Below are 57854 nucleotides of genomic sequence, written 5' to 3'. Positions count from 1 at the left end.
TTAGTTTTCTTTTAAATTTTTTTGAAATATTGTATTTTATTTTTGTCCAAATACATAAATATATTATTACTCCATATTATAATAATTCGTTATTTCTATATTTTTTAATTAATTTCCTATATCTCATATAAAAAAAAATCTTTCAAGCGATTTCACAAAACAAGCACACACACCCCTATGTTTTGATTATTTTTTTAGCCTTTATTTTCCAATTTTTCATAAGCTTGAATTTTTAAATTGTTATTCTATAATTTCCAATTCCATTTTGTCTATTCCTATCAAAATTGATCCAATTGTGTCATAATTAATTGTAGTATCTTCACTACAAATTTACTTCAATTTTTGTCCGATTTTGAGAGATCAGCCCGAATATTTTCTTAAAAAAGATTGAAAACACAATTTAATATCTATAAGACATATCTAAAGAGAATACACAGGGGTGTTTGACAAATAACTTTTTGAAAAACTTTTAGTTATCGAACATTTTTAACTGTTTGACCAGTCAAAAAGCTAATTTAAGTGTTTGGTAAATTAGTTTTTGGAATAGCTTTTTGGACCAAAAAGCTGAAAAACTAACTTATGTAATTTTTCTGTAATTTTTTTTTTATTCTTTATATGCCATTCAAAATTTCTTATGCATTTTACACAAATAAATATATTTTGATTATTTAGTAATTATATTAGAATATTGTATTATAATATAATTTTACTTTTATAAATTTAAAATAATTAATTTTTATATAAAAATTATTTTAATTGTAAAATATATAAATTTATTAAAATCAACATAAAATAGAAAATATAAATATTAATAATTTATTTTTATATTAAAATTATATTATATAAATTTTATACTAAAATTAAATAAATTAAATTTATTGAAAATTATAAATATAATGAACTAATCGATAACTAACATAATAAATATATACACGAAAAATTTATTATTTTATATTTTACATCAATTTCAATAGAAAAAACTATTTATATATTTTAATAAAAATATATTATTTTTTAAATCTAATTGTAATAAAAATAAATACTTTTATAACACTTTTACAATTTTCAATAACTAATAACAAAAAATTTTAAACATTCTAAACTCAAAAGAACATAATTGAATATACTAGAAACAAAAATAAAATAGAAATATCCTCAATTGTTACGTATAAACAGCTAATATTAAACAGTTGTTTTACCAAATATTTTAATACAAACAGCTAATCGAATCAGCTAGTCAAACCAACTAATTCAATCATCAGCTAACTAATTGAATCAGCTAGCTAATTGCCAAACACACCCACACAGTCTAAATTGATTTTCAATGGCAATAATTAAAAAAATAAAAAAAAATCAAACCGATCATTTTTCCTAAAACTAATAAATAATAAAAAAAAATTACAAATCATAAAACTAATCAATTTTTTAAAAAAATCTTGTTTATTTTATTTATGTTTTATTTTATTTATTTATTTATTTTTTCGTTTTGTTATTTCTAATTATAAAAATATATTATCTCTGTTCCATATTAAAAGTCAAAGCTACTGTAAATACAAGAATTTATCATACGGTAAATTACAAGTACATAAACAAGTATTTTTGTAACAAAAGTAGTTGATATTGCATAATAAAAAAAATATAAAAAAAAGTAACAAATTTAAAAACAAAAGTTAGCATATAGACAATTTTAAGAAAATTAAAACTATTTCTAAATGATATAAATATATATTATATGGCGCAGTGAAGTGAGGCAGGAGCCACATTTCTCATTTGGTCGTCTTCCCGAAAAGGGGAAAAATTAGGGCACTCAATTTCAGTTACCGCCATTGAAATCGATCGAAGCTAAGCATGGGTCGGAAGAAGGGATATGTAATGCCCCATGATCAGCCGGACGACTTCGATCCGGAGAATCCCTACAAGGACCCCGTCGCCGCTCACGAGATGCGCGAGTACCTCATCCAGGAGCGTTGGATCGGCATCGAGAAGGCCAAGATCCTCCGGGAGAGGCTCAAGTGGTGCTACCGCGTCGAGGGGGTCAACCATCTCCACAAGTGCCGCCACCTCGTCAAGCAGTACCTCGACGCCACGCGCGACGTCGGCTGGGGGAAGGACAATCGCCTCCACGCCATTTACGGTCGATACTCAGCTTGATTTTTTATGTTTAACCGTCCTTTTGTCTGTGCTTCGAGTTTTCTGATTTTGGGATTTGATTTGTAGGTCCGAAGACTGAGGAGGCGCCTGCTGAGTGACTTGTTCGTGGCGACGTTACTTCGAGCTTCTGAATAATTTCAGGTCTGTTTGATGGTTTGAAGCTTTTTTGTTTTTTTTTTACAAAAATAAAATTATTTACTTATTTATTGCTCTATCCGCTTTCTTTAAGCTGCAATTTTGTTTTGATAATTGTATTGGATGGTTTTATCAGTATCATCCACCCTTTGTATATTATCATGGAGTGTGTGTGAAAGCTACTGTGATTTGTTTGGGTATGTTAACCTGACGCTAAGTTTTCTAGATGATTCCCTATTAATATTGCAAAATAATAAATTACATACACACACCATATGTATAGAGAGAGAGAATAATAAGACCCCTGTTTCCCAAAATTCAATTAGTATTCAACCCAAGATATTATCTTTTGTATTACCCCATACCGAACATAAAAAATAACTAAATCTAAAAACACCAATGGTGTGGTTGTTTTGAAGGTTTGGATTTTAGGTTAAGATTTTTAAATAGTAAAAATTTGAATTTGGATAGTTGTTTGATGTGATATTAATAGATGTTGTTGTGATGTTTAGAATGTAAAATCGATTTTAGTATAATATACAAAAAAATTGGTGTTCGCTTGAAAAAGTTGATTGAATAGTGAAAAATCTTGAAAAATCTACAAAAGGACACAAACACACTTTTTGATTCTGTTGTGATTGTTTTTCTTGATGGGTGTCTCTTCTCTCGTGTGGTTACGATTCCATGATATTATTTGTTCTGTAGGGATGTTTTTTGAACCTACTTCGGATTAGTATTTCATTTTTTAATCGGACTTTATGTATGATGTAGCATTGCATATGTGATAAAAATATAAATGTATCATCTTGTTCAGACTAAGCTACTCGATTCAGTAATTTAGTATTCTTCAAGGTCAAGCTCGATTCATTATTTTAATTAACAAGTCAAGCTTGGGCCTTAACAAGCTAGAGTTGGAAGTAGCTTGGTTCACATAGGCATAAAGTTCTACTTGTATTTAGGCAGACATTTCTCCTTTTGACTCTCTTTAACTGCAATGGTTTCATGCTAGACGAACAATTACTTATTACAAGATTAAATTTTTCTCACAATTTACAATCTTGCTATCCTTATTTGTTATCTGGAGAACATTTCCAAGGGTGTCTGGAGTGAGCAATGTGGAAAGTTATTTATGGGTGAGGGGTGGTGGTTGTTCTTGTTTTAGTTAAGGGGTCACAATGATGCAAGTGACAAATTATTGGGATTGAAAAAGTACTTTCACCTTACGAGTTGATCAGAATGTGTGGCCTGTGGTTCGGGTACTTTGTCATTAAGTCAAAGATGAAATAAATCAGACATTAGCACAATTGGTGTATCTGGTTTTGGTTGCATAAGTTGTGCTGCTAAGTTATCCATATTGTTTGTTTTTTGAATGCTATATCTATGAGAAGTAGAGTTTAGGAATCCCTACTAGGTAGAGGGCAACAATGCAGACCTATCTGAGCATGATTGGAGAATGGACTCCATCTGGGGGCTTTAAACCTATAATTTATGATTTTTTTGTTTATTTTTTAGTGTAAGGCTTGCAACAGGATAGTGTATAATCAATAATGTTATAGCTATGTAACTACTAGTAAATTTTGGTTATTCATCTAACTGAAATCATTGACTTTAACTGATGAAGGCTACAAATGTTTCGGTTTGTTATACAATACTTCAAGTGTGGTGTTCATTTAATCTGCCTTTTGTTCTGCGTGTGCTGCATACCACAATTTAAGTATGATCATCCATAGGAAATAAATTTACAATGTTAATCAAAAGCATGGGAAAAAATGTAATAAAATATCTCGAAACAATATATGCTCTATTAACTGATTGAAGATATTGTTTCCTATGTCTTTTTTGGTATATAGTATCCCTTTCTAATGCTTTTCTAATATTCTTATAATTTAAATTTATGTTAAAGTTCTTGCTAGAGATATTAATCTTACCTTTTGTATCTACCATTTGATTAATGATAAAGCTCCCCCCTCCCCCACTCACGCCCTCCCCCTCTCTCTCTTTTATATATATATATATAATGTCATGTATGTCTTGAGTGATTATGCTTTATCAATAAAAGCTCAAAACTGTTACCAAGACTGATTGAATTTTTTCTTCTAGTTATGTGAGTTGCGTCATACAATTTCAGCTCATCTACTCTAGATAATCCAAAATGAGTTTTTCTCATACCATGTAAACCATGGCAAGAGCATTGAAGTCACATTCATTTATTATTTGACAAATCCTAATTTCGACTAACTCATAAACCTTTTGGTTTATTTTAAATTGTTCATTGTGTCTGCTAGTGGCCTCATGCATGTTCCGAATATTAAAACTAGCCCTTTTCCAACAGGGAAGTCTCTTTGGATCAAATGCTTCATGCAATATCCTTGTTCAGTAATCATCTATCTCAAATTCGTTAATGTGCAGGTATTTAAAGTTTTTCAAGTATGCAATGCTGTGGACAGACAGCAACGAGGTGTTTTTGTTGAATTATCAGCCTGTAGCCCAGTTGAACTGTTGCCCTGTATGTCTTTTAATTTCAGAAATTCAAGGGCGAAAAGGGGGTGATGAATCATTTAAATTTTACTTGTGGATTTTTCTTTTTTGTACTTGTGAGAGTTTTATACTTAATAATAAATGCCGAAATGATGCCATAACATTTTCTTCTACAGCACTTGTGCTTCAACTATCCCAATAGTAGTTGTTGATTTTGAACTAAAGCTTGAACGGAAGTAAGTAAATTATATTGGGAACTAATTACCGAAGTAGACGACCATGGATGCATCTGAATATGTTGAAACCTCCTCTTTGATGCTCTAATAGCAGTGATCATGTGAAATGCCATTTGAACATTGTTTTAAGAATATGAATTGATTCGATTGGTTTGTTTTTTTTTTTTTTTTTTTGTTTGTTTTTTTTTTTTTTTTCTTTTCCGATTAAGAAATTATGGTATAATGTGATGTTTGATGACCTACTACAGAAGTACAGATCAATTTTTATCATATGCATATGTTGTGTTTTGCCTTTAATACAGTATCATTTAAATTCCAAGGTAGTGTACATAATACACTAGAATACTCATTGTCAAATAGTAATATGGACTCGCTGTTTTGTTATTTTTGAATGGAAAGAATGTTCTATGTATGCATCCTATCTTGTATTATCTTGTTTATACAAACTCACACAACTGTTCGGGATTTTGTCCCAAGGCGAGAGATGTCTCACCGTTTACTTTAAAAGGGTGTATAATTTTTCTTATTTTTGCATTTTTTTCTTCCTTTTAATTTTTGTGACTTTTTACAATTCCTTTCCAGTGTATATGTTCATTTTTCCTTTCCAATGCTTTTATTACTAGCTTGTTATTCTAACTTTACGCTAGCCATTGGCATTCCGACGCAAACTCAAATCATATGTTGGAAGTTTAAAAAAGAACTTACATTTTATAAGTTTCACATTAACTTTATTATTATGAGCTCTTTTAGGAGAATTTCAAAAATAAATTTGTGCGGATTTGGCCCAAAACATATAATATCATTGTAGTGTTGAATTGATATAGTCCTAATAATTGATATCAGAGACTGGTTCCAAGGATTTTGTCGGTAGAGTGAACTGGATGACATCGGACATTGGTTGTAGTAGTGGGAAGCTCTCGTTGACCTTGTGATTGGAATATGCAAATATGCCTTATGTCGAAAGTCTTCTGAAGCTGTGGTGGTTGGTTGGACGATCGGTCCCACCAATTGTAGCCAGATAGCAGTCCCTTTGTTAAAGGCAGTGCAAGATGGACAGATTAATGAAATATCACTGGAGGGGAGACCTATATGTTATATGATCCTTGGTTTTTGGCGTGTAAATCTAAGTCCCACATTGAAAAATTAGAAGAACTCATACTCTATAAGTTGTACGTAAAATCCACTAATATGAAGCTTTTTGAGGAAGCCCAAAATTAAATCCATTCCTAGCGTCCGAAAGTAAATTTTTCAACGGAATAATACTTTTTAGAGTTTCGGAAAATTTTGAGAACAGTAAAAGGTTAGATAAAAAAATAATTATTTAATATGATTATTACATGTGAAATTTTGTATAAAATATATTTCTTTGATATGATTTTAAAAGAAAAAGATACCGGCGATTAGTAGAAAAAGTGATTTAAAAACATAGGTAAATAAAGTCATATAGTAATTGCTATTAATGATATGAGTAGTATAGTTGGATTAATGGAAACAATTTTATGTACGTTTATCGATTCACCTATGTATCCATTAGATTTGTAATTGAAGGAATTGTGGACGATAATCAAGTCCAATTAATCTACTCATTTTGTGTCTTTATAGATGGATGATCAATATATATAAATGAATTATCGATGGACTAATTAATTAAAAAAGTTATGGTGTGTTTGTTTGGGGGTTTGGATTTTGAGTTGGGATTTGAATAGTAAAAATTTTGAATTTGAATAGTTGTATGACCTGATATAAACAGATGTTCATGTGATGTTTTGAATGTAAAATTAATTTTTAGTATAATATAAAAAATAAAAAATAAGTGTTTGATTTGATGTTTTTGGGAGGAAAAAATAAGATAAATAGTGAATTTAAAATCCAATTTCCCAAACAAACACACCGGATGAATTGCTGGTTCCACTCTAAGCCCCGAAAAGCACTGAAAAATGTGCGAAAGAACCATCGCAATAGCAATTATTAGAGGATATATTGTACAATTTTTTTTTTTAATTTTTTTTTCTTTTCGGATTGTTTCGAGAATAATAAATTGTATAATTTAGATATAATATGTAAAATATTTTTTGGTACGCTATTTTAAATAAAAAGTAAGCTAAAAACATATTTAAGTAAACTGATCTCTCCCGATCTTTACATGTTAGCATGTGTGTGCGCACGTATGTGCATATAGGCACAACCAAGATTCGATAAAAAGGGGTTAATTTTTCAAATTTACAAAACAATATATTCTATTTATACATATGAAATGACATATTTTTATTTGTTGTCAGACAATTTTATTCTTCTAGTTGTCATTATTATGTAAAAATTGCAAAATAACAAGCTACAACACCAATACTAGCTATATATGTAAATATTCATTTTTGTATATATATATATATTTTAATTAATTACAACAAGTAACACAGTATTTCACTAAAAACATTTCCACACAACTTTTAGTACTATTCTTTTCTTTTATTCATTCAAATTAATTTTTTTCTATACCACATATACATATATCTAAAAAATAAATAAACGAAAAATTCCAAATGAAAGGGGAGGGACCGGGGATCCGGTACCCCGAAGGTGATAGGGAAAAGGAATGGGGGCCGAAACCCACTCTTAACCCCTACCTAAACCCGTCCCTGCATATATATATATATACACATATTGTTAGATGAAATAAATGATGTCTCACCTAAAAATTTAAGTTATTAGAATACGTATTATTTATTTATTTACCTACAAACGAGAGTCAACCAACATATATATAATATGAAAATAGTTGCTAATGGTGTACATGACTGTGTATGGGAGCTCCCTTCAGTCCAAATCCGCGGGCGAAGTAAATGGGAGAAGTTGCTCCCAATTCATGCACTGGCCACCCCTCAAAAACACATTAGAAACTTTCACGACTATTCTCGCACACTTTTTATTTCTAACACAAACAACCCTTCACGATCGATGTTTTTAAGCATCGCCGAGTGCATGAAATGGCAGCTCTGCCCATTCCTCAGCCCTCATTTTTGGACCAAAGGAAGCTCCTCATAATAATCTCTTATACACACAAAACCCTCTCTCTCTCTCTCTTCTCTCTTGTTTGGATTTTTATAGTCATTGTTATTTAACCTTTATTTTTTTTCTTTTGCTTTCATTAATGGACAAATTATTGTTAAAATGATTCAACTTTTTGATTTCTTAAGGCCTTTTAGGATTCTCATATCCATAGTTTGGTTGGTTGTTGAAATATTTGATGCATATTTATCCCAATAGTTATTGGTTTCTACTTTTTACCTCTCATCCACCTTCGTATTATCTAATACCCTCATGCAAAGTTTTTGCATTTATTGATGAATACATATGTATATATCTCGAATAATTTTGGTACTAAATTTAAGCTATGTCACACTTGCATCATAAAATTTGCATTGGATACGAGAAGTACATAGACTAAGAAAAGAGCGCCGAACTTTGAATACTACATATATGGCATTTTTACAATGAAATTGAACCCTTGAACCTAAGGTTTGATTGGGTCCATTTCATCGATACTTGGAATAAAATCCAAATACAAAGGGCTTTTGTCATTCACATATGATTTATTTAAGATATAAGTGACGTACTATACAAACATATTTTAGTATGTTGGACGCAATTATCATCATCAATGATTGTTTTGAGTGTGAATTTATGACAAATCGTTGGTTTTTTAATATCAAGATTAGCTCTAAAGATCCTCAAATGCCCCTTCAAACAACAATCCGGTATCTTCAAGATTTCTTAAAATTCGATAAAATCTTCACAAATTTTAGGTGAGTTTGTGCACGCACATTGTGTCTATATATTTCATTTTGTCTCTTTCACATTATGTGTCATTTAAAAGTAATAAATGTTATTTCATGTAAATTCTCCTTTGGGGAATTTTAAACGATGAGAGGCAAGATTGATCTATCTCAATACATGCCCAATTTTGTCTTATCCAATATATATGTTTCTCCATAAATAGCGATGATAGCTATAGGGTGATCGGATTTTATTAGATGTTGGTGTTTTTCTTTTTCTTCGGCAACAACACCTAATCAATGAAAAAATCAGTGTTCATACATTATGTCCGTTAATGTTACACACTCGCCCTGCCTCCTAAACCCTAAACCCGATAGACGTACGCCTATTTCCATTTAATCATTCTTCTAATCCTTTCACTAGTGACTTTATTCCTCTGATACATCTCTTTAATCAGGGTTAAATTTAGGTCTAAGCAGGTCGACAAGACTTTCGCGTACTTAGCTGCTACAACCACCTAATTTTTATTAATGAATAAGACACGATCATGGACATGGATAGTTAACCCTTTTACCGCCATTCCATAACCGTGTTGAAAGTCTAGCTTAAACAACTCAAATATGAACATAGAAAATTTGAGTGATGGTGAGATGGAGAAGCATAATAGGAAATTTTATTAGCTAAATTAAATGCCGGAATTAAAAGAAAATGGGTGATAAAATCAGCTTGCTTACGGTATAAGACTGAAAATATCATATTATTAAGAAATGGAAAGAATGAAATAGTTTGGTTGTATACGTGTGTGTATATATGGACTATGGTTATATTTATAATATACAATGAGAGAGATATTTATAGGGGAAGTGATAGCTTGTAGAAGTTTGATGGTTACAACAACACATAAATAACTATATTTAAAATAACTATTAATAACTTACTAATAATTACCATGCATCGACTGACTTCTATGCACAGTTAATGAGGCCTCCTCATAAATATTATTATTACTATAACTTAAAATAAATAATACCAAATATCGACATAAATATATAAATAATTAAATTAATATAGGCTATAAAATATACTAAAGTCAAGAGTTATCATACACTGCAACTTACAGACTTTAGAAGAAAATGTAGAACCCCGAAAGCAATGTCATATAAAAACATCCTTAGAAAAGTCACCTGGGAGAAAAGACATTCCTATAATAGAGGTCATGAATTACTACAGTTGCAATTAAGCAACCAACACAGGTAAGACGTGTGTTATAAAAAATATAAATGGATCTAAAGATTTTATTAAAAAAATCGAGTAACAACACAAATATTGAACTAGTTTGGTTAGGCTCAGCCCCAACCAACTCTGAAAATCACAAAACCGACGCTATACACACCTAAACTAGCGACTACACAAACGAACCGGCCACAACCGTGATACACACTATATATAACCCCACACAAACACAAACAAGGCACCCGAAGGCCTACAACGTCGAGCGAGCCCCTTTCGGCTACGAACAACTACACAAAGGGCAAAACAAACGTGCCACAGGAATTCCACAATATTACAGGAGGAAGGCACCACCGAGAAACCGCCGTGAACCACCGCGAAAGTCACCGGAGAGGAGAGCAGTAGGTCGAAAGAGAGAGAGGGGAGAGGCCAGAGAGTAATGCGTAGAGAGAGAGTGAGATTAGAGAGTAATGAATATAATGACTCTCTCTCTCTATATATATACATGCCAATGGAAATGGACGGCCCAGATCAAGATCCGTAATCAACGGTCCAGATCAGCCCTCGCAAAAAAGGACGCGGATCCTAGGCGGGTCATGGAGCGGGTCACGGGCAAGGGGCGCAGCACAGGTAAGGGTCAGCAACGGGTGTGGTTGTGGTGTGGGTTGTGTATCACAAGCCAGGCCTGATTCAATCGGGCTGCTTAATTATTGGTGTGTAGTGTATTGGGGTGGATCCGAAGGACAAAAAATCCAACAAATCCTCCACCTGATTTTTCGTCCGAGTAAATGGGGTTTCATCATTGCCCATATAATCTTTACCTGCACCAAAAATAATGTTAGAACAAAACATTAACTTAGCTTACCTACTACTCTAAGTAATATGAGACTAATCAAAAGTATCACAATGTATGTATGTCATACAAAATACAAATTCATTTGCAGGCAAAACTTTAGTACCCATATCAGATGGGTTATATTCAGATGGGATTTTCTCTAATTTTAAAATTCCTTTAGATACAATATCACGTATAAAATGAAAACGTACGTCAATATGTTTGGTCCTATCATGAAATACAGGGTTTTTGCATAACTGAATTCCTGACTGACTATCCGAAAAAACAGTAACACTATGTTGTAAATAACCTAATTCACTGATTAATCCTTTTAACCACACTGCTTCTTTTAAAGCTTCAGTAATTGCAACATATTCAAATTCTGTTGTGGATAGTGCAACAACGTGTTGTAATTGAGACTTCCAACTTATACAAGTCCCACACAAAGTAAAAACATAAGAAGTAGTTCTTTTTCTACTATCCCTATCATTTGCATAATTTGAATCTACAAAACCCTCTAATTTAATATTTTCAGTATGTTTTTCAAACACAAGACCAACATTAAATGTACCAACTAAGTATCTAAACACCCATTTTAATGCATGCCAGTGTTCTAAACCCGGGTTCGACATATACCTACTTAAACAACTCATAGCATAAGCTAAATCTGGCCTAGTGCTAACCATTAAGTACATTATGGAACCTATAGCATTATAATATGACACATGTTTCATATATTCAAAATCAGACTCTGATTTGGGACATTGATCCCTACTTAGCACAAAATTAGAAGCCATAGGAACAGAAACAGATTTAGCATCACTTATAGAAAATTTCTTAAGAATTTTCGAAATATAAGTAGACTGGTTTAAAAACAGTCTTGAATTTTTTCTATCCCTAGTGATACACATGCCTAAAATCACTTTGGCATCACCCAACAATTTCATGTCAAAATTATCACACAAACACTTAGTCACATTATCAATAAGCTTTAAACATGGACTAATAATCAACGTATCATCAACATAAATGAGAAGAAAAATAGGTTGGTTTTTAACAGTCTTATAATACAAACAATAATCAAATTTGCTAATAAAATCAAGATTTTTCATACAAATATCAAATTTGATATTCCATTGTCTAGGTGACTGTTTTAAACCATATAAAGATTTATTTAACAAACAAACATGACCCATTTTATTTTTATCAATAAAACCTTCAGGTTGTTTCATATAAATCTTCTCATTTAATTCACCATGTAAAAAAGCTGTTTTAACATCTAATTGTTTTAGCTCCCAATCATAAAATGCAACTAGAGCTAACATGACTCTAACAGTGGTAAATTTGACAACAGGTGAAAAAATTCATTATAATCTATTCCTTCTTTTTGGGTAAATCCCTTAGCTACTAATCTAGGCTTAAACCTAATTCCACTATCTTCTTGCTTAACTTTATAAATCCATTTACAATCAACAAGAGAATAATTATGAGGTTTAGGAACCAAACACCAAGTCTTATTATCATATAATGAATCCATTTCTTCTTTCATTGCTTTTACCCACTGATTTTTATTTTTAGAATTTATGGCCTTCCTAAAAGTCTTAGGTTCATTACCATCTAAATTCTCAAATACACTAAAAGCCAAAGAAGACAAATCAAAATCACCAAGCCTAGTAGGCAACCTAGGGATTCTTCTACCCCTATCTCTAGTTAATTGGTAAATTTCTAATTCATTTTGATTACCACTATCAAAATCAGATTCATTATTACTTAGATTTTCAAAAACAGACCCGTTTTGATTATTATTCTCAAAATCAGATTCATTTTGATTTTCAGATATGCTAATATCATTTCTAGAAATATTTTCCCCTCTCACAGCTGATCCTACACGAATTTCAGCACTATTTTCTGTATTTTCTACCTCATCTATATTAGCAATATTATACTCCACCTCATTTGGAGTATTATTAGAGTCTACATTTTCAGTATCAATTTCAGATTTATCCAAAACAGATTTTTCAACATTTAAACAAGGCATCTCATTTTCATTAAAAACAACATTTCTACTAATAACAGCTTTAAAACCAGGTCTAGACCTTAACCATAATCTATAACCCTTAACTCTTTTCGGATAACCCAAGAAAACACATTTTTCAGCTCTAGGGTCTAATTTGTCATTATTAACACGTATAAAAGCAGAACACCCAAACACCCGAATATTTGAAAAATCAATTTTCCTATTAGTCCACTTAAATTCAGGACAATCGCCATTCAAAGGAATAGAGGGTGATCTATTGATTATATAAGCTGCTGTCATAACAGCTTCCCCCCAAATTTTTTTAGATAAACCGGATGAAGCCAAAAGGCTTTGAACTCTCTCCAAAAGAGTCCGGTTCATCCTTTCAGCCACCCCATTTTGCTCGGGTGTATAGGGGACAGTCCTATGTCTATTTATACCATTTTCTTGACAAAAAACATCAAACCAGGAGTTACAAAATTCTAAACCATTATCAGTTCTAAGACATTTAATTTTCTTTGCTGTTTGATTTTCAATTTTAATTTTCCAATTTTTGAAAACATCAAACACATCAGATTTATTTTTCATAAGAAATACCCAGGTTTTTCTTGAAAAATCATCAATAATGGATAAAAAATATCTAGACCCACCATGTGTGGGCTCACTAGCTGGGCCCCACACATCAGCATGCAAATAATCCAATACAAATTTAGATAAATCACGTTTTTCACTAGGGGATAGGGAAATTGGACCCTATGGTGTTTACCATATACACAATTATCACAAAAGGACACAGGATTAAATTTTACATTACCTAAGGATCCATTTTTATGTAAAATTTCTAATCCCTTATTACTTAAGTGTCCTAATCTCTTATGCCACAAATCACTATTCTCTTTAACAGAATTTATTGTGTTTACAGGCATATTAATTGGTTCAGCACAAGTAACGTACAAATTATTACGTTTTACAGCTTTAAACACAACTAAAGATCCCTTCGTAATTTTCATACAATCATTTCCCCATTTTCCCTCTAATTCTAAATCTGATAATGCAACACAAGAAAGTAAATTATTTGACAAACCAAGTACATGTCTCACATTTTTTAATTTTAACACAAAACCTGTGCTAAATTGCAAATTTACACTACCTATTCCAAGCACATTAGAAACACTATTATCAGCCATGGAAACAGTGCAATTTTCTAAAGTTTTGTATTCACAAAAAATCAATTTCAATGGAGTCAGATGATAAGTGCATCCAGAATCAATAAGCCATTCATTCATACATACATTGTTCACATTCAAACAGTCGACAGTAACAGTAAATATATCACCACAATTACGATCAAGTAATGTCATATTGGCTAACTCACTAACATGCTGTTGGCTACTATTATTATTACTGTCTGGAACATTATTACTTTTTCGTTTTGGGCATTCACGTATATAATGGTTAGGATCACCACAATTATAGCATCTCTTACCTCCTTTATTTGGAGTTCTAGACCTACTAGTTCCTCTACTTTTAGATCTATATTTATTTCTATTATTCTGGTTTTTATTATTATTATTATTATAATTTCCAGAATTAGTCTTTTTATTTGATCTAAAAGGATACCTACCTCTAGCATACATGACTTCACCCTTATTGGACTTATGTATTTGTAAATCTAACTCTTTAGATTTTAACCCATTTATAACTACATCTAATGTTACATAATCACGCCCATATTTAATAGCAGATTTTACATCCATGTATGAATTAGGAATTGCATTTAACAAAACTATAACACTATAATCATCAATATTTTTATCACCAGTAAGCTTTATATCTTGTATTAATTTTGAAAAACTGTCCAGATTTTCATCAATTGATTTTGACAAATCAAGTTTAAAACTAAAAATTTTTTCTAACAGATATAATCTACTAGGAAGTGAAGTTTGAGTGTATAGTTCATCCAATTTTTTCTATAATTCCAAAGCAGATTCTTGCTTACCTACTTTCCTAATTACATGATCTGCTAAATTCAGTATTATAATAGAGTAAGCCATTTCATCTAACTCAGCTCTCCTCTCTAGAGGGACTTGAGCTGCATGATCTGGCTCAATTGCTCTAATTATTCTTTGAGTTATTAAAATGCTTCTCATTTTTTGTTTCCAAATTGCAAAATCCATTTTTCCATCAAATGACAATATAATAAAACTCGAACTACCAGCCATTTTTGTTTTAGCAAAAAACAAATTTTATATTTAACAAAAATGACAGTTTTTTTTATTAGAAAAAATTTCAGAAAATTATTTATTTAATTTTCACACAAAAAACAGATTATTTTGCAAGTAAGTTTCACGAAAACAGATAATCACAGATTTTCACAAAAAAAAGGACAATTACAGCAAGCAATTTAAGTAATCAAAAAATTATAACCTATCTATTACAACATACACTCGTGACTATTCAACCGAGGTACTCGAGAATCACTCACAAAATGAGGATCGGAGTTTAGTAACCTTGGTTTTACAATAGCCTTTACAAATTTATTTTTGGGTGCAAAAATTAAATGCAGAAATTTAAACCAATCATCCAAAAACAGTAAAAAGTTATGAGTTTAAGGGATTACCCTTGTAGCACAGCAACAAACAATTTTATTCCTACAAGACAGTAGGAAAATCACATAAAACAAAAAACAACAAACCTATTCTCTTTTATAGAAAATAGGGGTTAGCCAAAAAAATTTACCCAAAAAACAGAACACTAACTCGAAAAATTTGTTTCTCTTCTAACAAAATGTTAGAATCCCCGAAACAGATTGTGATTTCACAATGTCGACACAATGAACAAAACACAGAATGACAAGGCTTAATGATTTAAAGATTTCAAACGAGATTTGGTTTGAAAAATATAAAGATTTTCAAAAAATATTTACCAAAAGTTTTAAGATTCCAAAAAATCTTTTAGGTTTTGACTCCCCAATAATAGATCCGCAAGGATCTTTAACAAAACTTTACAAAAAATAGAGACGACATTATCCGATTTACAGTTATTATTAAAAGGAAGCTTGAAAAACAAAATTCGTTTATCAAAAATAAAACGATTTTGTAACAAACTAACCAGATCTTGACTTAAACTTAACGAAACTACACAAATCTGTAGCGATTAAGTCACTATCTACACAAATCACACACGACCGAGGCTAAAAAGCATAGATCGAGTGAGATCTTGGCCGGTATCTAACAGATCTACTAGGGAAAGAATCGAAATGCCAAAAAATCGTTCGATTCAACCAGATCCTTTCGTAGATCTAAAGACTTTCACCCAAACAACCTCAAAACCAAACTCAATACTCGATTTCGAAACCGTAAAACACTAGAAAGCTCTGATACCACTTGTTATAAAAAATATAAATGGATCTAAAGATTTTATTAAAGAAATCGAGTAACAACACAAATATTGAACTAGTTTGGTTAGGCTCAGCCCCAACCAACTCGGAAAATCACAAAATCGACACTATACTCACCTAAACTAGCGACTACACAAACGAACCGGCCACAACCATGATACACACTATATATAACCCCATACAAACACAAACAAGGCACCCGAAGGCCTACAATGTCGAGCGAGCCCCTTTCGGCTACGAACGACTACACAAAGGGGAAAAACAAACGTGCCACAGGAACTCCACAATATTACAGGAGGAAGGCAACACCGAGAAACCGCCGTGAACTGCCGCGAAAGTCACCGGAGAGGAGAGCAGTAGGTCGAAAGAGAGAGGGGAGAGGCCAGAGAGTAATGCGTAGAGAGAGAGTGAGATTAGAGAGTAATGAATATAATGACTCTCTCTATATATATATATACATGCCAATGGAAATGGACGGCCCAGATCAAGATCCGTAATCAACGGTCCAGATCAGCCCTCGCAAAAAAGGATGTGGATCCTAGGCGGGTCACGGGCAAGGGGCGCAGCACAGGTAAGGGTCAGCAACGGGTGTGGTTGTGGTGTGGGTTGTGTATCACAAGCCAGGCCTGATTCAATTGGGCTGCTTAATTATTGGTGTGTAGTGTATTGGGGTGGATCCGAAGGACAATAAATCCAACAACATGCAATAAAAGCAAAGGTCTTCTCATAATTAATGTCACATTCCTATGAGTAGCCTTTCACAACTTAGCTTTGTAACGCTAAGTGGGTTTTGATCTTGAAGACTCATTTGCAGAGAATAGGTCTTTTACCTTGATGAAGATCAACTAAGTCCGATGTATACGTCTTTTTTAAAGCCTGCAACTATTTTGACATAGCTTGTTGCTACAACAGCTCAAAATTATCTTTACGAAATGACGTAGGCTCATGCAAAGACATGATTGAATAAAAGTAATAATATTCATGTAGATAAGTAGAAAGATGACTTACTCGATGTGAGCAACAAGGTAAAACATATCCTGAAATCATAGAAAGGGTTTGCATCATGAGAAGAGGTCAGAGGTAGATCAGAAACCTCAATTGGAACAAAATATGGAAACAAAGATGGAACCGTAGAGTTGGCCAAAACAACATTAGACACTACAAAAAAATATCTATTTAGCTAGAATATTTTTAACTACGAAATATTTTTATAGTTAAAACGTGTAATTTATCAAAAAAAATTAATTTGGTCGCTAAAAATAAATTATGTACTACAAAAGTAATTGCATTGCTAAAATTCTTTTGCCAGAAAATTCTATTTTCATAGCAAAATAGTTTTAGCTACACAATCATCTTTCATAGCTAAAACCTTTTGGCTACAAAAATCATGTATATTTTGTTGCTAAAATTCTTTTGTTACGAATTTTCTTTTTATAGCAAAAAAGCTTCAGCGAGGGAATCATATTTTCGTAGTTATACCTCTTTTCTTAACTTTTAATGCAAAAAACTTATATTTTATTTAAAAAAGTCAACTTTTTTCGTGAAAGACCTTTACCAGCGTGGTATAGGCGACGAAACTCAATTCGTCACAAAAATATTTTGCTACGAATTCATTACCTTTTGCTACAAATTTTTTTATAGCTAAATTTCAATTTTTTTTTTTTTTTTTTTTTTTTTTGTGGTGAGAAAAAACAGAAAATAGAGGAGGACATGACGATAGGAATGGGCTGAACCCCGGATAGAGGAGACATGAAATTTCGATACAGAGGAAAAATGACACTCTCTAAGAAGGTAACATCACAAGAATGTACAATTATTTAGAGATCAGTTCCTAAAGCCTATAGTCATTACTCTCTAAGAAGCCTATAGTTCCTAAAACACAGATGAGCATAAGGTTCCAGCTTGTAATGTTCACATAACCAAATATATGTAATAGGCTATAATCAAGTGGTTGATCATATAGACGTTCATAAATTATAACATCATGGAGAATAGATGATGGAAGACAATTTATGATATAAACCACAGTAAGATAGCTTTCTCCTAGAATTTATCAGGACAGGAAGTTGGTAGAAGGAAGACAAACATGGTATCTAGAATATGACTATGCTTACACTTAGCCCATTTATTTTGTTGAGAGGTATGAAAAGAACCATGAATCCTTGTAACCTCAGCAAAAGTTATAATAATAATAATAATAACTTAACAAAATAGAATCCATATACTCAAGTTTGTTATTAGTAAGGAGGATCTGTACGGAATATGAGAATGAAAACTAATCACATGGACATATTAAATGTATACTTTAGATGATTTCAAACATTGTTTAAAAAAATATATTCATGTAAACTGTGAATAATCATCTGAAATTATGATATAATAACGAGACCCACCCACAAGAAAATTTGGCAATGCATACTTACTGATAAAAAGAATATATAAATGATATGATTGACAAAAAATAAAAAGATAACCAAAGAAACTCAATTTATGATTCTTACTTATAGCCTTATCAAACTCTAATCACAATTAAACAGAGGAACAAGATATTACTCAAACCTAGAATAAATCAAATTATAACAAATTTAGACAGTTTTATGTTTTCAAAGATACGAGGGAAAATAGGAAAATAATCTTCAGGAAGATCATTCAAATTCAGAGGTTCTTGAAGGAAATTTGCATTGTGGATAATGTTGATGAAGGATGGAGTTGGCCAAATTAATTCAACACATGATTTGTACCTAGATTGACACGCCTGACCGTGTATAATTGATAACCAATATAATTTTCTTACCCACATAGTTCAATAGAACAATTGGATTAAGAATATGTATAAAAAAAAAGAGAAGGAAGAAAAAAGGATAGTGCAGAGAATGTGAATTAATATGGATGATAATCAACCACGAGAATAAGTCTCGGACCTGAAATCAAACCATAGATTAAAACACAAACAATAGACTAAATTATACTGTAAAGGATTGGAAGCCACGAGCCAATGAAATCACTCCAAAGACCCGATTTGACATATATGGGAGGAAATCACATCCTAACACTAGACAAATATTGAGAGGGAACAATAAATAAATTTTATTCAAGATTCACTCTCCCTATTACAATAGACAAAGACTTTATATAGAGATCCTTAAGAAAAATAAAAGACAAAAAACAAATAACAAGGAAAGTTATAGATATGAAATTATACTATATGGAAATTTATAATAAAATATAATATATAATTAGGTAACTTTGAGATTATTTCATAATTATTTGTTGTCTTAGTCTTGAAGTCCCGACTCTTGTGATCCTGGCCTCGGGATGACTCAGTTAGGTGACCTTTGAGTCGGATAAAAAAGAAAATGTCTAGCACATCCATCTTCAATAATCATTTTTCTGAGCTTGGACGGCCGCGTCATTCCCCTCTTTTTGAAAAGTACTCTTGTTCTCCTAAACATGATATTCCACGACTCTACGGTTCACAAGAAGACTCAATTTTCCCAAAGACAATAACAAGAAAAATCTGAAACAAAGTAGACAAGGAAAATATTATAGAGAACGAAACAATTAACGAATACCAAACATTGATTTTTTTTTTCTTTTTTTCTTTCGGATTTTTTTTTGCCTCTTTTTTCGACTTTTTTTTACGTTTTCTTTTTTCTTTTCTTTTTTTTTCAAATAGAACCATGATATCAATCAAGAGATTGCATCAACTAGCTCTGATACCAGATGACACGGCCTGACCGTGTATAATTATAACCAATATAATTTTCTTACCCACAAAGTTTAATAGAACAATTGGATTAAGAATATGTATAAAAGAAAAGAGAAGGAATAAGAAAGGATAGTGCAGAAAATGTGAATTAATATGGATGATAACCAACCACGAGAATAAGTCTCAAACCTGAAATCAAACCATAGATTAAAAAAAACACAGACAATAGGCTAAATCTCACTGCAAAGGATTGGAAGCCACGAACCGATGAAATCACTCCAAAGACTCGATTTGACATATCTAAGTGGGAGGAAATCACATACTAGCACTAGACAAATATTGAGACGGAACAATAGAGAAATTTCATTCAAAATTCACTCTTCCTATTACAATGATAGACAAAGACCTTGGAGATCCTTGAGGAAAATAAAAGGAAACAAATAAAAGGTAAGTCTAACTATAAGGAAACAAATAATAACGAAAGTTCTAGATATGAAATAATACTATATGAAAACTTATAATAAAAGGTAATATATAATTAGGTAACTTTGAGATTCTTCTATAATTATTTGTTGTCTTAGTCTTGAAGTCCCGACTCTTGTGATCCTGGCCTCGGGATGACTCGGTTGGGTGACCTTTGAGTCGGATAAAAAGGAATTGTAATGTCTAGCACATCCATCTTCAATAATCGTGTTTCTGAGCTTGGACGGCCGCGTCAAAGATACATCATAAAAAGTAAGAGTTTGGAAACAAATACGACTAGTGTCTGTAAGATCTATTCTTCGACTAAAATAATTTGACAATACAATATATTTTGAATCCAACCCTTTCAAAATTTAAGCAACTATTTAATAGTACTAAGTTATTCTAAATATTTCTATATGCCAAACAATAAATTTAAAATCCTAAAGTATTTCAAAACCAAGATAGTTCAAATTCTACCTTCAAATCTGAATCCATCTAACCTTATAGATTGTTGTAACGGATTAAGATTAATAATCGAATAACAAACAAAATTTAAAGAAGATACATATTTACGTGGTTCACTAACAACATATTGGCTACGTCCATTGGCAGAAATAGAGAATATATTTATTGAGGACGGCTACGTTACAGATTACATATTTCATATCTCTAAGTCTATTAAGAGAATACATCAGACGAGCTCAGCTCAATAACATCAGACGGGCTTAGCCCGTGAAAACTCAATGAAGTGGCAAACTAGATTCAAAATATATCAACATAGATACATAAAGCACAACTAATAATCACTCAAGAAAAGGCAAACACAAGCTGAAATAAGCTTCAACAAGGATACATACTATGCACGCGGGCACACATATATAAGCTAATTACCAACTAGACAATAAGTGCGAGTTATTCGAAACCACACTCACAGAGCGATATATATCGCAACAACAGCTCAGCGTGCAATGCCTGAAACAGTATAAAATAAACATGTTATATATATATATATATCACAACTGATAGTAATCAAAAGAAATTATTGATCAACATATATATATATATATATATATCCTCAGCCTCCTCTGCCCCAATACTCATGATGTATACATACATTATAAGTTTATGCATACCTATACATACAAAAAATTTGTATATATAGATATACAGTATTGGGGAAGGAGGCTCAGGATCTTCTGCAGGTGAAAACAGTCTTTCTTACTATATTTTGGAGATTATAGGCCGTAACCAGCAATTCTAACGACCAGCCCATCATTGCCGAGGCTCTCCTGCTCCTCTAATATGTTCCGAGCCGAAACAATGGCTGACTTGGAGCAATGCCACACCCCTAAAAACCTTAGTGTCGCGATTTCTCCAATGTCGAGAGGTATTTCATTCAACTCTGTTAACCGATAAAGCTCAAGTAGTTTGAGGCGCGGGAAATGAGTGCTGTTGGCATTCCAGTTTTTTATATTAACCAGTTCCATGTACAAGGTGTCCAAGCTGATAAATTCCCCCTCGACAGGATTCCACTCGGCGCCATGGAAGTAACAATTTTTCAACTTCAGAACTTCGAGATTTGGTAATGAACCGATCGCGCTAACATCATCCCAAAATCCGCAGCGATATAAAGACAACTTTGTAAGGGAATGCGGGAAGGATACACTCTTATACAGAGTATTTATATTCTTCATTGCTCCTTTGAAAGAGCATTTGAATGATTCGAGCTTCTGTAAACGACCAAGATTATGGAGACTGTACTGAGATGATGACTCCACATTTTGAGCATTGTAAGTGACAATCATTTTCTTTAGATCGCGGATTTTCTTCACAACACCTTCGTCGAATTTGAAGTCCACCAATCCCTTTAGCGTTCTCAAGTTTTTGAGGACTATACAACAATGTTGTTTCTGTTCTTCGCGGTGCAGATGTATTGGGGGAGAAATTTTGGCAATCTGTACATGATGAAGCTGAGGGAAATTCCAAATTACGGATGGCGCATTTATTTTATTACAAGAACTCTTAAAAATAAGAATTTTTAGATTCCTCATTTGATGCATAACATAAGCCAATCCTCCATTGATACCTTGATCAGCTATACAATCAAGGTAACGTAAATTGACAAGAGCTAACAAAATATCCCAGGGAGATGTATGCTTTCTCGTATATTTCATGTATTCGTCATCGATCACAAAGATTGTTCTCAACAATCCAAACATATGGGATCTCAAAATTGTTGACAAATCCACCTTCTTTCTTAGCTTGAGCGAAAGCTCGAATTGTTCACTATGCACGGACACAAAAGCATCGGATCTAAAAATCTTCGACAATACCTTATAGTTTCTTACAATGAGAGAGCGGGGACGTGATGTAGATAGCAAGGACTTGATATTCCGAGGATATTTTTTCTTGTTTACTCTAAGAGCAATACGACGCTGACGCTTCATGTTCGATGGAATGTTGTCAGAGCGATTTGCTGTTACAACACAAAGGAAGCTCTCCTTTTGAGCTTCCCGCAAGCTGAGTTCCCTCAAGACATCATGGATTGCGCACAACTTTAAGTTCCCAGTCGATCCCCATTCGCGAAGTATAATAAGATTCCTTTCGATAAGATCCAACAAGCAAAGCTCAGCTATTTCTTCTAGCATATAGCCATTACGTGGTTTCATAAATCCCTCTGCGATCCAAACATTTATGAGTTTAGACACACGAATTTCGTAGTCTTCTGGAAATACTCCCATGTAAAGAAAACACGGTTTGAGATGAACAGGCAAGTGGTTGTAGCTCAAAGAAAGTATTTTTGAGCAATGTTCGCTGTCATCTATATATGCGGCTGAGGTAGATTGTTCGGCAACATGCGCCCAATGTTCTATTGTTTGATCACCCTTTGCGAGGAGCCCTCCAACAACAACAATAGCTAGAGGAAGTCCTCGGCAATTTCGAGCAATCTTCTTTCCAACATCTAATAATTCAACCGGACAACTACTTTCGCCAAATACTTTTTGCCGAAGTAAATTCCAACTATTGTCCGCATCTAGATACTTCATCTCAACTCTACTAGTGCTTAGCTCTTCCGCAACATTAGAAAGCCTAGAAGTCACCAGAATTCGACTTCCATCACAACAATCCGGGAAGAATCGTTGTATACGATTCCAAATATCAATACTCCATATATCATCGAACACCATTAAATATCTTCTACCGAACAAACTCTTGTGCACTTTTTCTCCTAAACTTTCATCATCCCCTTGGGTTTTTAGAGTCGAAAGTACTTCTTTAAGAACTTCTTCGACATTATACTCTTGAGACACCGTAACCCACGCACGAACATCAAAATGTTCTACAATTATCTGATCATCGAAGATGTTTCTCGCAAGTGTAGTCTTACCTGCCCCGCCCATCCCAACTATAGGGACTACAGCCCGGGAAGGCTTCAAATCGAATGATGTAAGCATGACCATGACTCGAGCTCTTTCATCCTCAAATCCCACCATTTTGCTCGTCTCGTTGCGTGGAGCACTTGATGAAGCCGTAAACATGGTGCGATGCAGATCTTCGGCTTCGCCCTTCTGTCTGTTAGGAGCACTTGATGAACCACCATGCTCGGAACTCTCCTCTTCAATCTGCTTCATCTCATTCTTGATACAATCCATTTCTTGTGTTATTTTTTGCAGATCTTCGTATAAGATTGCCAATCCATTCTCTTCTTGAAAATTGTCGCTGGGAAGAACGCGATCCATCATGTAGGAGTCGATGGCATCTTCGGCTGCATAGGCTGCATCGACAATACGCTCCTCCAAATGCTCGGCTCCCTTACTCCCACTCTCGAGAAATTCCACCAAGAAATCAGCCCTTTCTTGGAGAGCCTCGATCAATCCTCCCTTTTCGATGGAGATCAGACGGCCACGGTGATTTCGCGGGGTCTGCTCCATAGCGATGGTGTTCATAAGAGAAACTAGAGCTGCATAAGCTGCCATATTTCAAAAGCTGTCTTCTTTGATCGATTCTATTATTGATGGGAGAATTATTTCTTGCAGAAGACTTGTTTAGCTGAGTTTATACTGAATTATTGGTGGGACAGAACACGAGAAATATAATTAAGGGCCATAGGAAGTCTTCGTAGAGTCATCCATGTATGTCCAAGAGAAGTTCCAGTATGCCACTAGTGGAATTTAAAGTGGAAACTGCTTTATCTAAATATCATTCACATCTTACCAAATCTACACATCATAAGCTAGTGTTTAAATATATTTTGGAAGTATTTTAATTCTTGAATTTTAAAAAAATGAGAATGGTTAGTAGGGATGACAATTGGCGTGGGTCCCACCCCGGCCTTTTTAATTATTTATATTTGCTGAATTATCTACTCCCTCCCTCCGTTTAGGAACAAGGGTGGCGTTTGCTATTTGGAAGTAGATTTTTGAATATTAGTATTATAATGGATTATAGTGAAAAGGACGAAAATACCGTGTAATATAAAAGTAATGACATTTGTGTGATATAGTGTAAGTTTGAACGATATTTATTATGTTAGTAAGTAGTACAATTATTAAATTAAGAAATGGTAACCTTGTTTTGGGACGGACAAAAATGGAAAATGTCAACCTTTCAATGAGACGGAGGGAGTATATATAAATATATTTTAGAAAAACAAAGAAGATTGGCACAAATTCGGCGGATTTTACAAATTTTGAAAAAAATATAATTTTTTTTTTATATGTTCTACAATTTTTATAAAATTTTGAAAAAATAATATTGTGTTTTATGTATATTTTCTTTTGTAAAAAAAAAAATTTATTTTAATTTTTACAATTCTATATCAACAAAATACTAAGTTTAAAATAAGGGTATAATAGTCATTTAAATGAATTGATAAAATAAAACCTAATTTTAGTAGATTAATTAAATAAATAGTATTATCATAAATGACTTTATTTGATTGGATGAAACAGAGGACACAAAAGAAATGAGAATAGAGGATTTGAACCCCTAGAGTTAATGGATTGGGTTTGGGTTAAAATTAATAGTATATGTTTTTTAATTATTTATATTCCCTGAATTATCTATATATAAATATATTTTAGAAAAACAAAGAAGATTGGCACGAATTCGACCGATTTTTGGGTGGGATTGATATGTTATGATGGAGCAAACTACTCCAAAATACCCTATTTAGTGGAGTTATATATACATATATATATATATATGTATGGTACTTATAAGATAACAATATTTCAACGTGGACTTGAGTTTGCACTCCTAACTTAAATTGAGGCGAGACAGGTTCTGGCCTGTGATTTTCTGGCGGGGCACTGCGAAGGCCTATAAAACCTATCCCGAATATGCCCCATTGTCATCCGTAATGGTTAGGGTATTGATTAGTCCTAATTATTACATGATAATAGTATACACATGACATAGTTTGGCATTAAAACAATACATGTCGTATGTACCATTAAGCATGTACTTCCAACTAATATTATATATCGTGATGTATTGTCTTGGTACGTGTAGTATTAGTATTTGTATTATATTAACATCTACTTTTGTGCTGAGATCAATTTTGATATTTAGTGTGTATATTTTTATGATATACTATTGGCACTATATTGGTCTGTCTTTTGAAAATAGTAAAAGATTGAATAATAAATTAATCTTTAATGTGATATAAATAAATATTATATAATATTTTATATATAAAAGATGTTTTTAATAAGATATTTTAATATAATAATTTAAATAAAAAATAAAAAATAGTGTCACAAGAGATTTGAAAACATCCCTAAGCATAGACTATTATTTCTTACTTCTCCACATTTTCCTATGTCCACCCATCGACAAGAAGGGTCATTCATTCATACCCATTTCTCGTTTATGAGCCGGAACCGTTTGTTAACAAATAAATTACCACAGAAATATAATTAATAAAATAAAATAAAAGTCGAACCCTATGAATATATTGGCTGGCTGAAGCTGGGGGAATGTGACGTGCAATACAAATCTAATTACAAAATGATGTCTACGAAATAACAATCAATACCAAGGCTGCAAGATTTTGCTTCATCAACGTGTTACGACTATTTTCTATTTTAGTATATAGACAAAACATTTAACCTGTGTGCACGTTGTTAGTGTAGCTCAAAAATAGCAAAAGAATTTTTATTGTTGCAGACAGTTGTAGTCATTTTGTTGATGTGTTTTTTCAACAATAAAAAGTAAAATCCGAAAATAAAGAAATATCTCCGAATTTGATAGATGAGTGCTAAGATTAGAGATCTCTAAACACCGTAGAATATATAGAATAAAATAAGAAAAATAAAATAAAAGACTGGAAAATAAAAGTGGTGATCCCAAAACAATTCTCTTGAATTTGATGTCAGTTGAAGATCCCTCCTCTGTAAATCCTTAAATAACCCCTTGAAGATACAGTTCGAACCGCTATCCGATCGGTTACCATAACCGCTGTTAACTCCCCCAAAAAATTCTCTTCTATCGACACGTATGAGAACCGTCCTACCACGTCCGACCTTTGAAAACCGCTCGCCAGTTGAAACTACCCTCCACTATCAGAGACTGTTTTTTTACCCGACCTGCAGGATAGCTACTTTTACTACCTGACCTTTGAACTTGGTCCGACTTCAATGTCCGACCTTCTTACACCCGACCTTTGGAATTTGTTCCGACTAGGTCCGACTTCACTATCCGAACTATTTAGTCCCGACCAGGTCCAATCTCATCATCCGTCCGACTTTCTTACACCCGACCCTTGGAATTTGTCCTGACTAGGTCCGACTTCAATATCCGAACTATTTGGTCCCAACCAGGTCCAATCTCATCATCCGTCCGACCTTTGGGATTAACCCGACTAGGTTTGACCTTAACATCTGACCCTAAGCTCATCCGACCCGGTTATTGCAGTCATACTTGGACTTTCAAAAAGCCCACTAGACGTTTCGAATAAATTTTAACCTAATCTTGGCAGGCCCATTCCCTAAAAACCTATCCAACATTTTTTTGTGCTCAACAACCGTCATTTTGTCTTATTCCATTTGAAACCCTGAAATGAATAGATTAATATGGTCAAACCGATGCCAAGTGTACAGAGAAAAACCCCATAATACTTTGGTGAAAAAGAAAAATTAATGACATTATTTTTTATGATTAACAATGTGGCTGTTTAATCACTCCGAAACAAAAAGTTGATCAGAAAATGTATTGAGAGTCCAATTTTCTAGATTAAGAAATTATCATTGTGCTCTCAAACTTATCCCACATCCTCCCCATGTTCTAAACAAGACTATATCATTCTAACTCGCCGAATGAGTTACTAGAGGAAAGAGTTATTGGAGATCCAATTGGAGATGATGACCGGCTGTTGAGTTGCATTACTCTCCGCTAGTTGAAAGTTGTTGGTGTTATTAAGGTTTAGCAACGACTAGTTACTTGTACAACATTTGCATAAAAGCTATGAAAGAGAAAATGAGTTGAAGGAGTTGCTTTGTTGTTGAGTCCAATAATTAGAATAGATTATAGTGATATTATTCCTAAAATAGTATCCCCAGATGCAGGTTAGTTATAATCGAACTGGGTCAACAAACTCTTATGTCATTTATTGCTTCGGTGCGCCTGTATTTATTTCATTAATATAGAGTTATGATTACTGTAAGTTTACCATGATGTAACTGTCTTATTTTTTAAAGTATGGGTCATTCCACTGTTATGCATTTATTCGGGGAGTTGGCCCTTTTTGTAGTTCGATTGAAGTTGTTCGAACCCATTTTCCAACAAGATATATGTTGTAATTGGCTTTGGTTGCTTTTCCATTTTCACAGGTTCATCAGATGATTAATTGACCCAATTTAATATGTTCTTGCTCTCAGCCTAAGTCGAGGACTTTAGAAAATTTTTGTGCTAGTGATTTGATTCATATATTGAACTGTTTCAAAAGAATTTTTTCACATGTTGAAGAATATACACTACAAAAAAATATCAATTTTGTAACGAGATTTTTTCGTTCTTAAATTCATTTTTTCCGTTACTAATGATATTAGAGACGGAATTAGAGATGAAATTACGTTAGCTACGTGAACTTTAGGAACGAAATTTCGTTACAAATATACTTTTTTTTTTGTAGTGATATCTCAAGGTTGGTGAGTTAATTTTGCAAAAATGGATGGTACTGCAAAAGGTAGACGAATAGTAGCGTAGCTAGCAGGGGACCCAAGGGTGTTGGTCCCTCTTAATTATTTTAATTTTTTATTTTTATTATATAGTATTGGTATAATTTTAAAAATTTAAGTAGTTGATCACCCCTATATATTTAATAACATTATTATTATTACACATATTCAATTAAAATATCCAAAAAAAAAAAAAAAGTTCAAACACCCAAGATATTCATTCATACATATTTGAAAAAGATAACAAGAAAAGCAAACTGAAATTTAGCCGTTTGTAATTTTTTTAAAATTTTAATCACATTATATTATTTTTAGATTTATATATTTCGTATATTTAAAAAAAATCCCCAGCCCAAGCAAAAAAGTTTCCCTAACTCGGCCAGTGTGGACGAGGACAAGGAACAAAAGCTTCCGAACAAGGATAGAAAAGTTAGTCTTTGGGCCTCCGTTCCGCTTCTCATGTCCATCTTTTTACTTCTGTCAGTCCCATTTATTTCGTTAACTTGTTTGTTTTTTTAAATAATTATACACTTTAATTTTATATTAAAAAATTTAATTTCTAATTTTTTAAATTTTTTATTTTTTTAAAGAATTATATTGATGATTTTCATTAAAAAAATTACTATTATATTACAATTTTTTTAAAAAAATAATTTATAAAAATATGATACTTCCTCTGTGCTAATACAAAAGGTTAAAGTATATAGTACTTTATTAGTTAATGAAAATTAAATCCCTGTGATTTTTTGAATTTTCTGAAAAACTCTGGTGGTTCTAAAATTTCAAAAACCCTACTCGTAGTTTCTAAAGTATTACAAGAAAAACCCTTCCATTAAGACTTAACGACAGTTGTATGTTATGAAATACGATTTTAGTTCATAAACTGATATCTTTATAGGAAGTTACTAAATACTCCTTTGGAAATGTACATTCTCTCATCCACCTTATTCATAGAGACTTTCGCTTATTCTTCTGCAAGTTTTTAGAAATGAATCTCTTGATTCAAATTTTTCTTCATTTTAAGTACGCTAAACACTCCAACAGGAAAATTGTGTTCTTAGAGCTACCAAAAATTGGGGGAAAATCAAACTTGGAATCGATAGCCAAATTTAGAAAACAATTAATCGAAATGTTCTCAGTTTGTTGTAGTAGACTAAAAGGACAAAATCATTGCCCCGTTTTTGTATTACAGTAATGAAGAAGAAGAATAGAAAAAGAATAAATCAAAGAAGATTGATGAGGGGGAAAGAAGAAGGATGAGGAGGAAAAAAGAAGAAATAAAAAAAAAATTGAAAAACAAAAGAAGATATAAGAGGAAGTACGAACCTAGTGCAGCTGGAGCGTGGGGAAAATTGCAAAAAATATCCCATATGTATACCCATTATCACTTTTGTCCTATATTTATGTCGTTGGCAAAATATATCCCATATATTTACAAAAATCGATACTTATGTCCTTTATCCGCGCGTGATAGTTTTTGCAATTATCTCTGCGAGCCTGTGGTGGCGGCTATGGAATATAGATGTCTAAATTGGACTAAAGTTGTATATTTTATAATAATAATATATTTATAAATTAAATTATTATAAAAAATAGAAAAGAAAAAAAAGAAATGAGAGAAAAAGAAATTAGAAGATAGAGAAAATAGATGTGACACATACAGTTCTTTTGGGATCATTATTTTTTTTTTAATATTTTTTTATGTCGATGATATGATTTTCATTACTGAGGATCAATTTTGTATATTTGATTTACTGACTACCTAGAATAATTTTTTGATATGAAGAGTCTTGATAACCTTCGGCGTTTTTTGGGTATTGAAATTTTTGATAATTCTAATGAATATTATGATATTGCTTTCTTGATCTGGTCTTACTAATTGCAAGAAAATACGAACACCACTTGACACTGGATGTCTCTTTACACCGATGGATGAGATTCCTCTTCGCTATCCTTATCTTTATCGTCATCTTGTGAGGAATTTAATTTATTTCACAATCACTTATCATGACATTGCCTACATCATCCACTTGGTTAGTTAGTTCATGACCTAACTTCACACCGATCACTACTTCATAGTTGTATATATTCTCTGTTATGTCTAGGGAATCCTATTACATGTATAATTGGGCAAGCAACCATATTGATTGTTGCTCAATAATTGATTCTCATTTTTTTCTTTGTGATTTTTGCCTTTTGGCGTAGCGAGAAGCAAACAATTGTTTCTCGTCATAACACTGATTTGGAATATTGTGCCTTTTTATGATACTTATGAGCTTTTATGGCTTCGTTGGCTACTTATCAGCATTTATGGTTTCGTTGGCTACTTGTTGGCCTTGGGGTACGTCTGTTCTCTCGTATGCTTTCCACTGCAAAAATAGAAATACTATCCAAATCCCATAAGGATGTTTTCACGAGCACACCAAATATATAAAAATTGATGGCCACCTTGTTCGTTGCTTCATCATCATGTTGGTAATGGAAACATCAGATTGTGTTCAGTCTCCTCCAATGATCAAACTGCAAATTCAAGTTCACATCATCCAGCTCACTTTTAGTCTTTCCGGCACAAATTCAAGTTGGATTCTATGACACCTATTTGAATTTGAGCCGGATATTGAAATATTTATTATATTTAAAATATTTAGTTTACTATTTAGATTTGATTTATATTATATAGTTTTATATCTAGTCTATATATAGGCCTCTAATTTTATTATTAATTAATAAGATTGTCGGAAGAAATTGAAAAAGGTGAATATGGAATAATATGAATTTGTTGGCAACAATAATTTATTTACACAACATTAAGCTAAATACATTTTTGATAAAATAAAACATCACATTAAATATTTATTTTTTTATTTTTATTTTTTAAGAACTTCAAATTAAACTTTCAAAACTTCTATATAAGAATATTAGTTATGTTTTCAAACATAAGGAGGGGGGAATCTAGAAAATAATCTTTTGAAAGATCGTTCAAATTTGGGGGTTCTTGGACAAAATTTGCATCTCGTATAATGTTGATGCGCGTTGGAGTTCGCCAAATTAATTCAATATAGGGATGGCGTGTTATAACATACTAAATGTTGTATTGTAAATATGATGTGATATATAAAAATATTTGTTGTTTACATATATATGATATATTCTGATCCGATGAAATCAGTACCATAATGATGTGACCGAATCAACATGGGATGCTTGTCCAATCATTTATATCAAGACACATCACAAGAAGTAGAGTTTGCAAACAAACAACACTAGTGTCTTTAAGATCTATTCTTCGATTAAATTAAATAATTTCAAACGACTCTTGAAATGTATGTCTTATACCCTTTCAACATTAAGTAACTCCTTAATAGTACTAAGTTATTCTAAGTATTTCTTAGTACCAAACAATAGATTCAAAATTCTTAAGTATTTCAAAACCAAGACAGTTCTAATTTCACCTTCAAATCTAAATCCATCGAACATTATAGATACATGAAGCCCAACCCGAAATTATTCAAGAAAAGGCAAACACAAGCCAACATAAGCTTCAACAAGGATACATACTACGCGCGCGCATATATATGAATAAGCTAATTACCAACTAGACAATAAGTGCGAGTTACTCGATACAACACTCAAGGAGCGATATATATCGCGACAATAGGTCCGCGCGCAATGACTGAAACAGTGTAAAATAAACATGGTATATAGCTAACAGATGATCACCAATCTTATATCTTGCCATCGAGCAATAATCAACGATGTGATAATCCATTCTCCCCCATTGTACGTGATCTCTAGCATTCGATCGCACTAGATCAGATTCATCTTGCACCAAATTCGCAAACAGGTTATTCTCAGAACAGAAAACAACAAGAGCAAAACTGATGGTAATTAAACAAAAATTATTAATCAACATATATAGGGAAAATTGCAAAAAATATACTCGAGGTATACCTAATTATTACTTTTTTCCTTTATTTATCTTGCTGGAAAATATATTATACATGTTTGCAAGAATCATTATTTCTGTCGTTTGGCCGCACGTGGGATAGCTGTTGTGTAGACATCACGTGCGGCCAAATGACATAAATGGCGCAAAAATGTAAAATATATTTTGTCAGCGATATAAATAAAAAACAAAAGTGATAATAAGGTATAAGTAGAGGATATTTTTTACAATTTTCTGTATCTCTCTAAATCTCAGCACCCTCTGCCCCAATACTCATGATGTATACATACATTATAAGCATATGCATACCTATACATACAAAAAAATGTATGTATACATATACAGTGTCGGTACAGGGGGCCGAGGATCTTCTGCCAGTGAAAAGTGTTTCTTACTCTATTTCGGAGATTATATGCCGAAACCAGTAATTTTAACAACCAGTGCATCGTTGCCGAGGCTCTCTTGCTCTTCTAATATGTTTCGAGCTGAAACAATGGCTGACTTGGAGCAATATTGCACCCCTAAAAACCTTAGTGTCGCGATTTCTCCAATATCGAGAGGTATTTCATTCAACTCTGTTAACCGAGAAAGATTAAGTACTTCGAGGCGTGGGAAATGGGAGCTGTCGGCATTCCAGTTTTTTAGATTAACTTGTTCCATGTACAAGGTGTCCAAGCTAATAAATTCCCCCTCGACAGGATTCCACTCGGCGCCATGGAAGTAACAGTTTTTCAACTTCAGCACTTCGAGTTTGGGTAATGAACCGATCGCGCTAACATCTTCCCAAAATCCGCAGCGATATAAAGACAACTTTGTAAGGGAATGTGGGAAGGATACAGTCTTGTACAGTGTATTTACACTCTTCATTGCTCCTTTGAAAGAGCATTCGAGTGATTCGAGCTTCTGTAAACGACCAAGATTATGGAGACTGTACTGAGATGTCGACTCCACATTGTGTGCACTGTAAGCGACAATCATTTTCTTTAGATCGCGGATTTTCTTCACAACCACTTCATCGAATTTGAAGTCTTTCAATCCCTTTAGTGTCCACAAGTTTTCAAGGACTATAAAACCATGTAGTTTCTGTTCATCATGCAGTGGTTCCGGGGGAGAGATTTTGTTGATATAAACATGATGAAGTTGAGATAAGTTCCAAATTTCGGATGGCGCAATTATTTTCTCCGGAAAACTCTTAACGATAAGAACTTGTAGATTCCTCATTCGATGCATAGAAGAAGCCAATGTTTCATTGAATCTTCTATCGGCTATACAATCAAGGTACCGTAGATTGACAAGACTAAACAAAATATCCGAGGGACTTTTGTGCTTGCTCAAATATTCCATGAATTCTTCATCTATCACAAAGATTGCTCTCAAGAATCCGAATAGATGAGTTTTCAAAATTCTTGACCAATCCACATTCATTCCCGACTTGAGCAAACGCTCGAATAATGCTGAACGTAAGGACTCAAAAGCATCGGATCTCAAAATCCTCCACAACACCTTATAGTTGTTTACAATGAGAGAGCGCGGACGTGATGTTGATAGCAAGGAATTGATATTCCGAGGATATTCTTTCTTGTTTACTCTAAGAGCAATACGACGATGAAGCTTCATGTCCGCTGGAATGTTGTCAGAGCGATTCGCTGTTATAACACAAAGAAAGTTCTCCTTTTGAGCTTCCCGCAAGCTGAGTTCCCTCAAGACATCATGGATCGCGCATGATTTTAAGTTCCCAGTCGATCCCCACTCGCGAAGTATAATAAGATTCCTTTCGATAAGATCCAACAAGCAAAGCTCAGCTATTTCTTCTAGCATAAAGCCTTTACGTGGTTTCAGAAATCCCTCGGCAATCCAAACATTTATGAGTTTAGACACACGAATCTCGTAGTCTTCTGGAAATGCCCCCATATAAAGAAAACACGGTTTGAGATGAACAGGCAAGTGGTTGTAGCTCAAAGAAAGTATTTTTGAGCAATGTTCGCCATCATCTATATATGCGGCAGAGGTAGATTGTTCGGCAACATGTGCCCAATGTTCTATTGTTTGATCACCCTTTGCGAGGAGCCCTCCAACAACAACAATCGCTAGAGGAAGTCCTCGGCAATTTCGAGCAATCTTCTTTCCAACATCTAATAATTCAACGGGACAACTACTTTCGCCAAATACTTTTTTCCGAAGTAAATTCCAACTATTGTCCGCATCAAGATACTTCATCTCAACTCTACAAGTGCTTAGCTCTTCCGCAACATTAGAAAGCCTAGACGTCACTAAAATTCGACTTCCATCACAACAATCCGGGAAGAACTGTTGTATACGATTCCAAATATCAATACTCCATATATCATCGAGCACTATTAAATATCTTCTACCGAACAAACTCTTGTGCACTTTTTCTCCTAAACTTTCACCATCCCCTTGGTTTGTTAGATTCGAAAGTACTCCTTTAAGAACTTCCTCGACATTATACTCTTGAGACACCGTAACCCACGCATGAACATCAAAATGTTCTACAATTATCTGATCATCGAAGATGTTTCTCGCAAGTGTAGTCTTACCTGCCCCGCCCATCCCAACTATAGGGACAACTGCCCGGGAAGGCTTCAAATCGAATGACGTAAGCATGACCATGACTCGAGCTCTTTCATCCTCAAATCCGACCATTTTGCTCGTCTCGTCGCGTGGAGCACTTGATGAAGCCGTAAACATGGTGCGATGCAGATCTTCGGCTTCGCCCTTCTGTCTGTTAGTAGCATTTGATGAACTACCATGCTCGGAACTCTTCTCTTTAATCTTCTTCACCTCATTTTTGATACAATCCATCTCTTGTGCTGCTTTTCGCAGATCTTCATATAAGATTGCCAGTCCATTCTCTTCTTGAAAATTGTCGCTGGTAAGAATTCGATCCATCATGTAGGAGTCGATGGCATCTTCAGCTGCATAGGCTGCATCGACAATTCGCTCGTCCAAATGCTCTGCTCCCTTCCTCCCACTCTCGAGAAATTTTACCAAGAAATCAGCCCTTTCTTGGAGAGCCTCGATCAGTCCTCCCTTTTCAATGGAGATCAGACGGCCGCGGTGATTTCGCGGGGTCTGCTCCATAGCGATGGTGTTCATAAGAGAAACTAGAGCTGCATACGCTGCCATTTTTCAAAAGCTTTCTTCTTTGATCGATTCTATTGTTGATGGGAGAATTATTTCTTGCAGAAGACTTGTTTGGCTGAGTTTATACTGAATTATTGGTGGGACAGGACACGAGAAATATAATTAAGGGGCCATAGGAAGTCTTCGTAGAGTCATCCATGTATGTCCAAAAGAAATTCCAACATGCCACTAGTGGAAATTAAAGTGGAAACTGCTCTACTTAAACACCATTCACATCTTACCAAATCTACACATCGTAAAAATGAGAATGGTTAGTTGGGGTGACAATTGGGGCGGGTATATTCCCAGATCCGCCACGGCCCAGTAGTTAATGGGTTGGATTCGGGTTAAAATTTTTAGCTAAAATTTATAATTATAAATAGAAATATTATATATTTTTATAATTATTTATATTTTCTTAAATATCTATATATAAATATATTTTAGAAAAACAAGGTGGATTTGCACCGACGTAGATTTTTGGGTAGGGTTGAACTGTTAGGACCGAACCAACTACTCCAGAATGTGGAGTTATATGTATATATATATATATATATATATTTATATGACACTTATAAGATGATAATATTTTTTATAATTTTTCAACGTGAAACTTGAGTTTGGACTCCAATTTAAATTGTGGCGGGCACGTTCTAACTTGTGATTTGCAGGCAAGACAGGTTTGGAGGCCTATAAAACCTATCCCAATCTGCCCCATTGTCATCCCTAATGGTTAAAGCACTGAATAGTTAAATGATAATATTGTTAGAGTTTTAACCTATTCTTGATATAACTTGTTTTGTGTGTTTAAATGTAATATATTACATAGGTGTAATGTAACTTTCTTCAAGAAAGTTTGGACTTGCTTTCGATATGCTTGTGAATGGATAGAGACACATGGCTTGTAACGTGTCAGGACAAACTAAAAATGAATGGTAGATTCGTGTGTACATTACCTTCATATATTCAAATGAGTTGAAAGGTTCAATCCTAGCTATACTTGATTTTTGAATATTTGAAATGTGTGATGTACTAAGATGAAAATTCAATCTTCGAGATATTTTCATTTATGCATGATTATATGGTGTATGAATGTATTATATGTGATTTAAGAATTACGATAAAAGGGGGAAGATTGTTGGAATTTTAGCGTATTCTTGGTATAACTTATGATGTGTTTATGTGTTTAAATATAATTTATTATATGGGTATAATGTGAAATGACAATGTAATAGAATGTATATAGGGGAAGACTTAAGTGTCCCATTGCTCGAATGAAGAGATCTTTTAGTCATAACCATGACTAAATTATCAATCAAGAATTGCAAAATTCCAGCATGACATAGGTCATTTAGTCATGACCACCACTAAATTACCTGTCCAATAAAAGGTTTTGAATAAAGATTATTATGTCTTTTTTGAAAGGGTCTCCGTATTTTTATAAATACAGAGATTAATCTGGATTGGAAAGTATAAGAAAATGAGATAAGACAATTCTTCTTCACAACACATTAAAACACATCATTGCATATTTACAATCATTCACCTTATTTCTTTTGTTTATCTATTTTCTTTATTTTATTGTCTGAAATCAATAATCAAATCTTTGTATTATCTCAATACAAATTTTGTGTAACTCTGAGGCAAATAAAGATCGAAATATTATATTCGAAAAGTGAACTCCATACTATACAAAGATCTGTCCATATATATTCATTGAAGATCTTGGTTTTTGTATCTAGTACCAACAAATAGTATATTGTATGATATTATATATATATAAAAGATGTTTTTAATAAGATATTTTAATATAATAATTTAAATAAAAAATAAAAAATAGACTATTATTTCTTACTTTCTCCGCATTTTCCTATGTCCACCCATCGACAAGAAGGGTCATTTATTCATACCCATTTCTCATTTATGAGCCTTAACCGTTCGTTAACAAATAAGTTAAGACAAAAATATAATTAATAAAATAAAATAAAAGTCGAACCCTATACATATTGGCTGGCTGAAGCTGGGGGAATGTGATGTGCAACACAAATCTAATTACAAAATGATGTCTACAAAATAACAATCAATACCAAGGCTGCAATATTTTGCTTCATCAAGTGTTAAAGACTAAATAAATATTAAAGAGATATGTTATACGAAAATATCCCCTATTTCTATTTTAGTATATAGACAACCATTTACAACGTTAGTGTAGCTCAAAAATAACAAAAGAATTTTTATTGTTGCTGCACAATCATTTTGTCTTATTTCATCTGAAGCCCTAAAATGAATAGGTTAAGATGGTCAAACCGATGTCAAGTGTGCAGAAAAAAACCCTATACTATTTTGGTGAAAATGAAAAATTAATGGCTTCATTTTTTAGAGTCAACAATGTGGCTGTTTAATTAATCAAAGACAAAAGGTTGATCAGGGAATGTAGTGAGAGTCCAACTTTCTAGAGTGAGTAATTATCTTCGTGCTCTCAAACTTATCCCACGTTCTCTCCGTGTTCTAAACAAGGCTATTTTATTCTAACTCGCTGGAGGAGTTACCAGGGGAAAAAGTTATTGGAGATCCAATCGGAGATGGTGACCAGCTGTTGAGTTGCATTACTCTCAGCTAGTTGAAAGTTGCTGGTGTTTTTAAGGTCTAGTAACGACTAGTTACTTGTACAACATTTGCAAGATAAGCTATGAAAGAGGAAATAAATTGAAGGAGGTTTAGTTGTTGAGTCCTATAATCAAAATAGATTATAGTGATATTACTCTTGTATTAGTATTCTCACGTATAAATAGGTTATAACCAAACTGAATTAACAAACTCTTGTGATCATTTATTGCTTCCGTGCTTCTGCATTTATCTCATTAATATAGAATTACAATTATTGTGAATTTACCATGATGTAATGTCTTGTTTAAATATGGATCATTACACTACTATGCATTTATTCGGGAGTTGGCCCTTTTTGTAGTTTGATTGAACTTGTTCGTGTTGGGTGTGTGTGTGAAAGAGAGGAGAAAGGAAATAAGAGTTTTGTGTCCCAAACGAGGAACACAAACCATCTCACCTCATTATAGTAATTTCTCACTCCATTTTTTTCTACTAGGATTTCCACTAGGATTTCCATAAACCAAAAGTTTTCTATACAACCAAATATCCTCCAAAAATTTCTCCGTTTTCCTAATTCGGTTCACAAAATCTGTAATTTCATTTAATTCGTTGCCGAATCCGCTTCAAGAAATAACAGTAGTTTATTAGTCGGTAGAAGTGTGTAAGGGGTTTTTATATTTTTATCTTTGACTTTATATATATAAAGTAATTACATCTTTAATGGTATATTTATAATTTAAAAAAAATTAATAATATTTTTTATTAATGTATGATTACTTTTATTAAAAAAAACATAAAGCCATAATTTTGAGTGGGACAAGAAATTAGTAAAAAGAGTACTTTTTGGGACTGCGAGAGTACAAATATCCTTAATTGTAACTAGTATATTCATCTAGTCAAATCAACTAATGTAACAACTCAACTAACCGCTAATTGTCAAACACTCCTAAAAAAAAATTGCCTTACCATGTCAGATTTTGTAAGATGTGAATGATGTCTATGTAAAGAGGTTTCCACTTTCAACTAGTGTCATGTTGGATGTTCTTTTAAACATATCTTATGGCCCTTAATTATTCTTCTCGTGTCGTGTCGTGTCCCACCAATAATTCAGCATAAACTCGGCCAAACAAGTCTACTGCAAGAAAGGATTCTCTCTTCAAAGATAGAATTGATCAAAGAAGACAGCTTTTGAGAAATGGCAGCTTATGCAGCTCTAGTGTCTCTTATGAACACCATCACTATGGAGCAGACCCCGCGAAATCACCGTGGCCGTCTGATCTCCATTGAAAAGGGACAACTGATCGAGGCTCTCCAAGAAAGGGCTGATTTCTTGGTGGAATTTCTCGAGAGTGGGAGGAAGGGAGCCGAGCATTTAGAGGAGCGAATTGTCGATGCAGCCTATGCAGCTGAAGATGCTATCGACTCCTACATGATGGATCTTGTTCTTCCCAACAACAATTTTGAAGAGGAAAATGCATTGGCAATCTTATACGAAAATCTGCAAAAAATAACACAAGAGATGGATTGTATCAAGAATGAGGTGAAGCAGATTTAAGAGAGTTCCGAGCATGGTGGTTCCTCAAGTGCTCCTAACAGACAGAAGGGCGAAGCCGAAGATCTGCATCGCACCATGTTTACGGCTTCATCAAGTGCTCCACGCGAAGAGACGAGCAAAATGGTGGGATTTGAGGATGAAAGAGCTCGAGTCATGGTCATGCTTACATCACTCGATTCGAAGCCTTCCCGGGCAGTAGTCCCTATGGTTGGGATGGGCGGGGCAGGTAAGACTACACTTGCGAGAAACATCTTCGATGATCAGATAATTGTAGAGCATTTTGATGTTCGTGCGTGGGTTACAGTGTCTCCAGAGTATAATGTCGAGGAAGTTCTTAAAGGAGTACTTTCGAATCTAAGAAACCAAGGGGATGGTGAAAGTTTAGGAGAACAAGTGCACAAGAGTTTGTTCGGTAGAAGATATTTAATGGTGCTCGATGATATATGGAGTATTGATATTTGGAATCGCATACAACGGTTCTTCCCGGATTGTTGTGATGGAAGTCGAATTTTAGTGACGTCTAGGCTTTCTAATGTTGCGGAAGAGCTAAGCACTTGTAGAGTTGAGATGAAGTATCTAGATGTGGACAATAGTTGGAATTTACTTCGGCAAAAAGTATTTGGCGAAAGTAGTTGTCCGGTTGAATTATTAGATGTTGGAAAGAAGATTGCTCGAAATTGCAGAGGACTTCCTCTAGCGATTGTTGTTGTTGGAGGACTCCTCGCCAAGGCTGATCAAACAATAGAACATTGGGCACATGTTTCCGAACAATCTAGCTCTGCCGCGTATATAGGTGACGACGAACATTGCTCAAAAATACTATCTTTGAGCTACAACCACTTGCCTGTTCATCTCAAACCTTGTTTTCTTTACATGGGGGCATTTCCAGAAGACTACGAGATTCGTGTGTCTAAACTCATAAATGTTTGGATTGCCGAGGGATTTCTGAAACCACGTAAAGGCCGTATGCTAGAAGAAATAGCTGAGGATTGCTTGTTGGATCTTATCGAAAGGAATCTTATAATACATCGCGAGTGGGGATCCACGGGGAACTTAAAATCTTGCGCGATCCATGATGTCTTGAGGGAACTCAGCTTGCGGGAAGCTCAAAAGCAGAACTTCCTTTGTGTTGTAACAACGAATCGCTCTGACAACATTCCATCAAATATGAAGCGTCAGCGTCGTATTGCTCTTAGAGTAAGCAAGAAAAAATATCGTCGGAATATCAAGTCCTTGTTATCTACATGACGTCCCCGCTCTCTCATTGTAAGAAAGTATAAGGTATTGTCGAAAATTTTGAGATCCGATGCTTTTGAGTCTGTGCATAGAGAAAATTTCGACCTTTCGCTAAAGCTAAGAAAGAAGGTGGATTTGTCAACAATTTTGAGATCCTATATGTTTGGATTGTTGAGAACAATCTTTGTGATCGATGAACAATACATGAGATATAGGAGAAAGCATACATCTCCATGGGATATTTTGTTTAGTCTTGTCAATTTACGGCACCTTGATTGTATAGCCAATCAAGGTATCAATGGAGGATTGGCTTATTATATGCATCAAATGAGGAATCTACAAATTCTTATCGTTAAGAGTTCTTGGAATGAAATAAATGCGCCATCCGTAATTTGGAATTTCCCTCAGCTTCATCATGTACAGATTGCCAAAATTTCTCCCCCAATACATCTGCACCGCGAAGAACAGAAACAACATTGTTGTATAGTCCTCGAAAACTTGAGAACACTAAAGGGATTGGTGGACTTCAGATTCGACGAAGGTGTTGTGAAGAAAATCCGCGATCTAAAGAAAATGATAGTCACCTACAATGCACAAAATGTGGACTCGTCGTCTCAGTACAGTCTCCATAATCTTGCTCATTTACAGAAGCTCAAATCATTCAAATGTTCTTTCAGAGGAACAATTAAGAATATAAATACTCTGTATAAGAGTGCATCCTTCCCACATTCCCTTACAAAGTTGTCTTTATATCGCTGCGGATTTTGGGATGATGTTAGCGCGATCGGTTCATTACCCAAACTCGAAGTGCTGAAGCTGAAAAAGTGTTACTTCCATGGATCCGAGTGGAATCCTGTCGAGGGGGAATTTATTAGCTTGGACACCTTGTATATGGAACAGGTTGGTCTAAGAAACTGGAATGCCAACAGCTCCCATTTCCCACGCCTCGAAGTACTTGATCTTAATCGGTTAACAGTGTTGAATGAAATACCTCTCGACATTGGAGAAATCGCGACACTAAGGTTTTTAGGGGTGTGGCGTTGCTCCAAGTCAGCCATTGATTCGGCGCGAAACATATTAGAAGAGCAGGAGAGCCTTGGCAACGATGCACTGGTTGTTAAAATTACTGGTTACAGCATATAATCTCCAAAATAGAGTAAGAAACACTCACTACAAAAAAATATCTAATTAACTACAATATTTTTAACTATCAAATATTTTTTATAGTTAAAATGTGTCATTTAGCAACAAAAATTAATTTAATTACTAAAAATATATTATGTACTACAAAATTGATTTCATTGCTGAAATATTTGTTTGCTACAAAATTATTTTTTATAGCAAAAATCATTTGCCTAAAAATATTATACATATTTTGTTGCTAAAACTCAATTTTAATTTTATAACAAAAGAGTTTTAGCTACAAAATCATATTTTCGTAGCTATATATCTTTTCTTAGCTTTCATTGCAAAAAAAACTTATTTTTTTGTTACGAAAGTCATATTTGTCATCAAAGACCTTTACTAACGCGGTATAGGGGTCGCAAAAATCTTTTTGCTATGAATTCTTACCTTTTGTTACGAAATTTTTTTTAGCTAAATTTTAACTTTCTTGGAGTGACTTTTCACTGGCAGAAGATCCTCGCCCCCCTATCCTAACACTGTATATGTATACATATATTTTTTTGCATGTATAGGTATGCATGCACATATAATGTATGTATAATGTTGAATATTGTCACATATTGGTAATATGTGGGAACTCCCCTAGTATATAAAGGCGAAGGGCCACTCCACCTATCACCAATTGGTTTTAGGTTGGATGCTCTGATCCCTTCTTAAAATTGGTATCAGAGTCATGGTGCCAGTATTGGGTTTGAATTTTGTATGGATTTTCGAGATTATCATCTCGAGGGGAGTGTCGAATATTGTCCCATATTGCTAAATGTGTGGGATCTCCCCTAGTATATAAGGGTGAAGGGCCACTCCACCTATCATCAATTGGTTGTAGGTTGGATGCCCGGATCCCTTCTTAACATATGCATCACTAGTACTAGGGCAGAGGGGCTGAGGATATATATATATATATATGTTGATCAATAATTTTTTTTTTAATTACCATCAGTTGTGTTCTTTGTGGTTTTCTGTTCTGAGAATAACCTATTGGCGTATTTGGTGCAAGATGAATCTGATCTAGTGCGATCAAATGCTTAGAGATCAAGTACAATGGGGAGGAATGGATCGTTGCATCGATCTTTGGTTATTGTTCGATGGCAAGCTATAAAATCAGTGATCATCTGTTAGCTATACAACATGTTTATTTTACATTGTTTCAGTCATTGCACGCTGAACTGTTCTCGCGATATTTCGCTCCTTGAGTGTGGTATCAAATAAATCGAACTTATTTTCTAATTGGTAATTAGCTTATATATATATATATATATGTGCGTGTGTGTGTGCTCGCGTGCGTATTATGTATCCTTGTTGAAGTTTATGTTGGCTTGCGTTTGCCTTTTCTGGAATGATTTATAGTTGGGCTTTATGTATGTATAAGGTTTGATGGATTTATATTTGAAGGTGGAATTCGAACTATCTTGGTTTTGAAATACTTTAGGCTTTTGAATCTATTGTTTGGTACTAAGAAATATTTAGAACAACTTAGTACTATTAAAGAGTTGCTTAAATGTCGAAAGGGTTGGATTCAAAATATATTGTATTGTCAAATTATAAGAAAATTAAATACATTTCAATAGTCGTCGGAAATTATTTTAGTGGAAGAATAGTTCTTAAAGACACTAGTTTTGTTTGTTTCCAAACTCGTGTCTTGTGTTCTTCTTGTAAAAAATACACACATTTTTTCAAAAAAATTATTATATTACATACCTTAAAATATTTTTATATTTTCTACACAATTTAACTCACATAAAAAATATTCATTCCAGATGCAAATTTTTTCCAAGAGCCTCTAAATATGAATGATCTTTCTGAAGATTATTTTCGCGATTTTCCCCTCCTTATCTTTGAAAACATAACTATATCTTCTTAGATAGAAGTTTTGAAAGTTTAATTCGAAGTTCTTAAAAAGAAAAAAATTAAGGATAATAAAAAATTGAGTATGTGTGATGTTTTATTTTAGCAAAAATGTATTTGGCTTGATGTTTTGTTAAATAAATTATTGTTGATTAAAAGTGTCAAAAGTTCTAAAAGTATCTATTTAGCCGAAAGATATAATCTTATTTAGACTATGTTTGAATAATATCTTGATTCTCTATTGAATTGTGATTAGAGTTTCTAAGGTTATAAATATATAGTAATTGAGCTTCTTTTGCGGCCTCTTTTTTCTTTTCGTCTATCCTATAGTTTATTTACTATTTTTTCTCTATGATGAAGAATTCTCTTGCTCCCCTATGGGTTTTTTCATCTTGTATTTTTCCAGTAATTTGAATGTGTAATATTCATCTTTGTTTCTTGCATTCATACGTTCATGCAATTTTTATCAGAATTCTTCAAATCAGAGGACGTTTATATTAATTCCTAGGAACTTTCATTGCTGCCAATAATATCAAGTTATTCCATGTTTACTTTTTTCTTTTTTTAATTTCTTCTGCTTGCGACAATCTTTGTTTGCATTATCCCCGACAGCGTGACACTGTGTTTTTAAGACAGTTTCGTCAGTATGGAGAGTACCAGCGACGAAGGTAGGATCTCGACATTCAAGTAAACTAGAAAATTTAAAACAGGATGATTCAAAATTTCGACATCTACAGCTGGATTAAATGCTCTTCATAATGCTTATGCCATGAAAACATCAAAAACAATTTTTGTAGCATTAGCTACAGACTTACACCATAGGGAGGAAAACCTCCCAAAGGCCTGCCACAAATAGAGAAACCACTGCAAAGAACATCTTGCTTAAAATTGATCAACATAAAACCATTCATTTATTGTGTAAAAACATAGGTCTTAGTCGTCGGTAGATACACCACGAGCCTGGTAAATAAATTTCTGGCCACAATAATTACAAGAAAATGCACACATATATATGGTAAAGTAGACAAGACTGGCATATCAAGCAAGGAAATTTTTTAAAGAAATTTTTAAATTTTTTGGCAAAGTACTTCAATTTCTTTGATATTGAGCTTCGTAATTTCATTAAATATGAAGACTAGTGTTTTGGGGACTCCCTTTAGCGGATAAATATATTCATGATATACTTTATTGATAGTTTGAGCTTTCAGGTGAGTCGGTTATTTTCTATCTCTATAGTATAAGTAAAAAATAAAAATAAAAATGTCACTCTAAGATAGAGGTGATCAAACTAATTAAAATCAAAATATCGGATCCAATCGAAATTTAAGATTTTTTTGGATTGAGAATTTTTTAATTTTGAATTTTCGAATTAGTTTGGATTAATATAGTGAGAAATTTGAACAAATTCAAAATCCGAAATATACTAAAATATTATATTACTACCTTTATCCAACAACAATAGTACATTTTTTTTATCTTTGAATATTAATTATACATAAAAATGTAAGTACAAATCAAAGGGAAAAGACAAATATTTATATTATTACCTTATAATACAAATAAAATAATATTGGTACGATAAATTATATAAATATAAAAATATTTTTGATACTATAATGACACAGTAACTTCGTTATTAGACGGAATGTGTGTTATATGCAGTATTCTCTCGGTGAAATTTATGTGGACACATAGACTCATTCTTAAAGTAGATAGATAAAAAATAAAATTGGAGTATTATATAAAATTTATTAAAATTTAATAGAAAAAAAAAAAAAAGTAGTAATAACAGAAAAGTACTGGTTAAATTGTTAATATCTGTAAAAATAAACATAATAAGATTGTGAGTGAAAAAAATTAAAAAATAACATAACGCTTACTAAATAAAACATACTGCAACACTCAAATGTAGTATTAATTAATCACCCTAGTATCTAAATTTTCGAAACAGGTTCTATTGTCATCTTCTTCATCTCATATTGAAACTTCTCCATGGCCATCGATGGCAAGCATATGGGAACTACAACTCCTTTTTCCCCTTCACCATTCTCTCTATAATTTCCGTAGACACTAATCTCTGGCGTCGCCCACGGAATCCCCCCTAACCGGGCATTTCCCCATCCAAAATCGATATTGTCGAGCCCCAAGCTTCGAAAGTCCGATACAATGAAGTTCCATGCTTCCACGTACTTTGGCCTTCCTTTTATCACCATAAGATCCGCGACAGACTTCACATACTCTTTGCTCAATTTAAGTTTTGCCCTCCGAATCAAGTCCGCGCCATATGACAATGGCGATGCACACAAAATGTTAGCCTTTGATATCGCCGCGGGATAAGCAATTGCATTGCCATAGTATCCTCGTGGCATGCGCAATCCAAACTTTGGATCGCGCACGTTGGTAAGAATTGAAATACGGACTATGTCGTCCGGATGTGGTTGGAGTGCCGCCGTGCGACAGTTCCACAAGCATGCGGTTATCAAGTCGAACATTGAGGATGTTGGAAGTTTGTTAGAAAGGGCTTGGATTTCTTTCGGGCCAAAAAAGACTGATGTGAGAACAAAAGTGTTGTAAGGGTACACGAGATTGCGCGGTGGATTTTTAGTGTATGAAGGGGTTTTTTGAGCGTATTCGTTGTGTACACATGTGATCTTTGGCGGAGATCTTGCGTTGAGAACTTCCCGCTGCCAGACTGGCGGCACAGACAGCGCCGCCGCGCCTTTTGCCAGCTCGCCGATTGTGTTGGATTAAAAATCCAATTGTGGGTTAAATGTAACTATTTGGGCTATCAGTCACATTAAGCCTATATTAAGTGATCTATAAATTTATTGGGCTTAAATATATTTAGTAAGTGCGGACCTCCAATGTGCAGAAACCCGGTAAATTATTAATTGGGTGATGAGGTCAATTAATAATAAGGGATATAAATAGGGTTGTGATATCTAGACGCGACATCCATTACGTTCCATATCTCATTGTGGGAGTAACGGCAAAAACCCTAGCGGTTTTCTCGAGAGGGATTACGCCATAGGCTTGAAGAATACAAACCCTCCATTGTTGGCAGATCCGAATTCGACTATGCTAATGGAACAAGGTCAGATTTATTTTGCTTTATTTTTATCTCAATTATGATAATACGGTAGATCCTGGGTTTAGGGTTAAATTCCTGACCAGTTCTAACAATTGGTATCATAGTCTTTCTGTGTTAAGTTATTGAGATATTATATTAGATAAATCATTTGGAATCAGATCTATCCCTATGCGAATTTAATCCTCTGTATTGTTATGTCTGATTAATTTAAATATGCGTGCAAAATTTGGCCATGCATCGATTTTCCTGTCTGTTTTCAATTTGAGGGTTGGTTATTGAAATATAGAGGATGTTGCATATAAATATATATATATCCAATGACCACATGCGACTTGTCAAATTTCACAGTGAAAATATTAATGACAACGCATTGCTTTCTGCGGATATTTGGGTATCCTAATTAAATCATCTAATTATTTAATTAAACATAGTTATTTAATGGAGATTAATTAAGACAAATCATCTGCTTCCACTCGCTGTGTGATGTTTGCACTGATTTTAGTATCTATTGATTAATTAATTATTTAGTTTAATTATTGATTGGTGTATAACGGAATCAGTTTAATCATACACACATTATTTGATCAAATAGTCATTAAAGTTTAATTGGAATAAGGTAGGTTAAAGTCCAATTTGTATATGTGTGATTTGGTATTGGATTTTGTTATCCAAGAAATCGTTGGTCAAATAGACCGTGCGTATAAAGTTTACATTGTTTAATGTTTAAAATCTTGATTTGATCATTTGATTATTTAATTGTAGAATAAGCTAGCATACATGAATTGGCATACATATGCATTAATGTATCTATAATTAAATTCAATACCTTAAGGAGTGTATATTTATTTATTTTGCTTCTAATTCAATGAATCAGTCTGCAACTCTATATACACTTTACGCATCTGTTGAAAATTATTTGTATGCATGAACGATTATGATTACAGTTCCCTACTTTATAGAATATGCAGTAATATTTTGGCTCATTCATTTAGAATTAATTTTCTAGAATCTGGATTGATGTCTTTCTTGAGTGTGCAATTAATTGAAATATAATGGATTGGTTCGATGATATGGAAATATATAGGTGTGAAAAGTATTGATATTTATGCATTACATCAAATCGACATTCTCTACTAAAATTTGCAATGTCTATTGCTGGTGTGGCTAATTACTTTTATTGGAAATTCAGAGATTATTTCCATGAGTGCAAACTATATTGATTTATTTATTTTATTGTTGAATTTATGGAACAAGTCAGAATTACAGATTTCTTCTGATTTGTTTAAAATCCAATTAAATTTGGTATACCATAGCATGTGTTCTTTGCAGTATGCATTTGTTTAAATTCGACTATAATTATTTGGTGTATTAATTTATAGTCTCTTTGGGTGGCATATTTTGCCTATATAATTCCGCTGCATTTAGTCTTTCTTGGACTACTTGATTATTTTAATAAGTCCATCAATTAATTGCTGTTGTTATAGCTTTCATATGTATTGAACATACATAATTCATTTAAGGTGAATTTAATTAGCAATAAATAATATAATATATTTCAGGAATTGGTTGAAACAGTTATGTTGCCAAAGCAGCCTCTGTTGTGTATATCAGTTTATTTTGTGTATTAGAAAGTTGTGTTTGTGACTTATAAGGCTCCTGATTGACCCAAAGGCAACTCAGCCATTAAGTAGTTACATACATGTTTAGTGACATTAAATGTGGTGATGATAATTTTGATTGTTTGTGTGTGGATAATAGATCTGTCCAAAGATAGGGTGTTGTTTAACACACTACTGTATTGTCACCATTCGATTGTCAAAACAAGTCTATTACTATTGAGTCAGTAATTTGTCCAATAACATTTGTTGATGTTGCTTGATAACTTGAAATATAATTGCTACTTTATTTTATAAATTCACATACGAAACATTCCGTAGCTTATAGACATGTGCATTCAGTTGCTTTTAAGCATTCTTATTTTTTTATGGAATCAGACTCATATACATTGAACGTGATTCTGATTATAATTTAATTTAAGAAAATTATAAATTCATTAATAATGCATGCTGCATTTTGAAGGTGAAGATCAAGTATTTGACGTTGCCAAAGTAACCTCTCTTATATGAGATCTTTTCTTGATAACGTAAGTGTTTATGTGTATTTTAATTCATGTGATTATTCTTCGGCCCAAAGGCAGTCGGTAATTGACAGAATGAAATATACATCTGCGATAATATGTATGGGATGATTATATGGATTTAACTTATGTGAATAGTAAATCAGTCCAAAGATTGGTTGTTGTTTGACATTACCTTATTATTCGTATATGATTATTGCAACAAGATGACTGCTAGCAATCAATGTTATTGATCCAAAGATTGATCATTGATGTTGCATTTAGTGTCTTGGGATGAGAATGCATTATTATTGAGCTTCATTATGATTCACTTGGTTACATGAATCATGACTTGGCATTAATAATAGACCAACTCACTCATACGGTGAAAAACACTGCTCATGAAGGACAGTTGTTTGAGAAGTGGGATAGGTCTAACGCTAAGTCTAATTATCATTAAGAAAAGCACTCCATAAATTTTAGGAGTACAATATATGATGATGATATGGATTCCTTGTCGAAATTAAGAAACGCTTTACCAAAAGCGATAAGGCAGAAATGCGTACTCTTCTTAATAGTCTCATTACCATAAAGTATATCGACAAACATAACATAAGGGAGTACATCATGAATATGTCTACTATTGCTACTAAATTGAGGGCACTTAAGTTAGATATTTCGGAGGACATGTTTGTTCTATTCGTCTTGCTCTTGAAATTAATTTAATTTAAGTTCATAGACACACCTGTGGGTGAATTTTGGTGTAACAACTCACATCAGTGTGTCTATGCAAGATTATTTCTATTGTCGAAATCAATTGGTGTTAAAAGATACATCTATATGGGTGACGATAAGAAAGTTCAAGTTGAAGTCATTGACAATTATATATTATTATTGAGTACACGTTACTATTTGAATTCGGATGAGACATTTTTTTTATGGTAGCATGTTCAATCAAAATTTAATTTTCATCTCTATTTTGAACAAATTCAGTTATTAATGTTCATTCGGATATAGAGTTTTGTCTCTTCCAGAATTCAAAATTAGTTGGAACTAGTACATCATTTGATGATAATAATCATCATTTGGTTAATAGTTTACTTCATATTATGAATTAGTTATTGAACATTTTCGTACAGCTTTGATGATTGTGGATCCGCTTTATTACTAAAGGGTTTCCACATAAGTTCTATAATGAGCATATTGCTCATATTAGAGTGGAACCATATAAGGTACTTCGGTTTAGTGGGAGCTAATTAGTAGTGTTCAAATACTATTAAAGTTACTTTAGTTTACACTGCACAGTTCAGTATTCAATGTTCAATATTCAGTGTGCAGTATTCAGTTTTAATTCAGTATTCAGTTATTCTGAATTAAAGTTAAGGTGGATCAGTTGGAAATAGGCATGTTAAGATCACATTACATGAAATTTTCATGCTGTGTATCCGTACTTGATCGAATATTAGGTTATATTAGTGTTGTGACCACTGATCGGTCCCATTGCGATAAATGCAGTGACGACCGCTTTGATCCGCATTGACGTGACTTATAGATAAGGTTGTTAATATACATTAAGGATCTGATAGCAAAACATTCATGAGCTCATAAGGTTATTCAGTGTACATTTACCCAAGTGGGAGATTGTTGGATTAAAAATCCAATTGTGGGTTAAATGTAACTATTTGGGCTATCAGTCAGATTAAGCCTATATTAAGTGATCTATAAATTTATTGGGCTTAAATATATTTAGTAAGTGCGGGCCTCCAATGTGCAGAAACCCGGTAAATTATTAATTGGGTGATGAGGTCAATTAATAATAAGGGATATAAATAGGGTTGTAATCCCAGGTCTAGACGCGACATCCATTACGTTCCATATCTCATTGTGGGAGTAACGGAAAAAACCCTAGCGGTTTTCTCGGGAGGGATTACGCCATAGGCTTGAAGAACACAAACCCTCCATTGTTGGCAGATCCGAATTCGACTATGCTAATGGAACAAGGTCAGATTTATTTTGCTTTATTTTTATCTCAATTATGATAATACGGTAGATCCTGGGTTTAGGGTTAAATTCCTGACAAGTTCTAACAGATTGCTGTTAGAAACTGCATTAGACCAGCACCATCTGCTATGGTGTGGTTCCAAAAAATGCCCAAGGAAAATCCTCCACAGATGAATCTTGTTACCTGCGTTCGATTTAAGAATAACTTGATTATTACATATCAACAAAACAAGTTTATCTCTGGTTGTATCTTGTGTTTTGATAATAGTATGAAATAATTATTTGATGTTTTTTTCATAGAAAAAGGTACTCTAGATGTTACAGTAGAAACAGATGGTGGAAAATAGAACCAAACAAACTTGTATATCTTCGATCATTTAAACTATATACAAAACTTGAAGCCATTACTTAAACAAAATCGCCATGTCACGGGCAAGGAGGATAAATACTACCAAACTAAACTTGCCCGTGGACGACGACAATGTTAGATGATGTAAATTATTGTCTCACCTAAAACTTTAACAAGTAGGGATACACATCATTTATATTTATATCAAATCCAAAAGAACAATAATGATCGATGTCAATGTAGGAATAGAGAGAGGTAGCCAAATAAGCCAAAAAACTTAATATAAATGGAAACTAGATATTTATAGATTCGAAAACTTTAAAGTCTAAAATAAGCCGAAAATAAGAATTTTAAAAAGCCTGGGAAGGAGAAAACTGCCGATTTCTTATAGTAAGAATTCTAAAAAGCCTGGGAAGGAGAAAACTGCCGATTTAATTTGAAGTCCTAAGCGATTTCGAATAGACAAAAAGCATCGAATAACATAGAAAAGCGATGTGTTTGCTCGTTGGGCCATTTCAGATGAACCGTGTGAAATTCATCTAATTACAAGCACAAACACAAAATGACAAAAAATTTAGTACATTTTTTTTTTTTTGAACTTTTTCGAATGCGCGCTCTGGGTAAACCTCCGAACGAACCTAATAGCCTGCAAACTAGGTCCGGCAAGATAAGTCACACTAGGCGAACTATGTATGACATGAAAGATCTCGAGGCGTTAGAAGTTTGAACCTTTGACTTCACGGTCACGAATTCATCTCATACCACCGAGTCATCCCTTATGGGACAAAATAACAAAAATATTTGATTGGGAACTCGGTGGCAATAGTTGTTCCCTTAAAAGTGATAGTTGAATCGCGACGAATAATATTCACTACTAGAAAAATGTCATTTTGTCGCAGTTAAAATTATTGCGGAATGCATCTACTTCTGCAACAATTTTAACAAATTGCCGTTCCGCTTCGGATTTTTCATGCTTATTATGATTGTTGCAGAAGACTGCAACAAATTGTACGAAAAGTTGCAACAATGACTATATCCAATTATCATTATTTGCATAGTTAAACTTACTTGAAAACGAAGGAGAGGGGTACCAACGATGGTATCCGAGCCAGGTACATTAGCCAAAAGCTTCTCCAAGAATGGGAATCGCGGCCGAAGCCCATCTCCGAGCTGCTTGAGCTTTACATTTGCTTTGGCTTCGATGAACAAAACCCCTTCATTATTACAAACAATCATGAGTTTCCGGTTCTGCCCTTCAAAGACCCTGCTAGAAAGCGGATAGAAATCATGAGTTTCCGGTTCTTCCGTGTTCTAAGTAAAATGTTCGAGTATCTTCCTTACATATTGGACAACTCATAAGCCCAGCTGTACTCCAAGAAGAAAGCATACCATATGCTGGAAAGTCATTAATTGTCCACATAAGTGAAGCTCTCATTCGAAAATATGTCTCTATAGAAGCGTCATATGTTATTTCTCCTATCTCCCACAACTTTTTCAACTCTTCAATTAAAGGTTGTAATATACACATCAATTTTACATTTTGGATTTGTAGGGCTGGGAATTATCAACAAAAAAACATATATTCACTCTTCATACACATACCTGGAGGTAAGTTATAAGGTGTGACAATAATAGGCCAACAAGAATATTGTTTTCCATATGATCCATTCGGACAGAAGCCATCCGCACATAATCCTAGCCGAACATTTCTTGCCTCAAGTGAAAATTCCGTATGCACACAATCAAAATGTTTCCATGCTTCACCATCAGAGGGGTGACATATGTAACCATTTTCAGTAACATGTGTGAAATGCTACGTCATATGTTTTGCCGTCTATTTAGAAGCATGTAACCTCTGCAATCTAGGGGTTAATTGTAAATATCTCAATCGTACAAAAGGAACCTTCTTCCGTCGAGGCTTATTTCCTTTGGGCGCTTTATAACATGAATGCCCACAAAATTTGCAACGGTGCATTAACTCATCTTCTTTCCAAAACAACATACAACCATTTTTGCAGCAATCAATTTTAATAAGTGGTAACCCCAGTTCACGTATCATTTTCTTTGTTGCATAATAATTCGATGGCAACTTATGATCCGAGGGCAATATTTCACCAATAATTTGCAACAAATCATTGAAGCAATTTTGTGGCATATTATAATCAGCCTTTATGCTCACTAAGCGAGCAACTACAGATAATTGAGAATGTGTCTCACAACCATTCCACAGAGGATGATTAGTTGCACATAGAACATCTTTGAACTTGTTCAAATGTGCGTAATTGTTAGACTGTTCAAGTCTAACATCTCTAGAGGATTCATCTTCATTCAAACATGTATCTCTCCAACCATCTACTATATTAGTTTGATCTATGTTCATTGGCGCCCTAATAATGTCATGCAACATTCTTTGTTCCTGATTTGAGTGATGATGATGTCTTAATGGTGTTTCCGGTCGATCATTAAGGACAAAATTTCTTGGTGGACTATCATTCTTTTCTGGTTCTCCTTGATATATCCAATTATAATAATTTTCTATGAATCCCTTCCTATATAGGTCCACTTTAACTTCTTCCGGGGCAATATATTTTTGGTTTCTGCATTTGTGACAAGGACACCTAATACAATCTCGATCCATATATGCTACTTGTTTTTTTGCCCTTTCTATAAATTCTTCAATGCCCGATATAAACTTAGGTGTAAGACCTTTACGCCCGGGCAAATTTTTATTATACATCCATGCTCTTGTTCTTTGAAACATATTGAGTTCTGATATGTATATATATACATACATATATATATTGGCACAAAAATATAATAGAATATTAAAAGATTGAAAATAAAAAATAATAATAATAAGATAAACAATATAAAAAATAATTAACATGTATAAGTTTATATTTCTATAAATATGCTTAATTTACTTTTTTTCAAGCTAATGTGCATAAACCAATCTAAATATAAAGACTTCTGTTGGGATTGGTTTCCATTCGATCCTACCCAAAAAAGTAATCCAACCCAACCCGATCCAAACTCACCCAACCCGACCAATTTGATTTTAATTTTATTTTAAAATCAAATTTGGCTCAAATTAAGTCAATATGTATCTATCCATCGACTTTGTTCTTCCTGTAAGAAAGAGAGGATACTGAATTTGTTTTGTTTTTTGTTTTCTCTTACTCTATCATCCCAAATCAAAGCTACAATTAGAAACTCATCATAGAATCACTTGATAGTATTTTGCATCAAGGCTTATATTCATGTCTCCAAGGATGAGACATCAAAGATACATAGATGGTAAGAGAAAATAATGCATTTTTGTGGGTTATGATCAAGATAAGTTTTATTATAAATTATAATCACGTGTTTTTGAAAAAATAAAACAATTGATGGCATGAAAATTGTAAACTCTTATGCTCAAAATAACTTTGTCGATAGCCAAATTCTGTAACACAATCGCCTATGAGAGGTAATGAAAGCAATAATCACGATGATGATGCTCAATGTATTATAGATATTGATAAGAATTGATTTCGATTCTTTTGCAAGTGATCACAACAAACTTCATTCAGAAAATTATTCGGACCAAACAATCGTCTACTAGATATTCTACTGAAAATTATATACTTCTAGCTGATAAAGCCTAAAATTATATATATAGCATTGGAGTTGGTCAAACTGCTAAGAAAATTATATATATAGCATTCCATTGAAATGAAACTCCATATAAAAATTAACATTCGAGTTGGTCAAACTGCTAAGAAAAAATAAATAAGTCAATAAGCCTTAAAGAATATGTAAATCTAAAGAATGATGCTTGAAGGGTGTTCATCAAAACTTATGTGCGGCTTTGCATTGTCTTATTGAATATGAATTATTTTACTTCACCTTTCAATTACTTTACTATTATCAGGGCGTCTCGGACTTTTATGGAGTCCCGAGCGAAAATAAATTATAGGTCATATATACACATGATTAAGATATATTTTAAAAATAATATTCCACTGATTGACGTCGATTGGACAAGAGGTTGAATAAGACATGTGGGAAATATTGATTTGAGAAAAAAAAAAATGAAAAACGGTCGGTCCGAAAGTTCGAAAAGTGGGAAGGACTGAAGGGGGTGAAAGAGAGAATGTGAGACCGATTTGGTCTAATTTGGTAGGCACATTGCGACAGGGTGTGAGGTAAAGAAGTGTAGACGATTAAATTTGGAAAGATACGATGAGACATGATTAGAAATAAAGTGATAAAATATATATATATAATTATAGTTTAAATTTAAATTTAAGAATTAAATTGGATAATTATAAAATATATATATATATAAACTAAAAGTTAAAATTTAATTTTAAAATTTAATAATAATAATAGTGGATAACATTTTAAAAAATAAGCCCTAAGCAGTTGTTGACCCTACTCTTGCTACGGGTCACCCTAACTATTATTACTTGAATTGCATACAATGATGATCGAAAAATAATGCATATTATTTGCTATACTAACCTTAATTATTTCAAAACTCATTCAAAACTCATGAGAGCTTGAAATTGAAGGAATTTTTTATATGCATTTTTAAGTGACATGCCTAATAATTATGAGGTTTTTGTGTTTTCTTTCATGATTGAATCCAAATTATTTGTTTTTATAGTCTCGTAGTTTATTACTTCATCTGTCCTATAAAATTAGAACATTTGTATCCGACGCGAAGATTAAAAAATAATCAAAGTAAAAGAAGTAGTCTTGAGGTATTTTGAAAATTTAGTTATAAATTAAAAAAAAATAAAAATAATGATATTTATTGTAAATATGTAATACCCAATTGTTATTCTTCATTATTATTGTTGTTTTGTATTTATTTTTATTTTCGTCTTTCACATTGTATCTTTATGATTTCTTTGAATTTTACAAGTTAAATCAACTATTTTTTATGAGCCGGTTAGAAATCTCAACAATATTCAAAATATTTTTCGTTTAAATATTATATTTCTTCCGTTCGTCTTTAAGGGTTACATTTTTCTTTTACATCATTGTACTTAATGTTAAAAATATTCTTATATTTGTATAATTTTTAGTAAAAATGTCATTATGTTAGTATTATAATATATCAATTGAAGTATTTTTGTAATTTTTTCTTAATTTGTACCATGTTTTGATATAATAATTAATATTCAAATATCAATATGTAAAAAATAAATGAAACTTTTAAAACCGAACAAAGATAATATTAAAATTCTGTTTTTATTATATATTTAAATAACTATTTTAATTTAAAATTTTATTATTTTTAAAACAATTAAAAACAATAAATAAATATAGGGCTGTTTGTGTTTTGAAGGACAAACTTTGAAAAGGCCTTTTTTCTTTTTTTTTTAATAAAATAATAAAATTTTTAAAATTATAAATAAAAAAATTATAATTATTATAATTGAATAAAATATATACAATATATATATGTTATTTTGTAGATAATAAAATTTTTTATAATACAAATAAATAAAAATTTATAAATATATAAAATATATTTATATAGTATTTTATACAAATTAATACATATCTATATTATTATGGGTCTGTTGTCTATAGTTTGACCTACCAAACTGCAGTAAATTTAACTTTATTTTTTTAAAAAAAAATATTGAAATATATGTGTGTTTCTTTTGGCTAGGATTGAGAAATTTTAGTTTGGGTTTGATATCAAAATATTTGATAAGATATTTTGTGAGAAGAAAAAATATATTTTTTTCGAAAAACGCATAGTCCACATAGTAAAATTTGGAAAAATTGGGATAAAGAAACATATATAAAATTATAAGGGGAAAAAATATATATAATATATATGTCATTTTGTACAGAATAAAATTTTCTATAATACAAATAAATAAAAATTTAAATATATATATATTGGGTATAATATAAATTCATAATCAAATTATACAATATAAATTTTATCAATTAAATTTAATACATATTTATATTATTTTATTCATAATTCATCAAATTAATACACATCAAAAACTCCCAAAACTCCGACCAAACTCAAATAAAAAAAAAAAAACAATAAAATTCAAACACGTCTTAAAATTCAAATAAAAATCAAATACAAACCCAAATTTTTCGGAACCCAAAAAAAAACACATCCATAATAATCAATTTTTTGCACTTTCCA

At 32.9% G+C, this 57854-nt stretch overlaps 5 protein-coding genes across 6 annotated transcripts; 2 read left to right on the top strand and 3 right to left on the bottom strand.

Annotated features, from left to right (window-relative positions):
- Window positions 1-1735: 1735 nt before the first annotated feature.
- Window positions 1736-4937, top strand: LOC127241110 (NADH dehydrogenase [ubiquinone] 1 beta subcomplex subunit 10-B-like). The gene is made up of 3 exons (XM_051260010.1): window positions 1736-2134; window positions 2218-2292; window positions 4696-4937. Exons 1-2 carry the CDS (start codon window positions 1849-1851, stop codon window positions 2247-2249), a joined length of 318 nt encoding a protein of 105 aa, XP_051115967.1. The 5' UTR covers window positions 1736-1848; the 3' UTR covers window positions 2250-2292; window positions 4696-4937.
- A 15360-nt stretch (window positions 4938-20297) lies between these two features.
- LOC127240938 (putative late blight resistance protein homolog R1B-16) lies at window positions 20298-24517 on the bottom strand. Its single transcript, XM_051259808.1, has 2 exons — window positions 21653-24517; window positions 20298-21402 (listed from the first exon to the last, which is right to left on the bottom strand). The coding sequence occupies exon 1, from the start codon at window positions 24405-24407 to the stop codon at window positions 21666-21668; it is 2742 nt and encodes a 913-aa protein (XP_051115765.1). The 5' UTR covers window positions 24408-24517; the 3' UTR covers window positions 20298-21402; window positions 21653-21665.
- Window positions 21453-35775, bottom strand: LOC127240939 (putative late blight resistance protein homolog R1B-8). 2 transcript variants are annotated; one of them, XR_007836422.1, is made up of 2 exons: window positions 32866-35775; window positions 21453-21563 (listed from the first exon to the last, which is right to left on the bottom strand). XR_007836422.1 is itself a non-coding variant. In XM_051259809.1 (2 exons), exon 1 carries the CDS (start codon window positions 35701-35703, stop codon window positions 32965-32967), a length of 2739 nt encoding a protein of 912 aa, XP_051115766.1. In that variant the 5' UTR covers window positions 35704-35775; the 3' UTR covers window positions 32025-32432; window positions 32952-32964. The 2 variants fall into 2 exon arrangements, 1 of the variants encoding a protein (XP_051115766.1); XM_051259809.1 differs by lacking the exon at window positions 21453-21563 and adding an exon at window positions 32025-32432 and having other exon boundaries at window positions 32952-35775.
- A 4162-nt stretch (window positions 35776-39937) lies between these two features.
- Window positions 39938-43549, top strand: LOC127240863 (putative late blight resistance protein homolog R1B-16). Its single transcript, XM_051259710.1, has 2 exons — window positions 39938-42254; window positions 43281-43549. Exon 1 carries the CDS (start codon window positions 39938-39940, stop codon window positions 41108-41110), a length of 1173 nt encoding a protein of 390 aa, XP_051115667.1. The 3' UTR covers window positions 41111-42254; window positions 43281-43549.
- A 2513-nt stretch (window positions 43550-46062) lies between these two features.
- Window positions 46063-53368, bottom strand: LOC127240994 (methanol O-anthraniloyltransferase-like). Its single transcript, XM_051259869.1, has 4 exons — window positions 53288-53368; window positions 52754-52996; window positions 51424-51520; window positions 46063-46862 (listed from the first exon to the last, which is right to left on the bottom strand). Exons 1-4 carry the CDS (start codon window positions 53366-53368, stop codon window positions 46063-46065), a joined length of 1221 nt encoding a protein of 406 aa, XP_051115826.1.
- Window positions 53369-57854: the final 4486 nt, after the last annotated feature.

The sequence above is a fragment of the Andrographis paniculata genome, unplaced genomic scaffold (genome assembly GCF_009805555.1).
Source record: "Andrographis paniculata isolate CXL003 unplaced genomic scaffold, ASM980555v1 Contig80END, whole genome shotgun sequence".
Classification (NCBI taxonomy): domain Eukaryota; kingdom Viridiplantae; phylum Streptophyta; class Magnoliopsida; order Lamiales; family Acanthaceae; genus Andrographis; species Andrographis paniculata.
This window is presented reverse-complemented; position numbering and strand designations above follow the sequence as displayed.

Bases quoted from the DNA above. Each gene is read 5' to 3' on its own strand.
- LOC127241110 (XM_051260010.1), top strand. From the start codon at position 1,849: ATGGGTCGGAAGAAGGGATATGTAATGCCCCATGATCAGCCGGACGAC. The intron at 2,135-2,217 runs GTCGATACTCAG...TTTGATTTGTAG, and splicing joins TCGCCTCCACGCCATTTACG to GTCCGAAGACTGAGGAGGCG.
- LOC127240863 (XM_051259710.1), top strand. From the start codon at position 39,938: ATGTTTACGGCTTCATCAAGTGCTCCACGCGAAGAGACGAGCAAAATG.
- LOC127240994 (XM_051259869.1), bottom strand. From the start codon at position 53,368: ATGGCTTCTGTCCGAATGGATCATATGGAAAACAATATTCTTGTTGGC. The intron at 52,997-53,287 runs GTATGTGTATGA...CATTTTACTTAG, and splicing joins ACCTTATAACTTACCTCCAG to AACACGGAAGAACCGGAAAC. The intron at 51,521-52,753 runs GTAAGTTTAACT...AATCGAACGCAG, and splicing joins CCCCTCTCCTTCGTTTTCAA to GTAACAAGATTCATCTGTGG.
- LOC127240938 (XM_051259808.1), bottom strand. From the start codon at position 24,407: ATGGCAGCTTATGCAGCTCTAGTTTCTCTTATGAACACCATCGCTATG.
- LOC127240939 (XM_051259809.1), bottom strand. From the start codon at position 35,703: ATGGCAGCGTATGCAGCTCTAGTTTCTCTTATGAACACCATCGCTATG.